General features: G+C 40.8%; 3 long non-coding RNA genes across 5 annotated transcripts; 1 reads left to right on the top strand and 2 right to left on the bottom strand.

The window, feature by feature from the left end:
- Positions 1-1,709: 1,709 nt before the first annotated feature.
- On the bottom strand, positions 1,710-10,518 carry LOC147374067 (uncharacterized). Of its 3 annotated transcripts, none has more exons than XR_015162395.1 (2): positions 10,428-10,518; positions 1,710-2,124 (listed from the first exon to the last, which is right to left on the bottom strand). It is a non-coding gene; the product is annotated as an uncharacterized LOC147374067 (long non-coding RNA). The 3 variants fall into 3 exon arrangements; XR_015162393.1 differs by lacking the exon at positions 10,428-10,518 and adding an exon at positions 4,193-4,327; XR_015162394.1 differs by lacking the exon at positions 10,428-10,518 and adding an exon at positions 2,736-2,813.
- A 69-nt stretch (positions 10,519-10,587) lies between these two features.
- Positions 10,588-11,595, top strand: LOC147374068 (uncharacterized). Its single transcript, XR_015162396.1, has 2 exons — positions 10,588-10,735; positions 10,893-11,595. It is a non-coding gene; the product is annotated as an uncharacterized LOC147374068 (long non-coding RNA).
- Positions 11,596-13,670: 2,075 nt separating this feature from the next.
- On the bottom strand, positions 13,671-17,382 carry LOC147374069 (uncharacterized). Its single transcript, XR_015162392.1, has 2 exons — positions 16,117-17,382; positions 13,671-15,643 (listed from the first exon to the last, which is right to left on the bottom strand). It is a non-coding gene; the product is annotated as an uncharacterized LOC147374069 (long non-coding RNA).
- Positions 17,383-72,089: the final 54,707 nt, after the last annotated feature.

Consider the following 72,089-nt stretch of genomic DNA (forward strand, 5'->3'; position numbering starts at 1 on the left):
TGCAGAGGTTAAACCAATATATATAGAAATTCAGTGAATGGAAAATAACTTAATTCAGTCTTCTCACTTTACAGAAGAAACCAAGTCACAACAATAATTTGCTTAGTTATATACCTAGTTGAACTTGACATCCCTGGTAGCTCAGATGGTAAAGCATCTGCCTATAGTACGAGAGACCCAGGTTCTATCCCTGGGTTGGGAAGATCCTCTGGAGAAGGAAATGGCAACCCAATCCAGTACTCTTGCCTGGAAAATCCCATGGACGGAGGAGACTGGGGGGCTACAGTCCATGGGGTCGCAAAGAGTTGGACACAACTGAGTGACTTCACTTTCACTTTCATAGCTAGTTCATAATAGAAATGGAAATAGAAAAGTACATTCAGATTCTATACTTGGTGCAACCACTAGCAGTTATTATATATAAAATCATTTTTTAACAATAAAAGGCCTCTAAATGACTTTAATTGTTCTGCAAACTAAATCCATATGTATCCCATTTCAAGGAAATATGACATGTAAAATTACAGATTTACACAATGTATAAATTAAAAGAGACCTGGCTTTGTAAGGTGATTACTCTCCAGTTATAAAATATATCTATTGCATTCTTTTAAATGGTAAACCCACTCTCTCTCTCTTTCTCATATCCTTTCGTATAAATGCCACCTAACTGACAAAAATGCAGTCAGCACACATATTTTTTGAAAAGGAATCTATTGTGCAAAGCAAGGTTTATCTGCAAGTTATAATCTAGTTTATAAGTTTTAAAAATCACACTTTCATATACTGGAAAAAGCAGCATAACACTAACAGTTTTTCTGAATATTTGCACCGTCTTAAAGATTAGTACTTAGGTGCTGGCAAGTACAAGTTTCCTAATTATGGCTTTAGCTGTAGTGAGCTCTGAATACATTTTTCCACCTCTACTTACTGAATCTCTTGCATCTGAGTTTTTCATGAGTGATAAATGAATGTGTAGAATATAGATGTTTTTTACTGCTGGTCTTTATCTAGGTATTATATACACAATGGTGCTAGAATAAGTTCCATTGTCCAAAGTTTCATGTCAGGATTCAGCCCCTGTTGAAGGGAATTCTGTTTGGCTGTCTAGAGAGAAGCTTGAGAGGATTGATGGAAATAGCTTCGAAAGGATTTGAATCCCATTAGTATTCACCGTGTTCTGATAATGAAATTTTGCTGAGGTTTCCTTGATATTGAAGGATTGATGAACAGAGAGGGATTTTATCAGAAAATTAATTCCTGCTGACCTCACAGGATTGTTGGGAGAATCCAGTGAGGTGCTGGGAGCGAAAGTGCTTTGTAAATGGTAAAATACCACATTAAAATGCCATGTAACCAGATTAAGCTTTAGCTATGTGGTGAGTAAGCAGAAGCTTTAGTAAGGAAATCTCGGAGGGCTGGGGAGTCTTTGTAAGTGGTAGTGAAATAACTTTAACCCCTTTGTTTTGACTTTTTGAAAGGGCAGGGAAGTACTGTTTATGGTGTGCAATCCAGGGGCTGTGATAGTGGGATGGGTGAAGCAGGGGAATTTTTGCAATTAGAGGATCAAGCCTGAATGAGGAACAAAAAGGGTGTTACCAAAAATTCTTTGCTTTATTGTTTGAGTTGCCTCTCAGTCTACACTGAGCCAATTGCCTTTCTTGCCTGTTTATTCTCTTTCCTCTTCAATCTTATCATTCTTATATATGTGTGTGTGTGTGTGTGTGTGTGTGTGTGTGTGTGTGTGTATCCAATATTTTATTATGAAAATCTAGTAGCCTTTAGGACTAGAATTCGTAATGGTTATTCCTGAGATTGGACTTCTAGACCTAAATCCCCCACAGCAGTGGAAAAGTTGCTGTGTTCACTGTGCCTCCTCTATCTTTAGTTTTCACATAATTTCCCAGAATGTGGAGAAAAGGGTCATTTTAAATTTTGACTCTCTTTCCTCTTTCAGTACCATTTTAAAAGGAGGTGCCGTCGTTTCTTGACTCCTCTCAGTTCTCTCTCCCAGTCCATCAGTCCTCCTGCGGCATTTGGTTTTCCTCTACAGGGGTTTGGAGGTGGAGAGGCTGTGCATTCTTAACGAGGAGGGATGAGGCATGTGGCCCTTTCTGGTCTGGCCTGGGGAATGGTAACAGAACAAAGTGTTACAAGGGTACCTAGGATTTATTGTAATCAGGTGTGGTAAGACATGCATACACAGAAGTGACTGTCATGAAGGAAAAGGTTTACTCACAGTTTCCTAGAAATAGGAGGTATGGCAGGACACACAGGGGCATGGGGAAGCACCAGGGTTAGTCAGGAGGTAGGAGTGAGGGGGAAACCTTTATTATGGTTTGCATGGGAAGGAATGGGCGAGGCAGATAAGCAGGTTTAGGATTGGCTAGTTTGAATAATTTTGGAGGGTTCTGGAGCATAGAGGGCTTCCCTGGTGGCTCAGCCGTAAAGAAACCACTTGCAATGCAGGAGACATGGCAGGAGCCACAGGTTTGATTCCTGAGTTGGGAAGATCCCCTGGAGAAGGAAATGCCTGCAAAATCCCGTGGACAGTCCAAGGGGTCACAAAAGAGTAGGACTCAATCTAGCAACTAAACAACCACAGCAACTGGGGCATAAGGCCTGTCCCTAGTTTTCTGGTACTTGGCCTGGAATGATAAGGGTTTGAAAACCAATAGAGGAGGTAGTTTGAGGTGTGTACTCTGAATTGGTTGGTTTGCATATGAAAGACATACCCAGAGATGAGCTGTTTACTCTCTGTAGGAACTGGCTAGCTCTGGGAAAGGCAGTCTGTCCAGGGTCAGCAAGGCCCTAGATGTCAAAGCAGCAGGATACAGAAAATAGAAGGAACTGCTTAATACAAGAGAACACTTTAAATGAGTTTCTACTGCTTAGATTGGTGACTTCTCAATATAGTCTCCAGGTATATACTAAAGAGCCTATGTCCTTTTGAGAACTTTCTTCTTAATGATCCTATCTTGGGAGGGGTTGGAGGCCTGAAAGGGTAGTGGGTAAGTACAGGGGAGGCAAGGGGAGATGAAAACCAAATAGTGACCTAAGAAGCTGTGGAAGGTGTGGAAAGGACTTCTTTAGGATACTTGATTTGGTTATTAAGTAATGTAACATCCCTTTTCCTACCAAATTCACAAATAACCAAGAAGCTACTTTCTCTACCTGGCCAGATTTTAGAAAGCATTTTGATATGTGTACTTGGGTGCAGTATTCAGCAGACACAGCAATTATTGTCTGTATTTTTTTACTAGAAAGATCTTTCTCCTGCTTCCCTTTATGTCCCATTGAGGAAATGTGGGACTTTGTTCTTTGCCCAGTATGTAGGGTCAACAATTCACAGAGAAAGACTACTTAATCATGCCCCAGAGAAAAGCAGTATCCTTTATTTCTTCTAAGTGTTCTGGGAACAAACCTGCCTTCTCTTCGCTGAGGGTGGTCGGATGGCCAAAGACACTTAACGTTGCCATTTGAAGATACTTAGTCTTTTTTAAAAAATCAAAATGCCTCCTTTAATTAAATGATCTATATCGGTTTTTAAAATTTCCCTCCCCTGCCTTTTTCCAGTGAAAATGGTGTCTGAAGACAGAGAGAGGCTGGAGATCCAGGTGCTGGAATCTGTGTGGTCCTCTGGGTTTCTCTACCTCTGTGGGGATGTCCTTTATCTCCATAGTTATGGGGCATCCTGTTATCTGCTGTCAAACTCCACCCAGTGGTAAGCTCCTGGTCTTTTCTGTTGACATGATCAGGGACAAATGGTTTCTTAACTCATTTCCTTCTCATTCTCCTCTGAAATGCTTTCTTTTTCAACTGCTGGGCTTCTCCTACCCTTCTTGTCTTTCCCCACCCTCCCTCCACTGCACCCTGGGATAGCCTTCTTTTCTGTCCTTAGTCCATGGACTTCTCTGATTTGGGCAGTTCCTGTCCCATCTTCCTGGTGCACTAAACCTTATCACTCAGTTTTGCCGGTTGCTGGGACCACAGAGAAAAACCAGCTTCCTGATGAGAAAACATATTTTAAGATGTTGTTACTAATACACAAGCATTTAAACTGAATACAGTTACAGAAAAGAAAGGGTACCTTAACTTGAACAGAAAAATATAGGCACCAATGAAGCTTCTCATTTTCTGTGCAGCCATCTCATCCTTTCTTATCTAAGTGGAATGTGCCAGAGTTAATTACCTTAAAGCTCTTCAGCAGCGGTTCTCATGCCTGTCTGCTGAAAGGATTCTAGAATGTTGGTGCCTACACCCAACGCCCACTCAGTTCAGTTGCTCAGTCGTGTCCAGCTCTTCACGATCCCATGGACCACAGCAAGCCAGGCCTCCTTGTCCGTCACCAATTTCCAGAGTCTACTCAAATTCATCTCCATTGAGTCAGTGATGCCATCCAACAATCTCATCCTCTGTCTCCCCCTTCTCCTCCTGCCTTCAATCTTTCCCAGCATCAGGGTCTTTTCAGATGAGTCAGCTCTTCGCATCAGCTGGCCAAAGTATTGGAGTTTCAGTTTCAACATCAGTCCTTCCAATGAACACCCAGGACTGATCTCCTTTAGGATGGACAGGTTGGATCTCCTTGCAGTTCAAGGGACTCTTAAGAGTCTTCTCCAACACCACAGTTCAAAAGCAGCAATTCTTTGGTGCTCAGCTTTCTTTATAGTCCAACTGTCACATCCATACATGACTACTGGAAAAACTATAGCCTTGATGAGACGGACCTTTGTTGGTAAAGTAATGTCTCTGCTTTTTAATATGCTGTCTAGATTGGTCATAACTTTCCTTCCAAGAAGTAAGTGTCTTTTAATTTCATGGCTGCAGTCACCATCTGCAGTGATTTTGGAGCCTCAAAAAATAAAGTCAGCTACTGTTTCCACTGTTTCCCCACCTATCTGCCACGAAGTGATGGGACCAGATGCCATGATCTTAGGTTTCTGAATGTTGAGCTTTAAGCCAAACTTTTCACTCTCCTCTTTTACTTTCATCAAGAGGCTCCTTAGTTCTTCTTCACTTTCTGCCATAAGAGTGGTGTCATCTGCATATCAGAGGTTATTGATATTTCTCCCAGCAATCTTGATTCCAGCTTGTGCTTCATCCAGTCCAGGATTTCTCATGATGTACTCTGCATATAAGTTAAATAAGCAGGGTGACAATATACAGCCTTGACATACTCCTTTCTCTATTTGGAACCAGTCTGTTGTTCCATGTCCAGTTTCTAACTGTTGCTTCCTGACCTGCATACAGATTTCTCAAGAGGCAGGCCAGGTGGTCTGGTATTTCCATCTCTTTCAGAATTTTCCACAATTTGTTATGATCCACACAGGTAATCAAATCAGAAATGGGGGCCCTGGGCCTGGGCTTTAGTAGTGTTTAAGAGGCTGCCAGGTGATTCTGATATGTGGCCAGGGTTGTGAATGATGACCTGATGCCTTCGACCTGCAGCATTGGTTTCACCTGGGCACTTTATCAGACATGCAGGATCTCAGTCTCAGCCCAGACCTACAGACTCAGAATAAGGGATTTAAAAATATTTCCAGGTGAGTCCGATGAGGAATTCTGATTGTCTTGGGGAACATCCCTGGAGGAGTCCAGATTCAGCCATAGCTATAGGGTTCTGAGTTGAACAAATCAAACATTGTCCCCTATCCCTCTGTCTTTTATCTCAGTATTGTGTCATAAGTGAAATCAACTTCATATGCACATCATGTGTAGCCTTGATGATGCAGACAGTCCAAGGCATTGAGAGTCCAGGCCTACGAATATTGTATTGGTAAGAGAAAATGCATGACTTGGGGGCAGACAGAGCTGGGTCCAAATTCCAGCTTCCCTGTGTGGCTCTGGACAATCACTAGTCCCACTGAACTTCCTATTACTCTTCAATACTTTGAGAGTAACACTGCCCCCGCTGACAGGTGTAAAAGAAAAACTAAGCCTGAGACAAAAACAAAAACAAAATATCAAAGGCTGTATTTTCATAAATTTTTGGCAAGAACATCCATCTGCTGTCCTTTCATTTCCACAGGGGTTCAAGGATGTTAGAAAGAAAAGTAAGTTTTAATGAATAAAAAGAGGAAACACTGAGACAACATCTGACTGGAAATGAAAGTTGGGGAAACTTTCTGTTTGATCTTTAAGTATATCTGATAGTCTTGGTTAGCGCAAGAGGGCAAGCAAAAGTTAGGGGAATTTCAAAAGGGGAAGGTTGTTCAGCATTGGGGCAGAGGGTTTTTCTGTGGCCAGGTATTTCCTGGGGCCAATCGGGTGCTAAGGGTAAGGATCCTCAAGAGAAACTGATAGCCATGGCAGTTTTCTTTCTTATAGAATTGCAAGGAGGAAATTGTTTGCATCTCATGTCCAGAACTTGTAGGTAAGCAATAAAAAATTCATCTTTCCATGGCTTCATCTCCTAGGGACAGTTTGGATCCAATTCTTTGTTTCACAGTCACAAGTCTCCTTTGCTCTTCTTACTGGAAGCATAGAGGCTTAACTCTGGCCAGATGTTTGAACTTAGGATTCTGCCCACCATTGAAAAAAAAGTTTTAAAATTATTTTTTAAACAGATTTTTCTTCAAATGAAAATAAAATGGCGTGAAGTGAAATTCACCTAATGGTAGCAAAGCCTTACTTTTTTTTTTTTTTTTTAAATCTGGAGTATTAAATCACCATCCTTTTGGATAGATCTGTGTTAAATTTCATGTCATCCAAGTCATATAAATTATCCCTGAAGATAGATGAGCCACTTCTGATTTCTAAGTACTAGTAGCTATCCCTGCTGTTATGAAAGCACTGAATTGCCTTTTGATGGAAATTTTGTGGTACTGCCTGTCTTCATTATCCACTTAATTGACATTGCTGGTTAAGAATTGGGAGAGAGTTTAAGGACTTCACAGATAGAAAATGCTCTAAAATAGGTCTTTGGAGCATGTGGAACACCACATGCTTGTATGTTTCCCAAACCTCTTTTTTTCCTGTGGCTTCCAGGAAAACTAGACTTTTACAGAGTAAGGTTTCCCCTTGCTAATCATAACTTTAAGAAGAAATAATTTTCTGAGTCTATTCATTTACAGATACTGATGTTAACCCTGAGGATATCTCCCCAAAGAACCTAATAACTTCCCTTCCCACTTGGTCTCCAGCATCTCCTGCCCCACCATCCTTGCCTTATTTTCCTGGCGGCTATTCCATGATGGCTCAGATGGTAAAGCATCTGCCAGCAATGCAGGAGACCTGGGTTCAATCCCTGGGTTGGAAAGATCCCCTGGAGAAGGAAATGACTACCCACTCCAGTACTCTTGCCTGGAAAATGCCATGGATGGGGGAGCCTTGTAAGCTACAGTCCATGGAGTTGCAGAGTCGGACACGACTGAGTGACTTCACTTCATCACCATGCTGATTGCGAGAGGGGGGAATTTTGGGTCAGAAGGGAGAGAAGGAGTTTCTAAAGTGAGAGAAGCAACACCCATCCTCCCAAGTAATAAGGACTTAAAAAAAACTAGTATGTCTGAGGCAAGAATAAGCGACTTAGGTTCGTCCATGAGATTTCCCGGGCAAGAATACTAAACTGGATTGCCATTTCCTTCTTCGGGGGATCTTCCTGATCCAGGGATCAAACACGTATCCGCTACATTGGCAGGTGGATTCTTTACCACTAGTGCCACCTGGGATTTCGCTATTTATATCTTGGGGGAGGATAAAATGGATCAATACATAAATGCTTGTATAGGTCAAGGGCAAAGAAGGAACATGTAGGAACACAGTCTAGGGAAAAGGCCACCTTCATGTAAGTCACTGTCCCCAGTATATTGATATAAACAGATGTGTCTGTGAGCAACTTGGTGCTGAAACATATTGAAAGAGGTGATTGAAAGATGTGTAGCCATCATAAAGTCATGAACAGTACTTTAAACCGTTACTCAAGTCTCTAGAAGAAGTATTTTCTTTCTTTTTTTTTAAGTTTTTTTTGATGCAGACCATTTTAAAGTCTTTGTTGAATTTGTTACACTATTGCTTCTGTTTTTTATTTTCATTTTTTGGCCACAAGGCATGTGGGATCTTAGCTCCTGACCAGGGATCGAACTCACAACCCCTGCATTGGAAGGTGAAATCTTAACCGCTGGACTGCCAGGGAAGTATTTTCTTAATGCAGCAAACCCTTTATAAAATTTCTCTTTCTTATTCTCTCTCTCTCTTCCTCTCCATTCCCCTCTCCTCTCTCTCTCTCTCAGCCATTCTCAATGAATTCTATACAGGCTACTGCTAACCCCCAAAACTCTCTTTCCACTCCCTCAACTCTTAAACAAAATCTTCATAAAACCTACATGATTCTTCTTTCCTTTGTCAACACTACCCATCATTTTAAAACCTGTTTTTATTTTTTCTTCTATTTTCCTTTTCAGTGTGAATTTTCCATACAGCTTCCTTTGCTCATGACCCCAGGATGCACAATAAAATGGGGATGGGAGGTGGAGAGAGATTGGAGAATGTCATACTGGCAACAAGACTTTCATGCATTTGACAGGGAGGAAAAGGCTATGGATTTTCAGACATTCATAATTTTGTCCCTGTCGTGTTTGGTTGAGAGGAGGAAGATGGATTACTCAATCTCAGAGGAACTGTGGGGTCCAAAAGGATGCAGGGGGAGGAGCAAGGGCAGGGGGATAAGAGCTGAGACACACTGCCTCTTTCTGCTGGCTTTATTCGCAAAGGAAGAATGACCTACCTAGACAAGGCATTTCTGAAGGCAGGAGAGAATGTCTGGCAGCTGGGTGATTGTGAAGAGGGCAATTCCTCCTAAACAAGGATGCACTGGAGCATTAGGAAGCAAGATCATTGCTTTCCTGGTAACCAAGAGCTCTTAGAGAAGGGAGCTCTGGCTATGACACAGAAGTAAGAGGGGGGTCAGGAAGGGCAGAGCAGCCTGAGTTTGGGGGCTATGGGAAAAACTGCATGACCTGGATAGAGCAGAAAAGACTTGGATGAGGCATTAAACCTCATCACACTAATTGGGAAAGGAGGGGCTGTGTGCCCATCATAAACCCTGTAACTGATCCAAGATGCCTCTTCCTTCCCAACTCACAACTCATTGAGGAGTTACTGTTCCCAGAGCCCCCCACTTCTCATGGGGGTTAAATTAGTATTTGGGGGCTTTAGAAAGTGAGTAGGGTGAGGGGCCATGTATTATTGTAACTTGAGTCTGCAGCAGTGCTTGAGAAGCCTGCCTTCCTTTCTTCCCTCAACACTTACTACTTAGGTGACAGGCACTGTGCTGTTCTAGTGCTTCATACTGGATGGGAAAACAGCCTCAGAGATGCCCAGTGACTGACCAGTTAGATAGGAGCAGAGCGAGAACTTGATCCCAGTCCCCAAATTCCTGGGTCAGGACCCTGGCTGTCACACAGGACCCTGACTGCCTTAATAAAGCCAAGTTGTAAGCTTTGCATCATTTGCATATTTTTTCTCCTCAGTGAGCACAAAGGATCCTGGCCTAGAGTTGGAATGTCTTATCCTTTACAGCCCAGTAACTTTCTATTCCTAAACCCAGTGGTCCGTCCCAACATGGCAATTGTCGAAAATCTCTTTTTAAATTAAAATGTTTTCCCTAGAATGAGCATAGCTCTCTGACCATTCCTCATAAGGAACGGTCACTGGTCAAGTTCAAGGAACGCATCTGTGGTATCTCGTAAGTTGTTGTACACAACTTCTGCATGGGTATTCCCCACTTCCTCAGTCATGGCTGTGTTCTGGATCCTCCGTGCATGTTAGTAGCTTCAAATTCTGATCTGGGCAATATTCCACTTGTTGAAAACAAAGGTGGAGTACAGCTGGAATGTGTACTCCTTGATAGAGATTCCTTGATAGGCAGGAAATAGTTCAGCCAAATGGTAGGAAAAGTACAGTAATAATTTCACATTTGAACATCTCAAGACCCTTTCTGTTGCAGTGTGTCAGGGAAGCTTCTGGGTATGCAGTAATGCCTCTTAGTTCTTCAGAAAATATGTCCATGAAATCACTGAGCCTTTTGATAATACTTTGTTATAAAGAATTTAAGGTGCCCTGATGAAAAGAATCTGCCTGCAGTTCAGGAGACAAAGGAGACTTGGGTTCAATCCCTGGGTTGGGGAGAGAAAATGGCAACCCACTCCGGTATTCCTGTCTGAAAAATCCCATGGAGAGAGAAGCCGCATGGGCTACAGTCTAAAAGGGTCACAAAGAATCAGGCATGACTGAGTGACTCAGCACAACATAACGGATTTATATTTTACTTCTTCTTTTGGAAGAAAAAATAAACAAGACCAAGACATTTTAAAAAAAGAAAGCATTTTCTTTTTTATAGAAAAAAGGGAAAATATATTGTTTGGGGTTTAAATGTGACTCACGTGTAAAAAACAAATCCTCAGATAAGAGTCTGAGTTACATCATACCTTACTGGATGAGGCACAGGCAGGATGAGCAGCCAGGCGTGCGTGCAATTACAGGGCTATGGATGAAGAACCTCATGCCTTGCTTCCTCCTGCAAAACATGTAAGATACCCTGAGATCAACCACACACTAATCCTTTGATTTTTTGCCCCACACATGCAGGACGTAAGACACAGTGGGGACAAAATCAGGAGATAAAGTCTTGAGGAGCTGATGTCTCAAGCACAGCAGCCTGAGCAGACCTAGGGACCTGTAGGAAGTGGGTCTGTGGCCCAGGAGGAGACCCTCTCTCCGGTGTGAAACACTGGCAGTGAGTATCAAGTAGCAGAGTGAAATCACAGTTGTTCATTTGTTCATCCCTTCCTTCACCAGGAAATACTAATTATGACTTCAGTGTTTCCAGTGGGGTAAAATTTAGATTAAGTCATCAATTTCATTGGCCAAGTTCATATTTTTATTTTCCCCAGCAGAGGGATGGCCATGCAAGTAGCAGCAGAAGCAGCCTTCTCAGGAGAGCATCTCTCCCCAGAGTCCATCACGGGACACTCTGCTTGCAAAGACATGGGCCGCCAGAGTCTGGACTGACCTGGAAACCTCTGTTTTAGCCTCAACATGAAGAATTCACACTAGTGATCTGATTGCTTTCATTTAAGGGACTATTACAAATATTCCTCTTCCTGGTTCTTGTGTAGACTTGGTGTTAGTAAGGCTCCTTTCTCTTCTGGGAGGAGAAAGCAAAAGCAGTGTCCAGAAGCCCAAACCAAGCAGTATCTCAGACTTGCAAGACCCCACCACAAGTCAAGAATGGGCTTCTCAGGATCTTAATAAGCCACACTCAGGGTTTCCACCCTAGCATAGCTCACAGTCAAAAAAAATGTACACAGAACCAGGACACCCACTGGCCAAGGCTCAGTGATCAAAAGCAGAGATCTTATGTACAGTGGAGCCCGCACTCTGAGCTAGGCTTCATTCTCTCTCTGCCACTGATTAGCATGTATACTTGGGAAAGTTACTCAAGCAGTCTGTGCCTCAGTTTCCTTATTTGTAAAATGTGCTCTATCATAGCACTCACCTAATACATAGAACAGTTCTGAGGATTAAATGTCACTATGTGGAAAGTAGAACAGTGCCTGTTGCATAGTAAATACTGCCTTTTGGTATTATTATTTATATCTGCAAGAGTGTTGTGATTTTTTTCTTTTTCCTGGCTAATTTTATGAAGACACTATGATGTGAATAGCAATGTGGTGAATGTTTAGAAATAGCATTCCCCAAGTGTAAAGTCAGTGTGTGCACACAAAGGTCAAACTTCCCCGTGCGGCTCAAATCCTCCTCACAAACGGCCCTGCAGCCCTACAGCTAAACAGGTGGGTCCCCCAGGGTCATGCTACGTTGTCCAGAGACTCAAAAAGCACCATCCCCAGGCCTTTTGGACCTGAAAGTAACTCAGTCTTCAGTTTTGTGATTCCTTTCCTGGATTATTTCAAAATACATTCTTCACACCACCTGGGTTTCTAATGTGAAGGAAAGGGCTAATTAACCCAGAGACCTTATTGAAGCCTGGTGCCTTGCTTGGTGGATGGATGGTGTCTTGACTTCCATCTCCACACCCCACTCTGAGTCTCTCCTCTGCATGTCCATGTCTGTGGCTGGCTAGCACACTGCTCCCAGTCTTCCCAGGGTCTCCTCTCAGAGAATCTGAGCATCTTTTATCCCAAGTTGTGGTCAACTACTCCACTACATTTTCACAGGGTGCATTTCCAGTATATAAATCATATACTGGATTTATAAGAGATAAATTGATTAATCTTAGGGAGCTTCCAATCGTGTATATGTTTGAGAAGCTGGGAAAGGAGATAAGACAGTCAGTTGTTAAAATGTCAGTAGCTTGAAATCAGCCTGGTGAGAGTATGAACACCATTGAACTTGGCAAACACAGGGCTCTCCCCACCCCCTTAGCCAGGAGCAAACCAGAGGTGTGCTCTCTCAGTTGTCTTCTTGAAAGGTTGTCTACTTTCCATAGAATCCAAGCTTGTCCACTTCCTAAAACAATGCAACAATACCTTTAGATGGTGGTTTAGTCACTAAGTTGTGTCTCACTCTTGCGACCCCATGGACTGTAGCCTGCCAGGCTCCTCTGTCCATAGGATTTCCCAGGAAAGAATACTGGAGTGGGTTGCCATTTCCTTCTCCAGGGGATCTTCCCAACCCAGGGATTGAACCCAGGTCTCCTGCACTGTAGGTGGATTCTTCACCAGTTGAGCCACCAGGGAGGCCTGTACCTTTAGATAGGTAGCTCAGATGGTAAAGAATCCTCCTGCAATGTGGGAAACCTGGGTTCGATCCCTGGGTTTGGAAGATCCCCTGGAGGAGGGCCAGTATCCTTGCCTGGAGAATCCGCATGGACAGAAGAGCCTGGTAGGCTACAGTACAGTCCATGGGGTTGCAAAGAGTTGGACATGACTAAGCGACTTTCACTTATCTTTCTTTCAAATATAACAAACAATTTTTCTGAGACCAATAATTATCTTTGTTGCCACATTAACCAAGGTTCTTAGGAAACTCGAGCCAGATAAGTGAGAACAAGAGAGGGGTGGGGGTCTCCCAGGACACACAAAGAAGGAGATGTTCATTAAAGAATGCAGTGGTGGATAGCTAAAGACCATGATAATTAAACAGTTCTGCTTGGAGACATTTACTGGCACATTGTTGGTGATGAGCCACCACCCCCCACGCCCCACCCCAGAAGGCCTTGGGCAACTAGAAGGATTCTGCTCCTAAGACTGAGATTCCTGTTTTTCTCTGAGTTGAGAAATGTACACACAATTCGTTTCCCCTTTTAGGCTGTTGCCTAGAGGCGATGAGCTGGTGAGGGGCTGCTTCATCTAGTAGTTAGCTTCTCACTGACCCATACGTTCCTGCACAGGCAGGGGTCAGGGTACAGAATAGCCAAGAGGCTATCAGATCCAGCATTAGCAGCCTGGTGAATGGAGTGGAACGTTAGTCCTGGCTCAAAGCAGTTGCTTCAGCTCACATTGTGTTAACCTGTGATAGATGCTGTCCAAATCTGTAACTGTAGAGAGTCCCAGACTTGTGGACTCAGCTGGAAAGGCTGACCTCAGCTACCCATTAGAATCAGCTGGGCTCTTTTTAAACTCCTGATGCCTAAGATGCAGTTTGGACCAATTGATCAGAATCTCTAGAGGTGGTACTCAGCCATCAGGGGTTTCGAAATCTCCGCACGGTTGAGAACAACTGCACCGAAGAGTGAGGGCAAATACCCAACACAGCCAGCTATGGTTCTCATTCTGGGATGAGACAAACACTTTGGGGGATACTGCAAAACCTAAGGGAGTGTTTTGGTTATTACAGCAACTGGGGCTACCACTGGCATTTGGGGTGGGGGTGTGGGTCAGGGACATTAAATACCTCCTGCACTTTGTAGAACAGTTCTTCACAATGATCAATGACAAATCTCCAAGGTACATGCAAGTGTGTGTGTGTGTGTGTGTTGAATTTGAGAGACACTGAGTACACATATCCTTTGTGTGGAGGGAGATAGCCGGGTCAGTTTTGGCTTGAGATACTGTTAATGCAGAAGCAAGATGTGGAGGTTCTCCCAGGAAAATCAATAACCTGCTTGCTGACACCTCTCTATAGTGATTTGTCTCAAGTGAGAACACTGGCTGTGCATGTGTGTTCATAGCAAATGGCAAAAATTTCTACTATTTTCTCCCAGAATCTTCTTGAATATTAAAGCAAATCATGGCTGGGGGCTGGTGCTGAGGAGCTAAGTGGGTGTGTAGAGGAAGAAGTATTTGTGGAAATAGTATTGGCCAGGATTGACTGAGAGGACAGGGATTTCTTAATTTGGCAGATTCCACACGGTCCACTTGGTATCTAAAACAAAAACAGATGACACAAACTAGAAGTCACCATGATTATGGGACACATATGTGATCTGATATTATAGGTAGGGAATCAGCTGTGAACTATAAAGGTCCAAATTTCATCGACCACCTGCCCTGCCTGCATGGATCTGCTGCTGTTTCTGTGATATTTCCAGCATCTCCCTCTCCTCTTCTCTCTCTCAATTTAATTTTAGTTTCTCTCAAGCTTCCAAGTAGTGCTCACTGCTCTAAGGAAACACTGAAGGAAGGAAAGGGTAGGGAGAGAGGAAGAGGAGGGGAGGCAGAGGAGAAACATTGGAGAACAAAGCAGCCTGACAGCCCAGCTGTTTGCAAACTCATTGCACATCCTCCAGTTACATGGCAGAAGAGGGAGGGAGGGAGGACAGAAAAGGGGAGGAGGAAAAAAATAAATTATACACACACGAAAATAAAAGAGAAGGAAACAACTGTGAGTTGGTGATCCAGGAGGCAGGGAGGAAGGGGTAACCCTTTTACCTGTGCTAAACTTGGGAGTGGGAGCAGGAGGGAAGGAAAGGAGGGAAGAAACGAAACACTAAAGGTGGAGGGAGAGCGGACACAGACCCAATACAACAGCAGACAAGGCAGCCCCTGATGGCCTCCAGAGTCCTCAGTGCAGGATGGTGATGTGGTGGTGGCGAGGCCTTGGCATTTCTGGGATGGGGGCCGAGGGCAGGGCACAGCCTCTTCGTTGTTCCCCTTGCCCAGAGCACTGAGACCCCAGAGGGATGGGCAACAGGAGTCTGTGGTGAGGCAGGGGCTGACTGCGGACGGAGGGCTGGTATACTGGTGCCCCCTCAGTGGCAGGCGGGAGCGGGGCGCCTGTCATCTTCCAGTACGCTTCACACTCACACCCACATCCCAGGCCCCTTGGAGGTGCAAGATGGGCACAGAGGAGCCTACAGACCATGCCCCCCACCCCTCCTCCCCCAATCCCATCCCTTTGAAAGAAAAAATAAAAGTGTAAATAGAAAAGGTGCTTGTCCAGAGCCCCTGGTGGGAAAACAGAAGGCAGGAAAGGTGGTTCTTCCTGCAGTCCACGCCCCACAAGTTAATTTACAACCTAAGTCCATGGTTTAAAAACAAAATCTGCCAAGGCGGTGCTGGAGGCTGCAGACCTTCCCACCGCCCCCTCCTGTGGCCCCGCCCAGGTCCATCCGCTGATGCTCAGAAGGCGCACAGGTGCGTGGGGCTGAGGCGCTGAGGCGGCGGTGGACTCTGGCGTCGTCTGGCCCAAGTAGACCTGGCCCAGGGATTCTAGGAAGGCCCGGCAGGTAGGAGACTGGCAGCTACGGAGACAAAAGGAGAATGCGATGAGGCGCAGTGAACAGGGAGGGCCTCACAGGCAGAGAGTTGGTGCCGCCCATTCGGGCAGCCAAAAGGTTACCTCAGCACGTTACCTGCTGCCCCGTCCGCACCTCACACACACCTCGGCCTTTTCACCTCAGGGCCTGGAGGGATTGTGATGGCCTCAACCCCAGCCGTGCCCCTCTCACCCTTTCTTACCTGTGTGGGAGTTGGGGGAGGGGGTGGGGGGGACATGGACAAGAGGAGATAAGAGAGAAGGAAACCCAGACTGGTACCTCTGCTAGCTGGGGTCTGAGCAGACCCTCAGAAGAGGGCCCACTGTGAGGGGGTAGGGCTGAAGCCAGACGGAGGGAACATGTCAATAGGTGGGGACAGGCATGGCATGACAGGGCTACCAGATACTCTGGGGGACCCGTCTCTGTCTCCAGCCTCTCTTCTTATTGTACAACCTCACCTTGACCATCACAGCAGAGGCACGTCATCATTGCTTGCTTCAGGTTTTCACCACATCCAGCACCCTGGAGGAGAGTGCAGCAAAAAGGATGCAGTATTGAGCTAGAAGGTCCTCTCTGTGCATGGTTCCAAGCTCTGCCTTGTAGGCTGGGATCACTGAGGCCTAGAGTTTCAGGGTTCCCTCAGGAGAAGAACCTGCTCTTGCTGAAATCCCCGTCAACTGTTTTTTCAGGAGTGATTATGAATCATTCTGCCTAAGGTCACAGAATGCAAACGTCACCAGGTGTGGGAGTTTGTTGACTTGGGAGTGAAGGGCCAGACTAAGGATTTCATCCTGGCTATGTTAGAATCAGCTGAGGGAGCTTAAAAAAATGTTATCAGTGCTGATTACCCACCCTAGACCATTTGAATCACAATCAGCAGTCACAATTGCTGCCAGGGTTTAAGTATTTATAAACTCTCCAGGTATGGTGTATATACTCTAGGGTGTTCCTTAAAAACCGGTGAGATACTGGTCAACTCCATGAGCCCTATGTCTTCCACAGTAGACAGTTTAGATGTCTGCAAGGTTATTACAATCAGGTAGCATCATTATGTGGAGACTATCCAGAGACGAGCTGTCCACTCTGATCCTCTGAGTGAAAGAAAAAATATTCTTTCTACTAAGAGAAAGACATTGAACTAGTTTATAGGGGATGGTCTGAACTCACCCAAAGAAAGAGAACTATAATTAAATCCCAAGGTTTTTTGTTTGTTTTGTTTTTCTTTTTAAGGACAACATGGAGTGTTTAAATAATTGGAGAGTGAAAAATATCTAAGACAAACATAACATCTATATCTCAAACGCCCCTAGTTTTTCTGTGTCATCCATACATTGATCTCATCTAGAACAAAGTGCTCTTTTCTGCCAGAGTCAGATTTATATATTCCTCTCCTGTAGGTAGTATCATGCTTCCTTTGGCTATCTGAAAAGATCTCTCTGGGGCATTAAAGAACATCACTTGGTTCCAGATGATTGAACCAAGGTTCCAGAAGGTTCCAGAAACAGTTTGGGGCTATTTGGCACCCGTTCATATAATTCATGATTTTATGGACTTTCAGCTTTCTGTCTCTAAACTGAAGATTTCTCACTCTTTATAGGCAAAAGAGCTGAAGCATACACCTGTGCTGTGCACAAGGGCCCCCAGCTGAGGGCGCAAATGGGATCTAAAATCCAGACCCCTCTGAATTGGCTGGTGGACCCCGGCTGGGGTTTTGTTTGTTTGTATTCTTATTCACCCACAGGAGCTACATGCGCAAAAAGAGTTTCTTCTATAGCCTGTCCTCACATATAGCCAAAATGGAAAATTGCTCTTTATTTTTTTAATTAAAAAAAGAATTTTATTTATTTTTGGCAGTGCTGGGTCTTTGTTGCTGCATGAACTTTTCTCTAGTTGTGGCCAGCAGGGGCTACTCTCTGGTTGCGATACATGGATTTCAGGTGGCTTCTCTTGTTGCAGAGCACAGGTTCTGGGGCGCGTGGGCCTCAGTAGTTGTGGTACATGGGCTCAGTAATTGTGGCTCTGGACGCTACAGCACAGGCTCAGTAGTTGTGTGCACATGCTTAGTTGCTCTGTGGCATGTGGTATCTTCCTGGACCAGGGATTGAACCCATGTCTCCTGTGTTGGCATGCAGATTCTTTACCATTGAGCCACCAGGGAAGCCTGGAATATCTCTCTTTTAAAATGATCAAGTCACAAATCAAAGAATGTTTAAATACTTACCTTTCTGAAATAACTTTCTAGGTCCAAGATGGAGCCACTCCTGCCCCAGGGGTGCCACATCAGCAAACTGAAACTTAGATAACTTTCATGTCCCTGTAAACAATACTACTTGACCAGAAATAGAATATAGTATATTATACTATGGGCCTCCCTGGTGGCTTAGCGATAAAGAATCCACTTGCAATGCAAGAGACCTAGGTTCAGTTCCTTTTTTGGGAAGATCCCCTGGAGAAGGAAATGGCAACCCACTCCAGTATTCTTGCCTGGGAAATCCCATGGACAGAGGAGCCTGGCAGGCTACAGTCCCTGGAATCACAAAGAGTCAGACACCTCTTAGCAACTAAACAACAACAATATTATACTATGAAATAGTATATCCAGTCTCCAAATGCCAAGCCAACTTTGGGCTCTATGTTATTTCCTTATTCCTTCTCACTCTAAATAAGGTTGACTGTGTGCCAGTTAGACATTTTCACTTTTCCTCATCCTTATTCTTTACCCTATAAAAGCTTTCTGCTCCATTTTGCAATTCTCTGAATACAGACTACTTTTGTTTCATGAAGCTTTAAGTAAGATTTGTATTGCCTAAATTCTTCTTTAATAAATTATTGACAACCTATTTAAAGAATTGTCTTTAAGGAAGTCCCTCCAAATCTCTCTTTGCCTATGTTAGGAATGCAGCACAGGAAGTCATGTCAATATGCTTAATTTTCCGTGGAAATGAAATTTCCTAGTTGATGTTTTCAGGTTAAAAACCATCATTTTTAAAAATTTATTTTTGTTTTAATTGAAGGATAATTGCTTTACAGAATTTTGTTTTCTGCCAAATATCAATATGAATCAACCACAGTAAAAAGAAAAAACTATTATATTATTTTTGCTAACTCCTTTGTATACCTGAATGAATTTTACTTTTATCTCAGCCATATGATCTGGCTGAGAAAAACTGTGATATGGAGCAGTTAGTGACGAATTCTATCTAAGAAGCTCTATAGTCTCCAAAACAACAAATCAGTACTTAGAAAATGATTCAGTACTATAATGATTGAAAAATTGGCTTGCTTATTTCTAAAAGAATTACCCACCTGCCAAAAAAAGTAATGTTAGGAAAGATAATGTTTAATAATTGTTGTGAAGATGTTGTTTTAAAAAACATGGCTCCTTGAATTGATTCCCTTTTTAAGAAAGTAAATAAATACATGAATTGACCCCAGTACTAAAAATTTCTGTCTTTTTATCTTGTTTCTTAACAGATGTAAAGCCACAGGTGCTATTTTTCCATGTCTCAATCCATGGCTTTTTTTTTTTTTTTTTTTAAAGGACAGGTTTGTTGAGGTATTTAATACAGTAAAATTAAATCTTTTAAGAGTATAGTTCAGTTTTGGCAAACTCAGATCTCCTCTTCCTAGATATTTACCCAAGAGAAATGAAACTTATGTTCACATAAAAACTTGCACATGAATGCTTATAGAAGTTTTATTCATAATTACCAGAAACTGGAAATGTTCCAAATGTCTAACTGGTGAGTGGATAAACAAACTGTTCCTTTCAGGGTGGCTGTATAATCTTCCATTCCCATCAGCAATGAAAAAGAGTTCCAGTGGCCCTGTATCTTCATTAACACTTGACATTGTCATTAAAAATATTTTTCGTTCTTCTAATAGGTGTGTAGTAGTAGTTTATTGTGGTTTTAATTTGCTTTTCTTTAATGACTAATGATGTGAGCATCTTTTCATATGTGTTTTTAGCATCTGTGTTTCTTCTTTGCTTTATAACTGTTGATTCTTTAGAAAATTGATTTATTTTCTTATTATGTTTTGAGAGTTCTTTACATATCTGGATACAAGTATTTTATCATATATGTGATTTTCAAATATTTTCTCCAGGCATATGGTTTGTGTTTTCATTCTCTTAGTAGTGTCTTCCACAGAGTTTGAGGTTTTAATTTTGGTAAATTTCAGGTCTTTCTATTTTATATAATCTTTTTGTCAATACTACACTATCTTGTTACTGTAGCTTTATAATAAGTCTTTATTATAAGTCTATAATTAATTGAACTATGTGAATACTTTTAACTTTTTTCTTCATTTTAAGAATGGTTTTTAGCTAGTTAATTTTTTTCAACTTTTAAAAATATTTAATTTTAATTGATTTGATTGCACGGGTCCTTAGTTGTGACATGCAGGGTCTTTAGCTGTGGCATGTGGGATTTGCTTCCATGATTAGAGATCAATGGCTAGTCCAGTTTTGTTTTGTTGTTTTTTTATTTTTTGCCTTTCCATAAATTTTAGAATTAATTTGTTAATTTGTGTAAGAAATCTTGATTGATATTTCCTTGAATCAACTAGACAGAATTAACATCTTAACAGAATTGACTCTGTTAGTACATGAACATGGTAGATCTTTCCACATTTTAGGTCTCTGTTTTCTTTCATCGTTGTCTTTCCGCAGTGTTCTCAGGATATAGATCTTGTATTCATTTTGTTAGATTTGTTTCGAAGTGCTTCATTTTTCTATGTGCTATTATAAATAGTGTTTGAAAAAATATATCAAATTCCAAATGTTCACTGCTGATACATGAAATCTGATTGACTGTTATATGTTGATTTGTATCCCTACTGATCTTATTCATAAGTTCTAGAGCTTTAGGGTAGATTAGTTCCAGGAACTTTTTCTGTAGATTACTTGGAATTTTCTACAAAGACATACATGTTGTCTGAGAACTTCTTTCTTGTTCTGTATGCTTTTTATTTCCTTTTCATTTCTACTGCATGGACTCGGTCTATGTGCAATATTGAATAGGATTTGTGAGAATGAACGTCTGTTTTGTCCCACCTAGAAGGAAAGCATACAGTCTTTCACCATTAAGTATGATGTTACCTATAGATTTTGCTGAGAATCTCTGTCATGAATGGATATTGAATTTTGTCAAATGATTTAATAGCTATTGATTTGATCATTTGACTTTTTTCTTTAGTCTGTTATTACTGTGAATTGTATTTGATTTTTGAATGTTGAACTAGTTTTACATTCCTGGGTTGATGCCACTTGTTCCTGATGTATAACCCTTTTTATATATTGCTGAATTTAATTTGCTATCTTTTTTTGAGAATTTCTGCATCTATTAATTAATGAAGATGAATAAAAGATTTTAGTCTAGTTTTGGTATTAAGGTAATGCTGACCTTATAAAATGAGTTGGGAAGTATTTCCTTCTTTTCTGTTTTCTAGAAGTGTTTATATAAAATTGGTGTTATTTCTTCCATAAAAGTTTGGGATAATTCACCAAAGAAACCATCTGAACTTGGATTGTTTTCAATTTTCAGAAAGGTTTAAAATACAAATTTCATTTCTTTAAAGGTTACAGGATTGTGTCCTTGGGTGTCACAGATAGGGCTCCTCAGTAATCCTTCTCTCAGTGGTGAAAAGTGAAGTTGCTCAGTCGTGTCCGACTCTTTGCAACCCCTTGGACTGTAGCCTACCAGGCTTCTCCGTCCATGGGATTTTCCAGGCAAGAGTACTGGAGTGGGTTGCTATTTCCTTCTTCAGGGGATCTTCCTGACCCAGGGATCGAACCTGGGTTTCCTGCACTGTAGGCAGATGCTTTACCATCTGAGCCACCAGGGAAGTCTCTCGGTGGTAGGAGCTCTCTAATATTCTGGCCTATTATTATTATGATAATGCTGTTACCTATCAAGCTTGGAAGGTCACAGGTTGTTTTGTCTGAAGTACTAGCTCCAGAAATGGTATGGACCTAACAGAAGCAGAAACTATTAAGAAGAGGTGGCGAGAATACATGAAGAACTATACAAAAAAGATGTTCACGACCCAGGTAATCATGATGGTGTGATCACTCACCGAGATCCAGACATCCTGGAATGCGAAGACAAGTGGTCCTTAGGAAGCATCACTATGAACAAAGCTAGTGGAGGTGATGGAATTCCAGTTGAGCTATTTCAAATAATAAAAGATGATGCTGTAAAAGTGCTGCACTCAATATATCAGCAAATTTGGAAACTCAGCAATGGCCACAGGACTGGCAGAGGTCAGTTTTCATTCCAGTCCCAAAGAAAGGCAATGCCAAAGAATGCTCAAACTACCACACAATTGCACTCATCACACACACTAGCAAAGTAATGCTCAAAATTTTCCAACCCAAGCTTCAACAGTATGCTAACCATGAAATTCCAGATGTTCAAGCTGGATTTAGAAAAGGCAGAGGAACCAGAGATCAAATTGCTGACATCTGCTGAATCACTGAAAAAGCAAGAGAGTTCCAGAAAAACATCTACTTCTGCTTTATTGACTATGCCAAAGCCTTTGACTGTGTGGATCACAACAAACTGTGGAAAATTCTGAAAGAGATGGGAGTACCAGACCACCTAACCTGCCTCTTGAGAAATCTGTATGCAGGTCAGGAAGCAACAGTTAGAAACTGGACATGGAACAACAGACTGGTTCCAAATAAGGAAAGGAGTATGTCAAGGCTGTATATTGTTACCCTTCTTACTTAACTTATATACAGAGTACATCATAAGAAATGCTGGGCTGGATAAAGCGCAAGCTGGAATCAAGATTGTCAGGAGAAATGTCAATAACCTCAGATATGCAGATGACCCTTATGGCAGAAAGTGAAGAAGAACTGAAGAGCCTCTTGATGAAAGTGAAAGAGGAGAGTGAAAAAGTTGGCTTAAAACTCAGCATTCAGAAACTAAGATCATGCATGGCACCTAGTCCCAGCACTTCATGGCACATAGATGGGGAAACAGTAGAAACAGTGACATACTTTATTTTGGGGGGCTCCAGAATCACTGCAGATGATGACTGCAGCTGTGAAATTAAAAGACGCTTGCTCCTTGGAAGAAAAGTTATGACCAAGCTAGACAGTATATTAAAAAGCAGAGACATTACTTTGCCAACAAAGGTCCATCTAGTCAAAGCTATGGTTTTTCCAGTAGTCATGTATGGATGTGAGAGTTGGACTCTAAAGAAAGCTGAGCGCCAAAGAATTGCTGCTTTTGAACTGTGGTGTCGGAGAAGACTCTTGAGAGTCCCTTGGACTGCAAGGAGATCCAACCTGTCCATCCTAAAGGAAATCAGTCCTGAATATTCATTGGAAGGACTAATGCTGAAGCAGAAATTCCAACACTTTGGCCACCTGATGTGAAGAACTGACTCATTTGAAAAGACCCTGATGCTGGGAAAGATTGAAGGCAGGAGGAGAAGGGGATGACAGAGGATGAGATGGTTGGATGGAATTACTGACTCAATGGACATGAGTTTGAGTAAACTCTGGGAGTTGGTGATGGACAGGGAGGCCTGGCATGCTGCAGTCCATGGGGTCCAGAGTTGGATACAACTGATTGAGTGAACTGAACTGAACTAGCTCTGTAAGTTATGCTGAAATATGGGGGTGTGATACTCAACCCAAGTCAGAAGAAGAAAGAAGGAAGGAAAGGAAAGCAAGATTAGGTTTAGTTTGGAGAGGGGCAAACAAGCACAGAGAGTTTGTGCTCTAGAGATGGTAGGACTGCACACAGGGTGGAATAATTTTCTGATACTGTCTTTAGGGTTTCTTTCATTTCTTTTTCATCTTTATGACTTTTTTCCTTCTACTAATTTTGGGGTTTTTTTGTTCTTCTTTTTCCAGTTGTTTCAGGTGTAAAGTTAGGTTGTCTATTCAATGTTTTTCATATTTCTTGAGGTAGGATTGTATTGCTATAGACTTCCCTTTTAGAATGCTTTTGCTGCATCCTATAGGTTTTGAGTTATGTTTTCATTGTCATTTGTTTCTATAATTTTTTTGATTTCCCTTTTGATTTCTTCAGTAGCCTGTTGGTTATTTAGTAATGTGTTTGTTTGTGTTTCTTACAGTTTCTTTCTTGTAATTGATATCTAGTCTCATAGTGTTGTGGTCAGAGAAGATGCTTGATACGATTTCAATTTTCTTAAATTAACTGAGGTTTGATTTGTGACAAGATGTTGTCGATCCTGGAGAATGTTCCATGTCCACTTGGAAGGTGTATTCATCTGCATTTGGATAGAATGTCCTCTATCAATGAGATCCATCTCATCCAATGTATCATTTATGACTTGTGTCCTTATTAACTTTCTGTTTTGATGATCTGTCCATTGGTGTCAGTGGGGTGTTAAAGTCTCCTACTATTACTGTGCTACTATCAATTTCTCCTTTTATGTCTGTTAGTGTTTGTCTTATGTATCGAGGTGCTCCTATGTTGGGTGCATAGATATTTACAGTTACTATGTCTTCTTTTGGATTGATCCCATGGTCATTATGTGGTGTCCTTCCTTACCTCTTGTAATCTTCTTTATTTTAATGTCTATTTTGTCTGATATGAGGATTGCTACCCCAGCTTTCTTTTGCTTCCCATTTTCATGGAGTATATTTTTCCATCCTCTCACTTTCAGTCTATATGTGTCTTTAGGTATGAAGTGGGTTTCTTGTAGACATCATATATATGAGTCTTGTTTTTGTATCCATTCAGCCAGTCTGTGTCTTTTGGTTAGTGCCGGGGTCCAGCCCCGGTGGATCCAGGGAATTCGAAGCGGGGATGGCGTCGGCGAGGATCAGGAAACAACTGCTTAATTAAACTTTAATTAAGGATATAAAGAGTAATGGAATAAGGATAGCTCAGTGAGGAAATTCAGTGGAGAAAAGAGGCTGAATAATTCAGCCAGAAGGTGAGAGAAAGAACGACATGGGGAGACCAAGTTTCGGTGAACAAGGCCCGCACTTTATTTTCCAAAGTAGTTTTTATACCTTAAGTTATGCATAGAGGATAATGGGGGAAGGGGTAGAGTCATGCAGTAAGCCAAGCTTTCTTCCTGCAAACTTATCATATGCAAAAGTTTAGGTGATTTGCATCATCTTCTGGCCCGGAGGCCTTTTTCTCTAAAGGTGATTATTCTAAAGTCAGGCGCCAGCCTCCAAAAAGCATTAGATAAAGTTGCATTCCTACAGAGCAAAGGTGTGGTGGGCTATAACAAGAAAAAGAATTAACTCAAGGGTCCCAGGTTACAAATATTAAAGCTACTACTTACACCAATTATATTAATCAATACACTGCCAGGGACACAGCAGATAAGGGATATGGAGACTTAGCAGCAAACATTGGCCCAACAAGTGAAAAACCCTTCACCAATACAATTTCTAATCAATCTTTTAACTGCTCAAAGGAATCTGTATTTAGACAGTTTAGAACATCTCATGCCAGTCACAGTTGGGAGGCTCTGAACAATCACGTGTGGCCGGAAAAACCTATTCAGGCAGGCTAGAGGATTTCCAAAGGAGTTTGTAGGTTAAACACTGTCACACCCAGGAATTATTAACTGGAGCTGTAAGCTAACTCTTGTTTCAGAGAGAGGTAGTGGGGGACAGCCCCCCATAAAGTCAGAGGTGTAGGTGAAAGCACAAAGCAGAAAGTAGGCAGACTCTGGTTTTGGGGGTAGATGCTCGAGAATTTCCAGGGAGACTCCTGAGGCTTGATCCCGCCTTTGCGTATGCCAAGCCTCCTTCCTCAAGACCTTTGCCAGGGGTGGAGCTCGCTCCCCGCAGGTTAGAGCATTTAATCCATTTACATTTAAAGTAATTATTGAGGCAATGGCACCCCACTCCAGTACACTTGCCTGGAAAACCCCATGGACAGAGGAGCCTGGTAGGCTGCAGTCCACGAGGTTGCTAAGAGTTGGACACGACTGAACGACTGTACTGACAGTACAGTACAGGTTTCTCAGGAGGCAGGTAAGGTGGTCTGGTATTCCCATCTTTAAGAATTTTCCACAGTTTGTTGTTATCCACACAGTCAAAGGCTTTGGCATAGTCAATAAAGCAGAAATAGATGTTTTTCTAGAATTCTCTTGCTTTTTCTATGATCCAATGGATGTTAGAAATTTGATCTCTGACCTCTGGCTATTTTAATTTGACCTCCAACCTCTGGGAACCACAAATCTGTCCTCTGTTTTCTACGAGCTTGACTTTTTTTTTTCAGATACCACATGTGATGATATATGGTATTTGTCATTCTCTGTCTAACTTATTTCATTTAACATAATGCCCTCAAAGTCTATCCATGTTATCACAAATAGCAATATTTCCTTCTTTTTATGATTGAATAATATTTCATACTATACATGGGCCTCCTGTTGGCTCAGATTGCAAGGAATCTGCCTGCCACTGCAAGAGACCTGGATTTGATGCCTGGTTTGGGAAGATCCCCTGGAGAAGGGAATGGCTACTGACTCTAGTATTCTTGCCTGGAGAATCCCATGGACAGAGGAGCCTGGCAAGCTACAGTCCATGGGCTCGAAAACAGTCAGATATGACTGAGCAACTAACGCACGCACGAACACACAATATACAACTTCTTTAACCATTTGTCTACCAGTAGACAATTAAGTTGTTTCCAGGTCTTGGTTATTTATTGTAAATAGTACTGCAGTGAATATGCACTTACATACATTTTTCAAGTTACTGTTTTTGTTTTCTTCAGATAAAATACTCAGAAGTGGAATTGCTGGGTTATATAGTAGTTCTATTTTTAATTTTTTGAGGAGCCTCCATATACTGTTTTGCATAGTAACTGCACCAATATATATTGCCACTAACAGTGTACAAGGATTCCCTTCACATCACCATCAGTACTTGTTCTTGTGTTTTGATGATAGCCATTCTAACAGCTATGAGGTCATATCTTGTTGTGGTTTTAATTTGCATTTTCCTTATGATTAGTGTTTTTAGTATCTTGTCATGTACCTGTTGTTCATATGTCTTTGCAAAAAATACCTATTTAGATCTCCAGCCCATTTTTAAAATCAGATTTTTTTTTTTTGCTATTGAGTTGTATGAGTTCTTTATATATTTTGGATATTAACCCCTTATCATCAGTCCATGGCCTACGAGGAACTGGATCACAGAGCAGAATGAGAACTGCAGGCAAGCCAGTGAAGCCTCATCTGCCACGCCCCATTACCACCTGAACCATCATCCCCCCACCTCAGTCCATGGAATAATTGTCTTCCATGAGTGTAATCCTTAGGAGGACCACTGCCTTATCAGATATACCACTTGCAAACACTTTCTCCCACTCAATACCTTACCTTTTCATTTTATTGATAGTTTCCTTGTGAAGAAGTTTTTTACTTTGATGTAGTCCTGTTTAGTTTTGCTTTTTGTTGCCTTTGTTAAGGTAGCATACCCATTTCTCTTTCCTTCTCTTCTCCTTCTACATGTATGTGGGTGGGCTGTGTGCACATGTGCAGGCTCAATTGTGTCCAATTCTTTGTGACCCCATGGACTGTAGCTCACCAGGCTCCTGTGTCCATGAAACTTTCCAGACAAGAATACTGGAATGGGTTGCCATGCCCTCCTCCAGGGGAATCTTCCTGACTCAGGGATCAAACCCATGTCTTTTGTGTGCATCAGTGCATTTTAAGAATATTTAAGTTTTACCAATGAAAGCCCATTTCTAACATGTATCATGCTAATTAGTATGTCACTCTGTTCATGGTAAAAAGATCAGTTCTGATGTTCATATTTCTTTTAACAGAGCCTCAAGTATTGATTATTATCTGGGTTGCTGAAGCATGTACAATAATCTCATGAGAATGTGGCATTTCTGATATCTTGGTAGCTGGCCACTCTGAGAACCTGGGTCTTCAGTGAAGACAGTTGACTGTTCTCAGAATTGGAACATAAGCTAATCAGCAATTGCATAATATCACACTGTTTATACTGAGAAGTATTTTAGAGTGACACCAGTATTTTAGAGAGGTACCTGTACCCTTTGTTGAGTATTTTACAGAGTTGTTTGTTTAGTACTAGTCCACCCTACCCCCACTTTCCTGGAACTTACTCCTCCCTGTTTTGCCTCCAACCCCACGATAATTAATAATGAACATGGCGTTGCCTTCTCAGGACACAGCTGATTATTTCAGGGATGGGAATGATTGAAGTGTGGGCAATTAGCTTCACTTTACATGAAACTAGGAAGTGAGACACAGAGGAAAGATGGCTTTTTTCCTATCTGGGCCCATTCATGGAAGCCTGGGATCTGAGCGGTGTTTCCTGGTTTGTGCATGGCATGGAAGAGCAGAAGGGGCCAGCTTGGAGAAATAAGGAAGAACAAAATACAGATCAGGCAGAAAGAGCCTTACAGAGAGAAGGAAGACTCTCGGGATTTCCACAGACCTTTGAATCCTGATCATGGTGGCTGTAAAAACATGCTCCCAAATCTCCTGATATGGTGAGAAAAATTGCCTAATTTTGCTCCAACTGTTGCCCTCTGGATCCACCAACATGTTAGCTCCAAAGCCTCCTTCCCATGGGCTTTTCCCTGACTATGACTGTGCATAGCAGTACTGAAATGCAGGCGTATTCCTGTAAGACACAAGACTCCTCAACCAGGAGACTTTAATTGAAGACTCACCTGCCCCAGATGTTCTCGAAGCTTCACTACAGTCCAAGCTTCTTCCTGCACAATTCTACTTCCTCCCCCTAACCTTCGAAAGTGTCAGAGGTAGATCAAGACTCTTCCTGTCTTGTCTTGTTCCCTCCCCTACTCCTCTTATGGGCATTTCCTCCTTTAAACTGTCATACAACTAATCCCATGTTGGCATCTGTTTCTTGGAACCTGAAGTAACACACTGATTCTACTGATTATATTTTTCCTCTTGGGTGTTATGAGCCACTTCTGTAGTCTAATATTAATTTCTACTTTTAATCTTTAACCTATGTGATGGTTAATTTTATGTGTTCACCTGACTGGCCATGGGGTACCAAGATTAAACATCATTTCTAGATGTGTCTGTTGAGGGTGTTTCTAGATGGGGTTAGCATTTGAATTAGTGGACTCAATGAAATAGATTGCCCTCCCCAATGAGGGTTGCATTATCCAGTTCATTAATAGCCTGAATAGAACAAAAGGTGGGCAAAAGAGGAATTTGCCCCCTTTTTTTATTGCCTCATTGCTTAAGCTGAAATATTTCATCTTCTCCTGCCCTTGGGCTGGAACTTACACCATTGGCTTCTCTCGTTCTCAGGCCTTCAGACTTGAGCTGAATTACACCACCAGCTTTCCTGTCTTTGCAACCTGTAGACAACAGATTGTGGAATTTCTTGGCCTCCATAACTGCATGAGCCAACTCCTCATAATAGATTATATATCTCTGTCTGTCTATGTATCTATCCATCTATGCATAAATTTCCCACCACTTCTATTTTTTTGGAGAATCTTGGCTAATAAAACTCACCTAAAGGATTTACTGTTGTTTTTTGCAACAAAAGGAGCAAATAGACTTAGCATTTTCCTGAGCTCCATAGATATATTCTCTCATTTAATTCTTGAATTAACCTCGAGAGGTATGTATTATTATCACCATTTTCCAGATGAGGAATCTGTTTTAGAGATTAAGTAGTTTGCCTCGGATCACACAATGAAAAGGCTAGGAATGGAACCTATGACTTCCAGACTCCAAAGCCAATATTCTGAGCCACACTATTTTGTTGGGTGCTATATGCTAAATTAGTTCAAAAGTCAAAACTATCCAACTTGATTGGGTCATTTATTTTTCTGGAGTTGAGCTGTAGCAGTTGCTTGTATATTGTTGAGATTAGTTGTTTGTCAGTTGCTTCATTTGCTATTATTTTCTCCCATTCTGAAGGCTGCCTTTTCACCTTGCTAATAGTTTCCTTTGTTGTGAAGAAGCTTTTAAGTTTAATTAGGTCCCATTTGTTTATTTTTGCTTTTATTTCCAATATTCTGGGAGGTGGGTCATAGAGGATCCTGCTGTGATGTATGTCAGAGAGTGTTTTGCCTATGTTCTCCTCTAGGAGTTTTATAGTTTCTGGTCTTACATTGAGATCTTTAATCCATTTTGAGTTTATTTTTGTGTATGGTGTTAGAAAGTGTTCTAGTTTCATTCTTTTACAAGTGGTTGACCAGTTTTCCCAGCACCACTTGTTAAAGAGATTGTCTTTAATCCATTGTATATTCTTGCCTCCTTTGTCAAAGATAAGGTGTCCATATGTGCGTGGATTTATCTCTGGGCTTTCTATTTTGTTCCATTGATCAATATTTCTGTCTTTGTGCCAGTACCATACTGTCTTGATAACTGTGGCTTTGTAATAGAGCCTGAAGTCAGGTAGGTTGATTCCTCCAGTTCCATTCTTCTTTCTCAAGATAGCTTTGGCTATTCGAGGGTTTTTGTATTTCCATACAAATTGTGAAATTATTTGTTCTAGCTCTGTGAAGAATACTGTTGGTAGCTTGATAGGGATTGCATTGAATCTATAAATTGCTTTGGGTTGTATACTCATCTTCACTATATATAGTGAACTATATATATACCAATCCATGAATATGGTATATTTCTCCATCTATTAGTGTCCTCTTTGATTTCTTTCACCAGTGTTTTATAGTTTTCTATATATAGGTCTTTAGTTTCTTTAGGTAGATATATTCCTAAGTATTTTATTCTTTCCGTTGCAATGGTGAATGGAATTGTTTCCTTAATTTCTCTTTCTGTTTTCTCATTATTAGTGTATAGGAATGCAAGGGATTTCTGTGTGTTGATTTTATATCCTGCAACTTTACTATAATCATTGATTAGTTCTAGTAATTTTCTGGTGGAGTCTATGTAGAGGATCATGCCATCTGCAAATAGTGAGAGTTTTACTTCTTCTTTTCCAATTTGGATTCCTTTTATTTCTTTTTCTGCTCTGATTGCTGTGGCCAAAACTTCCAAAACTATGTTGAATAGTAATGGTGAAAGTGGGCACCCTTGTCTTGTTCCTGACTTTAGAGGAAATGCTTTCAATTTTTCACCATTGAGGATAATGTTTGCTGTGGGTTTGTCATATATAGCTTTTATTATGTTGAGGTATGTTCCTTCTATTCCTGCTTTCTGGAGAGTTCTTATCATAAATGGATGTTGAATTTTGTCAAAGGCTTTCTCTGCATCTATTGAGATAATCATATGGTTTTTATTTTTCAATTTGTTAATGTGGTGTATTACATTGATTGATTTGCAGATATTGAAGAATCCTTGCATCCCTGGGATAAAGCCCACTTGGTCATGGTGTATGATCTTTTTAATGTGTTGTTGGATTCTGATTGCTAGAAATGGGCCAAAGAACTAAATAGACATTTCTCCAATGAAGACATACAGATGGCTAACAAACACATGAAAAGATGCTCAACATCACTCATTATCAGAGAAATGAAAATCAAAACCACTATGAGGTACCATTTCACGCCAGTCAGAATGGCTGCGATCCAAAAGTCTACAAGCAATAAATGCTGGAGGGGGTGTGGAGAAAAGGGAACCCTCTTACACTGTTGGTAGGAATGCAAACTAGTACAGCCACTATGGAGAACAGTGTGGAGATTCCTTAAAAAACTGGAAATAGAACTGCCTTATGATCCAGCAATCCCACTGCTGGGCATACACACTGAGGAAACCAGAAGGGAAAGATACACGTGTACCCCAATGTTCATTGCAGCGCTGTTTATAATAGCCAGGACATGGAAGCAACCTAGATGCCCATCAGCAGATGAATGGATAAGAAAGCAGTGGTACATATACACAATGGAGTATTACTCAGCCATTAAAAAGAATACATTTGAATCAGTTCTAATGAGATGGATGAAACTGGAACCTATTATACAGAGTGAAGTCAGCCAGAAAGAAAAACACCAATACAGTATACTAACGCATATATATGGAATTTAGAAAGATGATAACAATAACCCTGTGTATGAGACAGCAAAAGAGACACTGATGTGTAGATCAGTCTTATGACTCTGTGGGAGAGGGAGAGGGTGGGGTGATTTGGGAGAATGGCATTGAAATATGTATAATATCATGTATGAAACGAGTCGCCAGTCCAGGTTCAATGCACGATGCTGGATGCTTGGGGCTGGTGCACTGGGACGACCCAGAGGGAGGGTATGGGGAGGGAGGAGGGAGGAGGGTTCAGGATGGGGAACACAGGTATACCTGTGGCGGATTCATTTCGATATTTGGCAAAACTAATACAATATTGTAAAGTTTAAAAATAAAATAAACTATCCAACTTGATATTTATACTTACTTCCAAAACCAAGCATCCAAATAAGTCCCCTGACACATAAATCTATATTTCTTGAGCTATTTTGTTGGACTTAGATAGCTCATTGTCCTATCCTTCTTGATTTTTAATCAATATTGAAATATTCCCTACTCCCTTCATCTTCCATACATGAAGCCTGTGCCATATGGAAGCTAGAAGATAATTGGCTTCATTCCTGTTGCAAATCAGGAAAGGTAAAGCTTCAGATTTAATGACTACCATCTCTCTGCCATCTCCACAAACAGACCTCATTTATGTTGGTGTCAAATTTAGAGGAGGCCAAACAAATTATGTCTTGGGAGGGGATGGACATAATACAAAATGCAAAAGGAATTACAAAGATATTTTTATGTGTTCTGCAATTCTTCAAGTCAGGACAGATTTGTTGGCTATGTGCAGTTTTTTTTTTTAAAATAGAGATTAAAAAAGTAACCCAAGTAAATAGTTTGACAGATTACTGAGAAATGCTATGTGTTTGAGCCATTGAAGGAAAATTTTTCACTCCATTTTAATAGTCCAAATTGGGTGATAGAAAATATGAAAGTATATCTGAATATAAAGAACAGAATTGTTACAACCATGGAAACTACAAGCAGTCAGGCAAGAATGGTCCCTTTCTTGGAGAACTGCCCTAAGCCAAATATAGCCTGCTTACCTACGCCCTGCCTCTTAGCACACACTCAAGAACTGATTGCCATGGGGGACAGAAGGTTCATCCCCTTACCCTGAATGGGGACTGACTCTGTGGTGAGTTCTGTGTTCCAGAGCTTTGCATGGGATCAGACTAAAGCCAGATTCCTGCTGAGATCACACATGTGCTTAGCTCCTTTCTCTGCCTCATGTTGCTCCTCTCATTGCCCATTGGAAAGCCCTCCCCCAGTAAATCACATCTATAGGAATCATCTCAAGCTCTGCTTCTAGGAAATCTATCATCAGACCGAGGCTTAGAGGAGTTTTATTTTGAAAGAGCTGGAATGCAGCCTAGCATTCTGGACTTTCTTGGACTCTTGGGAATGTTGGAGAACAAGTTTGTGGCTGGTGAGAGATCTTAATGGAAAGGGGAAGAGAGAACGAGGGTGAATACTGAAACGTGAAAGAAGGTAATGAAGAAAATTAATTCCTGACTGATTAAATTAAATTTTCATTATAGGGGACTGGAATGCAAAAGTAGGGAATCAAGAAATACCTGGAGTAACAGGAAAATTTGGCTTGGAGTACAGAATGAAGCAGAGCAAAGGCTAATAGAGTTTTGCCAAGAGAACGCACTGGTCATAGCAAACACCCTCTTCGAACAACACAAGAGATGACTGTACACATGGACATCACCAGGTGATCAATACCAAAATCAGATTGATTATATTCTTTGCAGCCAAAGATGGAGAAGCTCTATACAGTCAGCAAAAACAAGACCAGGAGCTGACAGTGGCTCAGATCATGAACTCTTTATTGCCAAATTCAGACTTAAACTGAAGAAAATAGGGAAAACAACTAGACCATTCAAGTATGACCTAAATCAAATCCTTACAGTTATATAGTAGAAGTGAGAAATAGATTTAAGGGACTAGATCTGATAGAGTGCCTGATGAACTATGGACAGAGTTTCGTGACATTGTACATGAGGCAGGGATCAAGACCATCCCCAAGAAAAAGAAATGCAAAGGCCAAAATGGTTGTCTGAGGAGGCCTTAAAAATAACTGAATAGAAGAGAAGTGAAAAGAAAAGGAGAAAAGGAAAGATATACCCATTTGAATGTAGAGTTCCAAAGAATAGCAAGGAGAGATAAGAAAGCCTTTCTCCATGATCAGTGCAAAGAAATAGAGGAAAACAACAGAATGAGAAAGACTAGAGATCTCTTCAAGAAAATTAGAGATACCAAGGGAACATTTCATGCAAAGATGAGCACAATAAAGGACAGAAATGGTAGGGACCTAACAGAAGCAGAAGATATTAAGAAGACGTGGCAAGAATACATAGAAGAACTGTACAAAAAAGATCTTTATAACCCAGATAATCATGATGGTGTGATCAATGACCTAGAGCCAGACATTCTGAAATGCAAACTCAAGTGGGCCTTAGGAAGCATCACTATGAACAAAGCTACTGGAGGTGATGGAATTCCAGTTGAGCTATTTCAGATCCTGAAAGATGATGCTGTGAAAGTGCTGCACTCAATATGCCAGCAAATTTGGAAAACTCAGCAGTGGCTACAGGACTGGAAAAGGTCAGTTTTCGTTCCAATCCCAAAGAAAGGCAATGCCAAAGAATGTTCAAACTTCCGCACAATTGTACTCATCTCACACGCTAGTAAAGTAATGCTCAAAATTCTCCAAGCCAGGCTTCAATAGTATGTGAACCATGAACTTCCAGATGTTCAAGCTGGATTTGCAAAAGGCAGAGGAACCAGAGATCAAATTGCCAACATCTGTTGGATCATTGAAAAAGCAAAAGAGTTCCAGAAAAATATCTACTTCTACTTCATTGACTATGCCAAAGCCTTTTATTGTCTGGAAAATTCTTAAAGAGATGGGAATACCAGAACACCTGACCTGGCTCTTGAGAAACCTATATGCAGGTCAGGAAACAACAGTTAGAACTGGACATGGAACAACAGACTCCTTCCAAATAGGGAAAGGAGTATGTCAAGGCTGTATTTTGTCACCCTCCTTATTTAACTTATATACAGAGTACATCATGAGAAACACTGGGCTGGATGAAGCACAAGCTGGAATCAAGATTGCGAGGAGAAATAATCAATAACCTCAGATATGAAGATTACACTACCCATATGGCAGAAAGCAAAGAAGAACTAAAGAGCCTCTTGATGAAAGTGAAAGAGGAGAGTGAAGAAGTTGGCTTAAAACTCAACATTCAGAAAACTAAGATCATGGCATCTGGTCCCATCACTTCATGGGAAATAGATGGAGAAACAGTGACAACAGTGTCAGACTTTATTTTTTTGGGCTCCAGAATCACTGCAGATGGTGACTGCAGCCATGAAATTAAAAGACGCTTGCTCCTTGGAAGATAAGTTATGACCAACCTAGACAGCATATTCAAAAGCAGAAACATTACTTTGCCAACAAAGATCCATCTAGTCAAAGCTTTGTTTTTTCCGATAGTCATGTATGGATGTGAGAGTTGGACTCTAAAGAAAACTGAGTGCCAAAGAATTGATGCTTTTGAACTGTGGTGTTGGAGAAGACTCTTGAGAGTCCCTTGGACAGCAAGGAGATCCAACCAGTCTATCCTAAAGAAAATCAGTCCTGAATATTCATTGAAAGGACTGATGTTGAAGCTAAAACTCTAATACTTTTGTCACCTGATGTGAAGAACTGACTCATTTGAAAAGACACTGATGCTGGGAAAGATTGAAGGTTGGAGGAGAAGGGAACGACAGAGGATGAGATGGTTAGATGGTATCACTGACTCAATGGACATGCTGCTGCTGGTGCTAAATTGCTTCAGTTGTGTCTGATTCTGTGCGACCCCAGAGATGGCAGCCCACCAGGCTCCCCCGTCCCTGGGATTTTCCAGGCAAGAACACTGGAGTGGGTTGCCATTTCCTTCTCCAATGCATGAAAATGAAAAGTGAAAGTGAAGTGGCTCAGTCGTGTCTGACTCTTAGCGACCCCATGGACTGCAGCCTACCAGGCTCCTCCGTCCATGGGATTTTCCAGGCAAGAGTACTGGAGTGCGGTGCCATTGCCTTCTCCGCAATAGACATGAGTTTGAGTAAATTCTGGGAGGTGATGGACAGGGAGGCCTGGCGTGCTGCAGTCCATGGGGTTGCGAGGAGTTTGGCACAACTGAGTGACTGAACTGAACTGAACTGACTAATTAAAACTTGTAGTATAACTGATAAGTTTCCTAAGAACATATGTACATGAATGTTACTTTTCCAATGTGTACTCAAACTGGAAGGTGAGATTATTTTTAGGATGTTGCAACAAATACCCATCTTGGATCTTGAGTCCACATTTCCCATGCTTCCTGATAAGGCTTTGTTTTTAAACACGAAAAAGATTTCCTTGAACTTATTTCTAGTCAGATTCAGAAGGGGCTTTCTTACTCTTCAGAGATTTTGCATTTCTGTAGCTAGCAGCTGGCATTGATTATTTTTCCACAGGACGATTAGAATGCTGGCATCTGTAAAATTATTTGCCATAACAGCTAAAGGAGAATCTAGGATTAGTCATTTCCTTTGTTCAGAACAGTCTGAGAACTACCATTTAGGAAGGACACATCCCAAACTCAGGGAGGCATAAAGTTCTTTAGGTAACAGTATAATGGTTCACAGTATAGGTTCTGTTGTCAGCTCCCCTCCATGGGGTTTGTCATGATTAAATGAGATGATACTTTTAGAGTGCTTAACCCAAGACTGGCATGAAGTAAATGCGCAGTAAGGGTCACCCATCATGATGACAGTTCCTGAACCTGTCTAGGTCTGACTCCATGAGCCCTCTCTTCTTGCCTCTTCGGTTTGCTCTGTTTAGTTGCTCGTGCTTTAGGGGTCTCAGAGTACCCCTGCTTCTGACAGTGATCCAGATTCTCTGTTGGCTCCCAAACTCTTCACTGTTGGTTCTTAGATAATTGACTCCATAGGACTCCATCTCACCTTCTGGCCCTAATTATTTGGTAACACCCCCAGTTCCCTCCAGTTTCTGCTTTGAGCAGCAAGCCCCTGGCCCCCTTATTCAGCAACTCTTGCCTCTTAGTTTGTGATCATTACCATGACCCTGGCTGAGAAATGTTTCCTCCCCTTTAATGTACTAGGGACTTACATGGAACCCTGTTAGCTGTACTTGTCTTCCCACCCCTTGAGTTGAAGGGAATACAGCTGTCTCCTTCTGCTCAGGCATGGAAAAGCATGGACTAGGGAAGAAAGTGATATTTCAGTCCTCCTTACCCACCTTCAGCCTTGGATACCAAGACAGGATCTTTATTATCAAGTGATCTATGCATTAGAAACTTGTGTTTGGTGTTAACTTATTGCTATTTTTAGTCCCACGTGATTGGAGAGTCATATGCTATACCAGAAATCCCTCAGTGTCTGGTCATGGCTCAGTGCTGTCTGTTCCTTTGGAGGCCAAGTGCATCTCTGATGAAGAGGTGAAGAGAATTTTATTGTACTTCACACTTTTCAGAAGTATGGCCTGTTATGACAACATGTCAGTGCTTTGTAATTTCAAGGGATCTGTGTTTGGGGAATGGTAAGCAGTGGTGTTGGTCTCTATTTGACCTTTATGCCTGGAATCCTGCATTTCACATTTCCAATTTTGAATTTCTCCAAATTTGCTACCTTCAGTTCAGTCACTCAGTCATGTCCGACTCCTTGCGACCCCATGAATCTCAGCACACCAGGCCTCCCTGTCCATCACCAACCCCCGGAGTTCACTCAAACTTACGTCCATTGAGTTGGTGATGCCATCCAGCCATCTCATCCTCTGTCGTCCCCTTTTCCTCCTGCCCCCAATCCCTCCCAGCATCACAGTCTTTTCCAATGAGTCAGCTCTTCACATGAGGTGGCCAAAGTACTGGAGTTTCAGCTTTAGCATCATTCCTTCCAAAGAACACCCAGGGCTGACCCCCTTTAGAATGGACTGGTTGGATCTCCTTGCAGTCCAAAGGACTCTTAAGAGTCTTCTCCAACACCACAGTTCAAAAGCATCAATTCTTCAGCACTCAGCTTTCTTCACAGTCCAACTCTCACATCCATACATGACCACTGGAAAAACCATAGCCTTGACTAGACGGACCTTTGTTGGCAAAGTAACGTCTCTGCTTTTCAATATGCCTTCTAGGTTGGTCATGACTTTCCTTCCAAGGAGTAAGCGTCTTTTAATTTCATGGCTGCAGTCATCATCTGCAGTGATTTTGGAGCCCCCCCAAAATAAAGTCTGACACTGTTTCCACTGTTTCTCCATCTGTTTCCCATGAAGTGATGGGACCAGATGCCATGATCTTCGTTGGGTTCCATCTAATCCAGTTCCCAATCACAGTGCTTTGTGTGGGATATAGAAAGTCTCAGCCCAAAGCAACTTTATCTTGGGTACTCAACACTATCTGAAGGGAGTTAGCCTTGGAGCATAAGACAAATAAAAATAGAAAGAAGTCTAGTAGCACTCTTGTGTTCTTGAAAAATAACGAAGTAACATTAGGGATGATTTTTGTGGTTTTGCTCTCTCATTGTTCTATTGGGGGAAAAAAAAAAAAGGCTGGGTTCTAACCATGCATTGCTGGACCATGCACATGGTAAAGCACGTAGTTAAGACTTTGGTTTTGCTCCCTTAGCATAGGGACTATAACTATTTGATGGAGTTGCTATGAGGATGAGCATGCCTGGCACAGAGAAATTGTCTGATAAATGGTAAACATTATCATTACCAACTGCAAAGATTAGTTATAGTATCACAGCTGGAATGGGACCTTTATTATCTAAAAGGTTGAGATATCATGAAAGAAAACAAATGTACCAGATGCTGCTTTACTTTTCCCGTAACTCCCCATAAGGAAAAGGTATTGAGTATGATATAAAATCAATATAGAGGCAGAGGAATAAAGATTTCATGTCTAGGCAGGCTTTATTCACGTTTATAGGTTAAAACAAACATAACTATATTGCTCACCCTTGTTTCTTATGAATCCAGAATTTATCTCTAAATATCCTTTTGAGACAGAGAATGAGAAAGGGGAAGAGACATTGGGATTGAAGCTTAATTTTATGTATGTTTAATTCATGTTTGTGAATTATTAGTACAATAAATGCTGATTTCATTCATAACCAAGTGGGGCTATTTATGTTTGAATGGAAAGCAACATATATTTGCTCACACAAAGCTTTATTGTGAACTAAAAAAATTTTTTTAAATCAGTTTTTATTGTTCAGACAATTGTGCAGTAACCGAAGGCTCAAAAATGAGGGTTCTGGGAATTGTCAGCATAAACTAGGAATGTTAATGTGCTGGATTTTTTATGTGGTGTAATAGGATGGGTTAAGACCTAATAGAGGTGTACAGGCTGAAGAATGTTTTCCAATGGCCTGGATGCTGTTTACTTTACACTTTATTATTTTCCACTGGGGACTCTGTAGCTCTCAGAAGGATATGTCCTTGATTTCATCCCGGCTTCACAGAGGATGAGAGCTGAGCAGTGCCCAAAACAGCAGCAGCTGTTTGTGGGCACACGTTCACTTACAGGTTAGAGAAGCAAACATGTGCCACATGTACAGAGTCAACAGGTGCTTTGGGAACTAACCACAGGTTGAAGCTCTAGGGGAATTCAAGAGGGACCACTGGCTTAGTGCCTTCTCCCCAAGGCCAATTTTCAGAGAATGGCCATGATCTGTATGCTTTTTATACTTGTATATAAGACCTCCAGAGGCAAAGTACAGGTTTAAATAACTATCTTCCCTGATTTCTAGGAAGAATATTTATGTATTGGGAATTTTTTTTTAAGTTGAAAGAATAAAAATTTCTCCTCAAATTTCCTCCAGAGATAACCACTGAAGGTAACATCATGATATGAATAAATAGCATACATAATGTACTTAGTACAGTGCCTAGAAAATAGTAAGTTCTGAATATATAGCTGAATTTTTTATGTATGAGTGTATATATATATATACTGGAGAAGGCAATGGCACCCCACTCCAGTACTCTTGCCTGGAAAATCCCATGGACGGAGGAGCCTAGTAGGCGGCAGTCCATGGGGTCACACAGAGTTGGACACGACTGAGCAACTTCACTTTCACTTTTCACTTTTGTGCATTGGAGAAGGAAAAGGCAACCCACTCCAGTGTTCTTGCCTGGAGAATCCCAGGGACGGGGAAGCCTGGTGGGCTGCTGTCTATGGGGTCGCACAGAGTTGGACACGACTGAAGTGACTTAACAGCAACAGTATATATATATGTATATATGTGTGTGTGTGTGTATATATATATATATATATATATGTATGATGCTGTATGTAATTTTTCTTTCCCTCATTTTCTTTTTTAAAATTTATATGCATGCATTTGTCGAATAGGTAAATATTCAACCATGTTTACTGAGCACTAGGAACTTCAAATGTGTTAGAGAGGGAACTCTACATTAGGGTTGACAAGACATCATCTTTGCTCTTAAGTTGGTCACAATTCTAGATGAAGAAATAGATAGGCAATGGGTGTTTTGTGTGCTGGGGAGGTGACCTGGGTGCTACATGGAGATAAACTGGGGCTCCTTAACCTCACTGAGACTTTCTGGAGAAAATGATGTCCATCCTCAGATGTGAAGGATGGACAGGAGCTGTTTAGTCAGTTGAGTGAAAACACGAAAATATTTCCTAAAGAGAAAACAATACACGTTAAGTTCCTAAAGCAGATGGAGCATGGCATCTTCATGAAACTAAATGGAATTCTGTGTGGCTGAAGAGTATGCAGTTGGGATTAGAAGAGATGGTAGGAGTATGGGAGGGTGGGGCAGGATGGAAGGTGAGGCTGAGAAAGAGGCAGAAAGAATAGTGAGGGGTAAACAGGTGGATGTCATGAGAGCTTCAGGAGCCCTGTGAGAGAGCTTAGATTTCATCTTGAGAACGAGGAGCCACTGAAGCAAGAGACACAGACAGATTTGTGCTTTAAGAAGAATACATTAAGTCAGTAAAAAATAGATTGCCATTAATAAATAAGATAATTAAAAATACAAGAAAATAATTGGGAAAGGATGAACAGAAAAGAGCCTACCTTGAAAATTTTAAAACATCTTTTATTTTTCAGATAAAGATTAAATTGTAAACTTACAAAATTTAAAATATGAATAACACTGAGATCACTGCATATTAAGAGCTGGGATATGTGGCACTTTAAAGTGATATTCCATGCAAAATTTGTAGCTACAAAAGTGTTTACTAGAAACAAATGAAAATGGAGGATGAGTTCTATAGGGAAGAAAATTTACAACCTTCTTAGTATTGAAATGAGTTGTTTAATGGAAGTAAACATTTGAATACAAATTTACCATTGGTAAATAATGCTTCTCATTTAGAGTTTAGCTGTAATAAATTTCTAGAAGTGTTCTTTTTTATTTTCTACAAGTGTTCTTTATCAATCTTCACTTTCATCTCTGATGTTTATGGGTATGAGTAAAGAGGGAAGGAAGGGTGTGAGGTTTTGAAGGTGATCATTTTGAAGGAGGGAAAATAGCATTTATGAGATACCTACCTACCATGTCCCAAGAGATACTGTTTATGGTATCTTGCATGCATGGATGCCAAGTTGCTTCAGTTGTGTCTGAATCTTTGCGACCCCATGGACTGTTGCCCACCCAGCTTCTCTATCCATGGAATTCTCCAGGCAAGAATACTGGAGTGGGTTGCCATGCCCTCCTCCAAGGGATCTTCCCGACCCAGGGGTCAAACCCGTGTCTCCTGTGGCTCCTACAGCTCCTGCACTGCAGGCAGATTCTTTACCGCTGAGCCACCAGGGAAGCCCCTTATCGTATTTTACCTGTGAGGATATTACTCTCCTATTTCATAGGCGTTAAAGCTCGAAGAGTGTCAATTACCATCGGGATCACAGAGTTAGGATGTATTGGGTTGGCATGTGAATCCAGTACTGTCTACCTTTCCATTGCTCCTCCTCTTGGCCTGTTATCCAGAACCAAAGTAACTTTTTTCCCATATGCCCCATTCTGAACCTAGAAAATCGGGGATGAAGCAACTTGTCTGCAATCAATACTCCCTCTGATGGCTCAGCTGGTAAAGAATCCACCTGCAATGTGGGAGACCTGGGTTCGATCCCTGGGTTGGGAAGATCCCCTGGAGAAGGGAACAGCTATCCACTCCAGTATTCTGGTCTGGAGAATTCCATGGATTGTATAGCCCATGGGGTAGCAAAGAGTCAGACACGACTGAGCGACTTTCACCTTCTGCTATGGCTGATAATCTTGGTGCATCCAAAGGCCACTTTAGACCTAGAGTCCTTCTTCCCCACTGGACAGCACAAAGGAGCACCTTTCAAGGAAAAGTTGAGTCTAGTGTGAAGATAATTGTAGAAATTTTAGAAAAATGCAGCCTTTTCCTTGGAGCTGCTTTTACTTTTGGATTGCTAATTTATTCAGATAAGTGGCCCTGGGCCTGTAACCCTCTAACTCAGCCTGGCGTTAACATGCAGGCAGCCTGGTGGAGCCTGCTACTGATAGCCATGGGAACCAGTCACCGTGTGGCAGGGCTTGGGGTGCAGCGGAAGCGTCTGTGTGGACCACATGGGGCTTCTCAGCTTGTGGGATTGTGGCAACTTGGAACCATTTGCTTTAAAGGTCTATCTGCATTATCAGCAAAGAATATGGAAAACGGCTCAATTTCAGCTGATTACCCACTAAAGTGCCTGGGAGCCGCTCTGTAATTTTCATTGCTGCTTGCAGGGCTCTTCAGCAAAGTTTGCAGGCGAATTTAATGGAAGGCATTCAGCCCTGCTGAATGGCAGACAGAGAAGGCACTAGCTTCCTGTTCTCTTTGTTTGAAAGCATCTGTTACCATAACATAGTAAACAGATTTTAAGCCATTTTGGGAACAGCCATCTGTGAGACACCTCTCCAGTGTAGGCTTTGGTCCAGACTTTAGTTTTCCCACAGTTTAACCCAGAAAGAATTATCTCTGCTGTCCAAGGCCAATGAGATTGGCTTTAACAAGGATTTCTAGGAAATGGCTCCTGGCAATCTAGATGAATAAACTCTCCTAACACTAGTTAAGAGTCAAATAAACGCTAACCCTGTGGCACAATCATACAATGGCATACTTGCTAACAACTAAAAAGATGTTGTAGATCCCACTTCTTATACTTTAAGGTGTTTGTGAATCGCTCGGGATCTTGTTAAAATGAAGATCTGATTCAATAGGTCTGGAGTGAACCTCATGTTCTGCATTTCCAACAAGTTCCCAGGTGATGACAGTGATATTGATCCTTGGACCACACTGTGGGTAGCAAGGCTGTAGAAAATTTATAATTGCATGGAAGGTGTTCCTGGCTCCAGTAACTTAATCTTCGTCTCCATCTTCATTGTCTCGGAATAAAAATGCTGTCAGGTCCCTCGTTTTTCTGCTCACTTTAAATGATAGGTAGTCCCACAATTAAGTTAAGTTGCAAAACTAGTTTCAACTCAGTGAAAAAAACAAAGCAACAATCCTTTGTGCCCACTAAAGGATTCTCACTGGCTTTAAATGTTATTACCTCCCTGAACGGGGATCTGGTGTTGGGAAAGGCGGGTTGCCAAAATAGTTAGCAGTCCTCCCCTCTGGATTTCCTGTGGGAAGACAGACTCACTTTGGGTCTGCTCTCTGTTTCACTGGTACCTTGGATGAAATTGAGGCAGAAGAGCCCATCCTAATATTCTGACCATAAAAATAGTGATTTTCAGTGATTGCTTCTGGATAGTAGACCTGATCATGGAAGGTTGGGGGAATGGACTTTCATTTTTTCATTTTATAACCTTTTATAAAGCAAATGTGTGTGTATATGTAGATATACACATATGTTAACATATATGTAAATAGGTACATGTGTGTATATATGAACTTATGTGAAGTGAAAGTCTCTCAGTCATGTCTGACTCTTTGCAACCCTATGAATTGTAGCCCACCAGGCTCCTCTGTCCATGGAAGTCTTCAGGCAAGAATATTGGTGGGGTTTGCCATTTTCTCCTCTAGGGGATCTTCCCAGCCCGGGGACTGAACCCACATCTCTCATGTCTCCTGCATTGACAGGCAGGTTCTTTACCACTAGCACCACCTGGGAAGACATGGACTTATACATATAAATGCATATACAGTAGGCATATGAAATTTGCCACAAACACATACCACTTTTATAGCTTAAAAAAAGTAACTATAAGGAAAATAGGGGAGGAATAATCTAAATTCACTAAGTAGCTCTCTAACTGTATTTAAGCTACATAAGAAATGGGAATTCCCAGGTGATGCTAGTGGTAAAGAACCCACCTGCCATGATATGTAAGAGACACAGGTTCAATCACTGGGTCGGGAAGATCCCCTGGAGGAGGGCATGGAAATCCACTCCAGTATTCTTGCCTGGAGACTCCCGTGGACAGAGGAGCCTAGTGGGCTACAGTTCATAGGGTCACAAAGAGTCAGACATCACAGAAGCGACTTAGCATGCATGCACTACATAACAAATAGCCATAAGTAAAGTGAAAACTGTTTTTCGTTGTTGCAAAATGAGTAGTTAATACCTTCTTTCGTTTTCCCTACAAAAATCGTATCCAAATTTAAACAAAACTGAAGGAAAAAATTTCATTCTGTAAACATATACTCCAGGTTCCATCTCTCTGAACTATTTAGTGGCGGCAAGAAGATTCTTTGAAGCCTGTGAACTCTTTCAGTTTCCAATTTGTGCTGGTGCTAGAATAGTTGGAGTACTGCAGCCATCACCCTGATATACAGGATTGCACAGATGTCTGGTCTGTCCATTTCCACAGATGTGTTTGATGAGCTGACCCTCAATTAATGGTCTTTGGGACTGAGCTGTCATTGTCAGAGATGTGCTTCTTTCGAGCTATCTCATCATTGCCTCATAAACCATGAGTGAACAGTTCATTGTGAAGACCCGCACTTGAAACACTCACCTGTCAACAGCAAAATTCTTTATACCTTTTACTTCAACTTTCTGTTGTGTGAGAAATGTTGAAACCCAGCCTTCTGGTTGGCCCTGAGTAATTTCCAGGTAGACGGAGATCTGCTGTGAATTTGAATTCACAGGTGAGGTCAGTCGCTCAGTTGTGTCCGACTCTTTGCAACCCCATGAATCACAGCACACCAGGCCTCCCTGTCCATCACCAACTCCCAGAGTTCACTCAGACTCACGTCCATCAAGTCAGTGATGCCATCCAGCCATCTCATCCTCTGTCGTCCCCTTCTCCTCCTGCCCCCAATCCCTCCCAGCATCAGAGTCTTTTCCAAAGAGTCAACTCTTCGCATGAGGTGGCCAAAGTACTGGAGTTTCAGCTTTAGCATCATTCCTTCCAAAGAAATCCCAAGGCTGATCTCCTTCAGAATGGACTGGTTGGATCTCCTTGCAGTCCAAGGGACTCTCAAGAGTCTTCTCCAACACCACAGTTCAAAAGCATCAATTCTTCGGCGCTCAGCCTTCTTCACAGTCCAAATCTCACATCCATACATGACCACAGGAAAAACCATAGCCTTGACTAGATGAACCTTTGTTCACAAAGTCATGTCTCTGCTTTTGAATATGCTATCTAGGTTGGTCATAACTTTCCTTCCAAGGAGTAAGCGTCTTTTCATTTCATGGCTGCAGTCACCATCTGTAGTGATTTTGGAGCCCAGAAAAATAAAGTCTGACACTGTTGCCACTGTTTCCCCATCTATTTCCCATGAAGTGATGGGACCGGATGCCATGATCTTCGTTTTCTGAGTATTGAGCTTTAAGCCAACTTTTTAACTCTCCACTTTCACTTTCCTCAAGAGGCTTTTTCGTTCCTCTTCACTTTCTGCCATAAGGGTGGTGTCATCTGCATATCTGAGGTTATTGATATTTCTCCCGGCAATCTTGATTCCAGCTTGTGTTTCTTCCAGCCCAGCATTTCTCATGATGTACTCTGCGTATAAGTTAAATAAACAGGATGACAATATACAGCCTTGACGAACTCCTTTTCCTATTTGGAACCAGTCTGTTGTTCCATGTCCAGTTCTAACTGTTGCTTCCTGACCTGAATACAAATGTCTCAAGAGGCAGATCAGGTGGTCTCGTATTCCCACCACTTTCAGAATTTTCCACAGTTGATTGTGATCCACACAGTCAAAGGCTTTGGCATAGTCAATAAAGCAGAAATAGATGTTTTTCTGGAACTCTCTTGCTTTATTCCATGATCCAGCGGATGTTGGCAATTTGATCTCTGGTTCCTCTGCCTTTTCTAAAACCAGTTTGAACATCAGGAAGTTCATGGTTCACGTATTGCTGAAGCCTGGCTTGGAGAATTTTGAGCATTACTTTACTAGCGTGTGAGATGAGTGCAATTGTGTGGTGGTTTGAGCATTCTTTAGCATTGCCTTTCTTTGGGATTGGAATGAAAACTGACCTTTTCCAGTCCTGTGGCCACTGCTGAGTTTTCCAAATTTGCTGGCATATTGAGTGCAGCACTTTCTCAGCATCATATTTCAGTATTTGGAATAGCTCCCCTGGAATTCCATCACCTCCACTAGCTTTGTTCATAGTGATGCTTTCTAAGGCCCACTTGACTTCACATTCCAGGATGTCTGGCTCTAGGTCAGTGATCACACCATCGTGATTATCTGGGTCGTGAAGATCTTTTTTGTACAGTGCTTCTGTGTATTCTTGCCATCTCTTCTTAATATCTTCTGCTTCTGTTAGGTCCATACCATTTCTGTCCTTTATCGAGCTCATCTTTGCATGAAATGTTCCTTTGGTATCTCTGATTTTCTTCAAGAGATCCCTAGTCTTTCCCAGTCTGTTTTTTCCTCTATTTCTTTGCATTGATCGCTGAGGAAGGCTTTCTTATCTCTTCTTGCTATTCTTTGGAACTCTGCATTCAGATGTTTATATCTTTCCTTTTCTCCTTTGCTTTTCACTTCTCTTCTTTTCACAGCTATTTGTAAGGCCTCCCCAGACAGCCTTTTTGCTTTTTTGCATTTCTTTTCAATGGGGATGGTCTTGATCTCTGTCTCCTGTACAATGTCACGAACCTCATTCCATAGTTCATCAGGCACTCTATCTATCAGATCTAGGCCCTTAAATCTATTTCTCACTTCCACTGTATAACATAAGTGATTTGATTTAGGTCATACCTGAATGGTCTAGTGGTTTTCCCTACTGTCTTCAATTTAAGTCTGAGTTTGGCAATAAGGAGTTCATGATCTGAGCCACAGTCAGCTCCTGGTCTTGTTTTTGCTGACTGTATAGAGCTTCTCCATCTTTGGCTGCAAAGAATATAATCAATCTGATTTCAGTGTTGACCATCTGGTGATGTCCATGTGTAGAGTCTTCTCTTGTGTTGTTGGAAGAGGGTGTTTGTTATGACCAATGCATTTTCTTGGCAAAACTCTATTAGTCTTTGCCCTGCTTCATTCCGTATTCCAAGGCCAAATTTACCTGTTACTCCAGGTGTTTCTTGACTTCCTACTTTTGCATTCACAGTGAATTCACAGTGAATTTGAATTAATGGCTAAAAATACTCCAAGTTCTGTGTTTAGTGTGTAGGGATGTCATGCCTGCAGCCTCTGAGAATAACCCCAAGGAATGCCAGCCTTCATGGAGGTGAGGAAAGGACAGAATGCTGTGGATGGGACCTGTGGGCCTAGCACCTGCCAAGAGACCAACCAGTAAAATCTTACATCATCCAAATTCTTGCTTTGTGTCCCAGAATGGCACAAACTCCAAGAATCTAAACATGGAGAATTGAAAATACTTTAGAAGGCTAGAAAGTGCTAAACTCAAACATGTATCCTATTCTGTAGAAATGAAGAAAATCAAGAATTTCATAGAAATTAAGAAATTCAACTATGTAAGCATTATGAATGGGTGTGTGTATCTCCATGTGCTTTTACCTTAAAAATCCACACTTCTCACCAAGGTGTAAGAGGCTAGACCCTGCTTCCCTTTCTGCATCACTGCTCACCTGCAGCTCCAGTTTATACTCCACGTTCCAGCCCCCTCAAACTTCAGTCTGTTCTTGAACTTCTGCCAAGTTTCTGGGCTCATCTTATGTGCTATGCCACTTGCCTTCCCCTGGGGGACCTTCCACACATTCCTTTTGTCTCAGCATACTTATCACTTAGTCTTGGAAGTTGTAGGGATCCCCAGCTGCCCTCCCTGGGCTCCATGCAGCTGCTCTTGCCCAGCCAGCCCTCAACACCCTGCATCCCTACAGGTACACTCAGGGGAGGGCAGTAAGCCTGCCAACCCTGCTCTGAGCTGTGTCCACAACATCTGGCACAGCCTCACCCCTGGCAGATAAGTGCTCAAAACTGTTTATCAAATCATCAAAGAGAAATGACCATGGAAAATGGACAGATTTTTCTGAACTAGTAAAGCAGAATGCTGGGTGATTTATTTTCCTGCTTTTTCCTATCGTAAAAGAAATATAAAACACTATTTTTAAAACTATAATCATACCATATTAACCGAATAATCATTTTTATTATTATCTTTAAAATTTTATTGATAGTCTTGTTTACATAATTGTTTTTGTTGTTTTTTAATTATTGTCATTATTATCTTCTATGAAAGTGAAAGTCACTCAGTTGTGTCTGACTCTTTGTGACCCCATGGAGTACACAGTCCATGGAATTCTCCAGGCCAGAATACTGGAGTGAGGAGCCTTTCCCTTCTTCAGGGAATCTTATCTTCCCAACCCAGGGATTGAACCCAGGTCTCCCACTTGTATATAGTTCTTCATACTCTTGTTGGTTGGATAATGTATTGAGTTGATATATTATACTTTTTTAGTCCATTTGGTTTTGTGATTGTATCAGGTATACTGAATTTTCTACATTCAGTGAGGTACAGGCATTAAAGTTTTCTTGTTCTCTTTCAATCATCATTTTCCTTTCCTGTTCTTTAGTAACATGTTGGGATGGTCCCACCACTTTGAAGTCATTTCTCATTATTAAAAAATTCTATCTGGTTCAGTTTGAAACCCAGTCTCATTTCTTTTTCCTTCCTTCTCTGGCTAGATTATGACCTTCAGGATCTGTGGTCTGGAGGAGATCCATTTTGTTTTTTCATGCCTTCCTGGGGTGTTGGATGAGGAAGAGAGTCTTAAAAAGGTGGGGTAAGCTGTACTACATACTCTTACCTGCCAGTAGTGGACAGCAGTCCTGATCTTTTCACTGGTTACTTTGATTGGCTGCTGGGGCTCTGCTGGCATGGTTTCTTTGTGTTGTCTGATTTTTCTGAGTGTGTGTTCAGCAGCACTCTGGTCCCTCTGTCACTCTTTAGAAAGGAACAGTGGCATCCTTTTCAAGTCATGCCATTGGCTCACAACCTCCTGTCTCAGTATCACTTCCCCTCATTTGGCTATTGGGCACCATAGCTCCTGCCTCTCCCTCAGGTCCTTCACATGGAGTCATGTTATCTTCCATGTGCTCCAAGGGCCACAGGAAATTGCAGGGTAGAAGGCATCCTTTATGAGCACATTATAGCCTGATTCCTTCTCATTGTTGTATGAGCTGCTCCAGCACATTCCCACTCTCAGAAATCTCCAGCCAAGTTGCCAACATCATAGTGGGTCTGAGGATAGCACGACTTGGCAACTATCCAGTTGATGGGTAGATGGCAGTCTCCTCTTGCACACAGACACCTTCAGCCTCTGTGAGTTATTCTTTAGAGTCCAGATTCTTGGCAAATAGGGGGAGCACTATTATGGAGAGCTGCTAAGTCACGTCAGTCGTGTCCGACTCTGTGCAACCCCATAGACGGCAGCCCATCAGGCTCCGCTGTCCCTGGGATTCTCCAGGCAAGAATGCTGGAATGGGTTGCCATTTCCTTCTCCAATGCATGAAAGTGAAAAGTGAAAGTGAAGTCGCTCAGTCGTGTCCAACTCTTCGCGACCCCACGGACTGTAGCCTACCAGGCTTCTCCATCCGTGGAATTTTCCAGGCAAGAGTACTGGAGTGGGGTGCCATTATTATGGAGAGAGGGGATGGTAAACCATGAAGAGTGACTCCCAGTGGTCCCTTCCCCTTCCTTGCCCTGGGTGGTCAGGTGAGGCCTGGGGTCATGGGGGTGATGGCTGGGGTAGCATGTTTTAGCACCTAGCCCTAATTGTCTTCTGCTCATTTAAAAATGTTGGAAGGTGGACATATTCATTATCTTGATGATGACAGTTGTTTCATGGATATACACATATGTCAAAGCTTATTAAATTGTGTATTTATGTGCATTTTATTATATGTCAATTATACCTCAATAAAGCTGTCCAAAAATATTGGGGGCAATTCAGTGCTTTTTGTCCTCTTGAACATTTAGTTATAGTACTATAAATAATACATCATGACCACCATCATGCATATAGGTGTTTTTCTTTTAATGCTTCCATAAGATAAGTTCATAGCCAGTTGAATTACTGGGTAAAAGAAAATAACCATTTTTATAGCTCTCAGTGTATTCAGTATATTACTATAATGCTTTTCCAAAGAATTGTGCCTATTTCCAATGCAGCAGAAAGTGTGAAAATACTAGTTTAATAGTAACATTAGACTTGAGAGTTGTTCAGTTGCTAAGTCATGTCCGACTCTTTCAACCCTGTAGACTGCAGCATACCTGGCTCCTCTGTCCTTCTCTATCTCACAGAGTTTGCTTAATGTCCATTGAATCAGTGATGCTATCTAACCATTTCATCCTCTGCCAATCCCCTTTTCCACTTGCCTTCAATCTTTCCCAGCATCAGGATCTTTTCCAGTGAGTCAGCTCTTCACATCAGGTGGCCAAAGTATTAGAACTTCAGCTTCAGCACCAGTCCTTCCAATTTAGGAACATTTTTATAAAAATTAACCTGAGAGTTATTTCTTATGGAAATGTTCCTAGATATAAAATAGTACATTATTTTTATTTCTTAGGTTAATATAAAGGAAAATACATGTGTATATATTTCAGTTCAGTCACTCAGTCATGTCTAACTCTTTGTGACCCCATGGACTGCAGCACGCCAGGCCTCCCTGTCCATCACCAACTCCCGGAGCTTACTCAAACTCATGTCCATCAAGTTGGTGATACCATCCAACCATCTCATCCTCTGTTGTCCCCTTCTCCTTTCTTCAATCTTTCCCAGCATTAGAGTCTTTTCCAATGAGTCATTTCTTCGCACTGAGTGGCCAAAGTATTGAATATTGAACACTTGGATATTGAATATTAGATATTGAATACAATGAATATTCAGGACTAATTCCTTTAGGGTTGACTGGCTGGATCTGCTTGCTGTCCAAGGGACTCTCAAAAGTCTTCTCCAACACCACAGTTCAAAAGCATCAATTTTTCGACACTCAGCTTTCTTTGTATTCCAAGTCTCACATCCATACACGACTACTGGAAAAACCAAAGTTTTGACTAGATGGACCTTGGTTGGCCAAAAAAAAAAGTCTCTGCTTTTTACTATGCCATCTAGGTTGGTCATAACTTTTCTTCCAAGGAGCAAGCATCTTTTAATTTCATGGCTGCAATCACCATCTGCAGTGATTTTGGAGCCCAAATAAATAAAGTCTGTCACTGTTTCCATTTTTTCCCCCATTTATTTGCCATGAAGTGATGAGACCAGTTGCCATGATCTTAGTTTTTTGAATGTTGAGTTTTAAGCCAACTTTTCCACTCTCCTCTTTCACTTTCATCAAGAGGCTCTTTAGTTCTTCTTTGCTTTCTGCAATAAGCGTGGTGTATATTTTTGCAAATTAGTATTTCCTCTATGAGAACAGCCTGTTCTTATTCTTTATCTATTTACCTACTGGGGTTTTGATGTTCTTTTATTTTGATTTCTATGAATGTTGTCATGAAGCTGTTTGTGAAATAAAACATGTTTTTTTCCAAAAGCGATGTTTATTTCCACAGTTAGAGAATTTGAGAACAAAACTGACCAGGGTGAGTGAGACTTGGTTCAGATTGTGGAGGTCTGTCCACTGTCTCCTCTGGTTTCTGGAATAAGGGTACTCCCTCTGTATATGCAAGTTAAGTTGCCTTTTCCAGGCAACCCTGTCTGCCACAAGTCACACAGTCTCCCTGCTTGTTAACATCTTGATCTCTAGTTTTCTGAAGGTGATCTTATTAGAGTTTCATATTTCCTTTCAGGGCATCAATTTTAAACTGGAAGAATATTAGAAATAGGAAGTGGGATGAAGTAGTGGTGACCGCACATGTGATTAAAAAAAGAATCTATGGGCAGAGTTCAGCCTCCCTGTCAAGGCAGTCATAAAGTTTTATTTATAGTATTTTGAAATTTCAAATAGTGTAAAAAAATTTATGTAGACAGTATACAAATTTTTTTTGTATGAATATCAACACAGAGACTATAAAAGGCTGAAAAACACTGTTTATGCTTCTTTTTAAGTGGTGGCATGGGTTCATGTTTTCAACTGATTCACAGCAATGATAAATTTAAACATACACACCTCAGACACACTTCATGCTTAAAAACAAGCAAAATATCTCTGTAGACAAAAATCAAAATGGAAGCATCCAGCCATAAGTGAGGCTGAAGGAACGATCTGCTGGATTCTGACTCCAGAAATTCCCGGAGTGGGCCTGAACTTGGGTAGACAAGACTAATAGCATCCCATGTGCAAAGGGACAGCATTCACTCTCATATAGTAACACCAGGGGCAAGAGTAGGGCTTCTCACCCGTGAAGGGACAGTGACTAGTTTCTATGTATTTAATTTAACATTGACAATTTATAGGAGACACTCTGTTCATAGGTCAGAGATTCAACATTGCTAATTGTTAAGGTGTCAATTATCCCTAAACTGATCCCTTGATTCAGTGCAAATCCAGTAAAAATCCAGCATCCTTTTTAGATCTTACAGTCTTTTTGTGTTTTGACCTCTCTCTGCGGCATCTTAGTTCCCCAAGCAAGAATCTTAAGAGGGGATCTTATTTCCCAGCCAACGATCAAACCCATGTCCCCTGCATTGGGAGCATGTAGGAGCCTGGTAGGCTGCAGTCCATGCGGTCGCTAAGAGTTGGACACGACTGAGCGACTTCACTTTTCACTTTCATGCATTGGAGAAGGAAATGGCAACCCACTCCAGTGTTCTTGCCTGGAGAATCCCAGGGACGGGGGAGCCTGGCGGGCTGCCATCTATGGGGTCGCACAGAGTCGGACACGACTGAAGCGACTTAGCAGCAGCAGCAGTCTTACTACTGGACCACCAGGAAAATCCCTCCAGCATACTTTTAAAAACAATACATTTTTTATATAAATGAAGAAAATACAACAGCATAGCAAAGTCAACAATTGATCAAATTTAGGAAAGTTATGACCAACCTAGATAGCATATTCAAAAGCAGAGACATGACTTTGCCAACAAAGGTTCATCTAGTCAAGGCTATGGTTTTTCCTGTGGTCATGTATGGATGTGAGAGTTGAACTGTGAAGAAGGCTGAGCACCAAAGAATTGATGCTTTTGAACTGTGGTGTTGGAGAAGACTCTTGAGAGTCCCTTGGACTGCAAGGAGATCCAACCAGTCCATCCTAAAGGAGATCAGCCCTGGGATTTCTTTGGAAGGAATGATGCTAAAGCTGAAACTCCAGTACTTTGGCCACCTCATGCGAAGAGTTGACTCTTTGGAAAAGACTCTGATGCTGGGAGGGATTGGGGGCAGGAGGAGAAGGGGACGACAGAGGATGAGATGGCTGGATGGCATCACTGACTCGATGGACGTGAGTCTCAGTGAACTGTGGGAGTTGGTGATGGACAGGGAGGCCTGGCGTGCTGCGATTCATGGGGTCGCAAAGAGTCGGACACGACTGAGTGACTGATTTGATCTGATATGATAGTTATTTTATATCATTTATATCATTATTCATGGTTTTATATTTGTAGATTTGCTTACTTGCTAAAATTTCTTTGTAAGCCCCCAAATCAATACTCACAGTACATTCATGGTCATGCAAGAACAGACACAGACCAGCAAAAAATTCAAGTCATCTGAGGCACACGTTCCCAACTGAAGTGCAACAAGATAATTCTTTGCCTTCTTGTTTCAATTATACTGTCAGTAAGTATGCATTTATATATGTTTAATGCCATGTTTTTTGTCTTTTTGTCCATGATTTCATTTTTAAAATGATTCCAAGCATAGTCTGAAGTGTTGTCTAGTGTTCCTAAGTGCAAGAATGTTGTGATGGTCCTTATGATATCTCAGACATGAGATACAGTGTTGTTGGCTACCAGTTCAATTTTAATGAATTGGTGATAATATTAAATAAGGTGTCTTTAAACAGAAACACACAATGTGTTTTATATTGATTGGTGATGAAAATATTGTGACCAGAGGCGCACAGGAACCTAACCCTGTATTTCCCTTGGTAAGAATGAATTGTTCGGGATTTGATGATTCACTACTGGCAGTGTCTCTGTTGTAACTATCAAAAATCTTGAGAATCAACTGTGTGCTCAAGCTGTGTATGTGTTTGTGCATGTGCCCATATGTACACACAGTGTATAGACAGTAAGCATATAAAAATGTACTTACTGAAAGTCTGGAAAGGCGAACAAAATAAACAGAAATACTTCATGCTTGTCAGAGTGGCAAGCAGTTTATACTCTGACAAACTGTTTTCAAGACCAGAGGAAATAGCAACTTTCATGCACTTCAGTGATAGTTTAAATTGGTAAAAACACTTCAGAGTGCAGTTTGACAAAATCTAATCAAGTTGAAAACTTACATTTCCTTTGGCTCAGCAATTCTACTTCTGAATGCATAGCTCAGAAAAACTCATGTGAGTTACTGGTTTTAGTCATTTTAGTAGGCTAACATCTATTTTTTAAATTGAGGTATGATAAGGATGTCACTAAATAACCTTGACTATTATGCCCAGGTGGCACTAGTGGTAAAGAACCTTCCTGCCGATGCAGGCCATGTGAGTTCTATCCCTGGGTGGTGAAGATGCCCTGGATGAGGGCATGGCAACCTACTCCGATATTCTTGTCAGAAAAATCCCATGGGTAGAGGAGCCTGATGGGCTGCAGTTCATAGAGTTGCAAAGAGTCGGATACAACTGAAGCGACTTAGCATGCACACACACAAAAACATCACTAAATAATCTTATCCATTACACTCATTGGCGTTTTTTAACACTACTTGAAGTGAAAATAAGCAGTGTTCCTGGGGAATCACCCATGGAAGCAGGTATGTATGTATGTGTAAGATGATGTTATTAACATGATATGACGGTTCTGATTGTGTCACATTTTCAATTTCAAGGCCGTTTGTATAGTAAATTCTTCACATGAATCCTTTATAATCCTTCTAATACTGGGATCTGTCTTGGGGAGTATTGGAACTAATATATGTATTAGATTATCTTAGTTTAGAGAAAGATAGATCTAAAATACAACTTTTGAATTAGCATATACAGTCTTTAAAGATGTAATACAAACTAAATAATATATCTATCATATATGCAAAATATAAAGATATTAAAAAACACGTGTATCTTTAAAATTTTTTATGAACTATTCTTGATTTACAATGTTGTGCTAATTTCTGCTGAACAACAAAGTGATTCAGTTACACATGTATATACATTTTTATATATTCTTTTCCATAGTGGTTTATCAGAGGATGTTGAATATAGTTCCCTGTGCTATTCAGTAGGACTTGTTATTTATCCATCCTGTATGTAATAGTTTGCATCTGCTAATCCCAAACTCCCTGTCCCTCTCTTCCCCATCTCCCCTCCTTGGAAACCACAGGTCTGTTTTCTATGTCTGTCAGTCTGCTTTGTAAATAAGTTATTTATATCATCTTTTTGGATTCCACATATAAGTGGTATCATATGATATTTATCTTTCTCTTTTCGACTTACTTCACTTAGTATTATAATTTCTAGGTCCATCCATGTTGCTGCAAATGGTATTATTTCATTCTTTCTATAGCTAAGCAGTATTCCATTATACATATGTACCACATCTTCTTCATCAATTCATCTATCAGTGGACAGTTAGTTTGTTTCCATGTCCTGGTTATTGTGACTAGTGCTGCATTGAAAACGGAGATGCATGTATATTTGTAGTTTTGTCTGGTATATGCCTGAGAGTGAGATTGCTGGATCATACCACATGCGTATTTTAACCCTAACTTAAGAAATAGGATATTAGCAATATCTGCCAAGCCCTCTGTGTACTAACACTCATCCATCCCCTGTTTCCTTGAACCCTGGGATAATCACTATCCTGATATTTGTAGGAAGATTTTTAACTATTGATTTAATTACTTTAATCAGATCATATCAGTCGCTCAGTTGTGTCCGACTCTTTGCGACCCCATGAATCGCAGCACACCAGGCCTCCCTGTCCATCACCAACTCCTGGAGTTCACTGAGACTCATGTCCATCGAGTCAGTGATGCCATCCAGCCATCTCATCCTCTGTCGTCCCCTTCTCCTCCTGTCCCCAATCCCTCCCAGCATCAGAGTCTTTTCCAATGAGTCAACTCTTCGCATGAGGTGGCCAAAGTACTGGAGTTTCAGCTTTAGCATCATTCCTTCCAAAGAAATCCCAGGGCTGATCTCCTTCAGAATGGACTGGTTGGATCTTCTTGCAGTCCAAGGGACTCTCAAGAGTCTTCTCCAACACCACAGTTCAAAAGCATCAATTCTTCAGCGCTCAGCCTTCTTCACAGTCCAACTCTCACATCCATACATGACCACAGGAAAGCCCATAGCCTTGACTAGACGGATCTTTGTTGGCAAAGTAATGTCTCTGCACTCACCTAGAGCCAGACATCCTGGAATGTGAAGTCAAGTGGGCCTTAGAAAGCATCACTACGAACAAAGGTAGTGGAGGTGATGGAATTTCAGTTGAGCTATTCCAAATCCTGAAAGATGATGCTGTGAAAGTGCTGCACTCAATATGCCAGCAAATTTGGAAAACTCAGCAGTGGCCACAGGACTGGAAAAGGTCAGTTTTCATTCCAATCCCAAAGAAAGGCAATGCCAAAGAATGTTCAAACTACCGCACAATTGCACTCATCTCACATGCTAGTAAAGTAATGCTCAAAATTCTCCAAGCCAGGCTTCAGCAATATGTGAACCATGAACTTCCTGATGTTCATGCTGGTTTTAGAAAAGGCAGAGGAACCAGAGATCAAATTGCCAACATCCACTGGATCATGGAAAAAGCAAGAAAGTTCCAGAGAAACATCTATTTCTGCTTTATTGACTATGCCAAAGCCTTTGACTGTGTGGATCACAATCAACTGTGGAAAATTCTTAAAGAGATGGGAATACCAGACCACCTGATCTGCCTCTTGAGAAATTTGTATTCAGGTCAGGAAGCAACAGTTAGAACTGGACATGGAACAACAGACTGGTTCCAAATAGGAAAAGGAGTTCATCAAGGCTGTATATTGTCACCCTGTTTATTTAACTTCTATGCAGAGTACATCATGAGAAATGCTGGACTGGAAGAAACACAAACTGGAATCAAGATTGCTGGGAGAAATATCAATAATCTCAGATATTCAGATGACACCACCCTTATGGCAGAAAGGGAAGAGGAACTAAAAAGTCTCTTGATGAAAGTGGAAGTGGAGAGTGAAAAAGTTGGCTTAAAGCTCAACATTCAGAAAACGAAGATCATGGCATCCGGTCCCATCACTTCATGGGAAATAGATGGGAAAACAGTGGCAACAGTGTCAGACTTTATTTTTCTGGGCTCCAAAATCACTGCAGATGGTGACTGCAGCCATGAAATGAAAAGACGCTTACTCCTTGGAAGGAAAGTTATGACCAACCTAGATAGCATATTCAAAAGCAGAGACATGACTTTGCCAACAAAGGTTCGTCTAGTCAATTACTTTAATAGGCATATTTAATAGGCATAGTTTTGATAAAAGTCCTGTATCAAATATGTATTTTGCATATAGTTTCTCCCAGTCTGTGGCTTATATTTTTATTCATTTAACAGTGTTTTTTGTAGCACAAATATTTAAAATTTTAATGTAGTCCACCTTAACTTTCTCCATAAACCCTGCTTTTGGTGGTATATCTAAAAAGTCACCACCAGACCCAAGGTCACCTATATTTTCTTCCGTTATCTTCTGCAAGTTTGATAACTTTGCATTTGCGTTTAGGTCTGTGATCCACTATGAGTTAATTTTTATGAAAGGTATAAAGTCAGTGTCTATATTCTATTTTCTTTCTTTTTTTGCTTATTTTTGGCATGTGGCTGTCTGGTTGTTTCAGCATCATTTGTTGAAAAGACTATTCTTTCTCTATTAGATTGCCTTTCCTACTTTGTCAAAGATTAAGTTTAATGTATTTATGTGGGTCTATTTCTAAGCTCTTTGTTGTATTCCATTGATCTATTTGTCTGGTTTTTTTGCCAATTTCATATGATCTTGATTACTATAACTTTATGGTTAGTCTTGAAGTTAAGTAATGTCAGTCCACCAGTTCTGTTTTCTCCTTCAATATTCTGGGCCTTTACTTGCAAACTTTAGAATCAATGTGTAAACATCTACAAAATAACTTTCTGAGATTCTGACTGGGATTGCATTGAATCTGTAAATCAATTTGGGAAGAACTGACCTCTTAATAATACCAAGTCTTCCTATTCATGAACATGGGACATCTTTCCATTTATTGAGATTCCATCAGAGTTTTGTAATTTGCCTCATATAGATCTTGTGAATATTTTGTTATATTCATTCCTATTATATTTTTTAATCCAAAAATAAATTATTTATTTTTTGATACTAATGTAAATGATAGTGTGTTTTTAATGTCAAATTCCAATTATTCATTTATTCATTGCTGATATATAGGAAAGCAATTAACTCTCAGTCTTCTCTGGTGGCTCAGATGGTAAAGCGTCTGCCTACAGTGCAGGAGACCTGGGTTTGATCCCTGGGTCAGGAAGATCCCCTGGAGAAGGAAATGGCAATCCACTCCAGTACCCTTGCCTGGAAAATCCCATGGACAGAAGAGCCTGGTAGGCTACAGTCCATGGGTTCACAAAGAGTGGGACATGACTGGGTGACTTCACTATGCTGCTGCTGCTGCTGCTAAGTCGCTTCAGTCGTGTCCTACTCTGCGACCCCATAGACGACAGCCCACCAGGCTCCCCCGTCCCTGGGATTCTCCAGGCAAGAACACTGGAGTGGGTTGCCATTTCCTTCTCCAATGCATGAAAGTGAAAAGTGAAAGTGAAGTCGCTCAGTCGGGTCCGACTCTTAGCGACCCCATGGACTGCAGCCCACCAGGCTCCTCTGTCCATGGGATTTTCCACGCAAGAATACTGGAGTGGGGTGCCATTGCCTTTTCCGTCACTATGCTATGCTATGCTAATTAACTTTCATATACTAACCTTGTATCCTAAAACTTTGCTATAATTTCTTATTAACTCCAGAAGGGTTTTTTGTTTGTTTTGTAGGGTTTTTTTGTGATCAACTTTTTGAGACTTCTGTATTTTCTGTTTGTTTGCATAAAGTTTCACAACTGTTCTGTCTTTTTGGTGAATTGAAAGTTTTTTCCAAAGTAGCTGTTTGATCTTTAGCCTGAAATATGCTTTTCAGTATTTTGATTTTCAACTTTTCTGAGCCTTTATGTTTTAGATTTGTCATTTGAAAACAGACATAGCATTTTTGTGTGTTTGTGTATATGAGCACACTTACCAAATATTACAATGTTTGTACTTTAACTGATTTATGTTTATTGCAGTTAAATTCTAATTTAATTCCATTGGGTAATCAGGCATACCTTAAATGGCATTAATTCTTCCAAATTTATTGATAGTAGTTTTATAGTCTATCTTTATAATGTTCTTATATACTGGAAAAGAATGTGTATTATGTTGTTTTGGGGTGGAGTGTTCTATAAATGTCAATTAACTATTGAAATCTCTAAGTAAAATTGTGACTCTTTCTGTTTCTCATTGTAGTTTTATCAGCTTCACTGCATGCATTTTGAAGTTCAATTATTAGGTGCATAAATGTTAAGAATTATGTCCTCCAGTGAACTGACATCTTTATGATGATGAGATGACCAACCTTGTAATATTCTTTGCTCTGAAATCTACTTCATCTGATATTAATAGTCACTCGAGATTTCTTTTGGTTAGTACCAGTGTGTCACATTTTTCCATCCTTTTACTTTTAACCTATGTATCTTTTTTTAATTGAAATATGGTTGATATACAATATTGTATGTTATAGGGAAACAATGTAGTGATCCACAATTTTTAAAGGTTACACTCTTTTTATAGTTATTATAAAATACTAGCTTGTATTTATTGGAGAAGGAAATGGCAACCCATTCCAATGTTCTTGCCTGGAGAATCCCAGGGACGGGGGAGCCTGGTGGGCTGCCGTCTATGGGGTCGCACAGAGTCGGACACGACTAAAGCGACTTAGCAGCAGCAGCTTGTATTTCCTGTTATACAATACATGCTTAGAGGTTATTTTACACCTAATAGTTTGAACCTCTTAATCTCCTATCCCTGTATTGCCCCTTTGCCCTGTGCTATCCCCACTGGTAACCACCAGTTTGTTCTCTATGTCTGTGAGTCTACTTCATTTTTGTCTTAGTCACTAGTTTGTTGTATTTTTTAGATTCCACATAAAAGCAATATCATACAACATTCATCTTTCTCTGTGTCTTTATGTTTAGACACACTTCTTGTGACAGCTTATAGTACAGTCTTGCTTTGTTATTCAATCTGACAAACTATGTCTTTTAATTGGGGTGTTCCAATCATTTACATTTAATGTGGTTATTAATATAATTTTAGATTTAAATCTATCACCTTGCTATTTGTTTCTCTTCGTCGCATTTGTCCTTTTTCCCTTCTTCTCTATCTGAGTCTTTTTGGGTTGAGTATTACTTATTAAGGATTCCCTTTTATCTCCTTTGTTGTCTTATTAGTTATAACTATTTGGTTGCTTTAAGGTTCATGGTATGCATCATTAACTTATCTCAGTCAACATTCGAATGATATAATACTTCATGTAAAGTATAAGAACTTTGCAGTAGTGTACTTATCTCTTCCTCTTTGGTTTTTGTGCTGTTGTTATATACTTTATTTTTACACACAACATAAACTCCACAATACATTGTAATCAGTTTTCTTTTAATAATAAATTGCCTTTAAAGAATTTTAAATAGGATAAAGTACATATTAACCCACAAATTAAAAATTTTGTGTGTGTGGATACATGTTTCCATGTAGTATTTTCCTTCTGTCTAACAGACTTTCTTTAACATTTCTTATAGTGCAAGTCTGCTGATGATGAATTCTTTAAGACTTTATATGTCAGAAAAAAATTTTATGTTGCCTTCAGTTTTAAAAGATATTCTTACTGAGTACAAGCTTACATGTTGGCTCTTTAGGGTAGTTTGCTGGTTTGCATACACAGATCCATGTTCTCCTGAATACTCAAGAGGACCACTGTGAAGCTGTCTCTTCCATGGTACTCTGTCCTGCAAACTCTAGCTGCCTTTATTTACCCTGTCTCCCAGCTCTTCATATATTCAGGGAGTCTGTTGGGCTCTGCCTGTATTTCTTTCTGTGCCACACTGCCTGGGAACTTTGAAGGCAGTAAGCTGGGAAAAATCATATGGCTTATCTCATTCGTTTCTCATCTCTCAAGCATTGTTCTCTTTAATTCCCAGCTAGCCACTGTCTTAAAAACTATTGTCTCTTTTATTTAATACAGTATTTTGGTTGTTTCAGATGAGAGGATAAATTTGGCCCGTATTCTTTCATCTTGACTGGAAGTGAAACTCACTTCCACTTTGGTTGATGAAAGATGTATTTGGAATTTTTGTCCTACTCTTTTACTTTATGCTTTCTATTTATCTTGAATTTTCTATGTTGTTCCCTGTGTATTTCCCCCTCCTTCTTATGACAATAATCAAACATTCCATTTGTCAGGTGCTTATGATTTGCCAGACTCTGGGCTATGTACTTTGCATAAATTTCCTCACTGAATGCTCACAATGACCCAAAGAGGTAGCTATTATTAAAAATATGCTTCTTTTACATATGAGGAACTTGAGTCACAGATCTTATAATGACCTCTCCCAAGGTTATATATTGGAGTTTGAATCTAAGTCTTTCTGTAACATCTGTGATTTTTCTATACGGTACTATCCGTTTACCAGCTGAAAAGCTAGTGTGACTATATCCAAAGTATGCTAATTTATGAGTGTGTTGTGGTCAGCAGTTTGGTTGTCACACTGGCCTTTACGTTTGTTGTCTGTGGAGCTAATTCAGAGTAAGTTCTGGCTTCTGTTGTCAAATAATTTGATGTTGGCAGAGTAAGTTATGATGTTAATAATATGAAAATACTGTGAACAGTTAACTACAAGATGCCTTTAGGAATGAGCCTATTGGTTTGGGGAGAGTGGACTATTATAATAACTTATTTAAAGGTATCATTTTCTCTCTCTTTGTATGGAAAGCTAATACAAGATGTCCTGTAGAAATTATCCCTCTGAATTGTGATTGTTCATTATCTAGTTCTTTGAAGGCTTATTCTCACTTGACAGTCCTTGCTCTGGATCTTAACACAAGCCTAGAAGATACTAGAGAGCAAATGAATGAACATGTTTTCAGGAGGCTCTGCTCTTTCAACGCTAAGCCTTTACAGTCTGCAATAGTGCCCACATCCTCCACAGGTGAAGAGCAGCCAGAGTCCACACTCTAGGAATTCTCTTGGCCACTGCTTGCACTGCTCTTTGTAATTGTTTTAACTGTAGACCAGTTTAGCCTTTTAGGAGTATCCCCTCTCAGCCCTGCCACATCCACCAGTGAAGCTGCACAAGATTTTAATAGGAATGTCTGACTTCATGCCTTGAAGGATCACTTCAGGGTGATCCTTGAGTGAACCCAAGGCTGGTAATATGACAAAACAGTAATCCATTAAAGGTAAAGACAATGAAATTCCTGGAAACCATCATCAGTACAATAGCATGGTATGTCATGTACCTTATTGCTGAGTGTGTTCAGATCTTCTAATTTTATGATATACTTAACCAAAAGCACCTTTCAGAGCAAGGGAAAAGTAGAAAGTTCTGAAACCTCACAAGTTTTTTAAGTCACTGCCATGCATTGTATTGAGCAAGCATAGCCTTGCAAACAAAGATGGAAACACATAGCAAGCCCAAAAGCGTAAGTCTGCTTTCTACTAGATCTGTCATGAGAACAAATGGTAGAAACAGGAAGTCTGTTTCACATGGTGAAACTTATGCCAGAAAATCAGATTTAATCCATTTATTCCAGGTTCACAAATGGCATGTTAAGACATTTGCTATAGGGAATGGATTTGGGATTTGAAATACCTCTCTCTGAAGAAGTCACAGTTTTCTGAGAAGGATTATTGTTAAGAACTCCAACACACCATGCTTCCCACTGTAAAGAAAAGATGAGCACTGAAACTTGCAGACACTGTATTCTTCCAGAAGCCAGGGACATAAGTGAGGAGAAAATGTACTTCTGCATTCAATAAGCATTTATGGAAGTCGTAATGTGTGTCACGAATTGTGATAGGTGTTAGGAATGAGAATGGGATTGAGGAAGATACAAATATTATCTAAGGCTTGAAGTGAGATGTATAAATATGTGTATGGTGACTGAATGGTGCACATGGGTGCAGACATCTGCAGCACTGCTTGGAAAAGTAAGAAGGCTTTGCAGAGGTAAGGGATGATGTGAGCTGCAAGGATGCTGCAAGGACTTTCTGGGGAGAGAGGAAAATCCAGGAAGAGGCAGCAACATGTCTAAAGGCATGGAGACCTGAAAAGAACTCACAGCTCTGCAGGAGTTGGTGAGTAAATTTGGTCACCTGTTCTTAAGACTAACTGGAGGAAACCCAAGAGAAGAATATTGAGGTGAGGTTGGGGAGGAAGTTATCTGGTGTGCAAAGGAAATTGTATATTATGCTGTGAATTTAACATCAGGGAATAGCCAGCTCAGATTTGTGTTTGCGAAGGTAACTGGAGGTAGCTTGGGAGATAAATGGAAGTGAAAGAGGAAGTAGAATACAGACATTAGGAATGCATGAGTGCTGAGGTAGAAGATGGTGTGTGCTGGACTCTGGTCCAGCTTGTGTTTGGGTCTTTGCTGCTGTTTGATAATGCTGTTTGCCCAAGGACATGGCCTTCATCTTCACTCACCTGGTTCCATGACTGGAAGTTGTTCTGGTTCTTCTCCCACCTTTTATGCACGTAAGCATAACCAATACATGAATCAAAACAGAAGTACTCAGGAATGGAGAAACTACATGGAATAAAGGCAAGTGAACAACAAATTCATTTAAACTTAGAACCAAAACTATAAATCGTGAAGTGATGGAGTTATTCCCCAATCTTGAACATTTTGAATATAGAATAGAATGTAAATGTTAAAAATCTTAATGGATTAAAAAAATAAACTGATAATAATAAATGAAAATTAGGAGATAGGGATAAGTTCTACTTACCTTTCAAAGCAAGAATTAGCTAATATTTTCTGAAATTGAAATATAAAGCTAAATATATGTAGATAAGACTCCAATCTTTAAATGTCTTTTCATAATCTTATTTTCTTAACCCTAAGAGTCTCTAAAGACCTGTAGTTTCTTTAGTTTCATTTTTTTCATGATTAGAATCAAGTAAATACATTTACTTGTAGAAATAATCGCACCTTTTTTTCTGTCTTCTGCCTATGTGTCATCCAACTCCAGCTAGATATGTATGTTTGTTGAGAGGCATTTGAAATCCTTTTCATCCAATATTAATATTTTCTTACCTGAGTAGTGAAGATGATTTTATTATTTGTGCTTTTCTTTATTGATTGATTTTTAAATAGCAAGCAAATATTTTCATAAAAATAATAATATTGTTGCAAAAATTGTAAAAGGAATAGAAAAGAAGGAAGAAGGAAAAAAAAAAAAAACAGTACTTTTTGACCAGTTATTCTGAGGCACCTGGCAGACATGTGTTGGGGTATGAGAGTCCAAGATATATTTCTTAAGTGTCAACTTTACTTCTCTAGTCCTCAGTGTCCTCATCTGTAAATGTGGTGAGCAGGAGGACCTACTTCTGAAGCCTCTTGGGAGGAGCAAATGAGAGAATGCCTGTGAGCTGTGTAGCACAGTATCTGGCTCATAATAAATTTAATACACATTAACTTAAAAAAAGGATAAAATCATGCAGTGTTTGGAATTCAAAGGAACTTTAGAGGTTTCCTTTTAGCTTTTTACCCATAAAAAACTGAAGCCCCAAGAGGTTTGCCTGGGATCACATGGCTAATTCATGTCAGAACCTTTGTCTTCTGTAGGCCAGATCCTTGCATAGCCTGTGGTCTTTGTACATCCTTTAGGAATGAGAACAGAGACATATAATATACAACCACCAAATGCTTAGGCTAATACTCAAATTACTCAGAGCCCACACCAATATATTCATCATAGAAGGAAGTGCCAGTATGCCCACTAGGCTAGGGAGAACACAGCTTGCAATTAAAAATTTGCCCCAGAAAATTCCAGAGTGCATCACAGGTGTGTGGTTAACTAAAAGGTAACTGTAGTTGGCCCTTTTATCGCCATCCAGCAAGAGTTATTTTTGTCTTCTTATTTATCTTCTGCCTTGAGATGATAGGCTGAATAGCTGGCTCCCAGTTGTTCTATTAATTAAACTTCTTTCCATTCCCATTTTGTGGCAATAAACATGGGCATCGAGATAGAACCTGCCACTCAGATTCTTTTCTGAGTTATTGGGAAAAGCCTATTCCACCATTTATATTAATGGGAGCATGGGTGTCAAATTAGGAGGCCTCCTTGCTGTTATTTCACGTGTCATTTATACAAATTAATGAATATCAACGATTGATAGAGTGGATGAGGTTTTGCAAGTGATGGCAAAGAAATGTGAAAAGCAGAAGAGCATTTCATGAACAATTTTAACTAAATATATGACATCAAAAAACAGCCTCCCAAGGAAAGATGTGATTGAGTGTTACTGTGAAATTTTATGGAAAAAAAATTGTCTGGAGTTGCCAGCTTCAAAGCCAGAGCAGCAATGTTACAATTTCCTGGTGATTTTCTGTACAATGGAGCAATTAGACAAGTATAAACTGGGCTGGGTTAACACAGTATTCTAAGTAATAGACCCAGACCGTCCAGCTGCCTAAATTGATTAATGATATGCAAATGGAATTTACAGACTAGAGTCATCCATTTTCTTCCTCCAGGCTGTCTGTCTTCCTAACCTCACTTCTTGCTTTAACTAAAATGAAAAGAAACTATTAAAAGCATGAGTTAGGCAGTAAATTACTTTCTCTTATTCAGTCTCAGCTTTCTGAGCTATGATTCAAGCCATCAAAAGTCTATCTCCAGCCTATAGAGAACTGACATATTCATTGTAGCGTGTCACTCCTCAAACTCTGCTGCCGTCATTTCAACTAACCTTAATTTAAAATACCGTCTGCATCAGCTAGAACCCCTAACAAATGGAGCGCCTCATCACCATACTAATTGAACGAAAAATGTGCCATGATTTAAATACCTATTGCTTCATCATTTCCCCAATCTTTGGCTTCCATTTTGTCAGGCATGAAGTTGGTGATTAAATCCAAGGCATAATTATTAGCAACAGAGGAACTGTTGTCTCATCTTGCAGTTTCCTGACCAGGTGCAAGCTCTCCGCTCTTTACTGAGCATGTCTGTCAGTCTTATGAACAATCCCAGCAGAATAAGTGACTGATTTCCTCTTTATAATCACAGAGGCGCTTTACAGTAAATTGTCACACTAGACCTCTACTGCTGAATGGCATAATGAACGTTTCAGTGTGATGAGAAGTTTATGTATTGAAAAGGGGTGTCACAGTTAGAACTAGGACACTGACGTCTTTTATCAATACACCTACCCCGGTTGCCTCCCACCATGTTGGCCTCTGTTGCTTTTGACAGTCGTGTAAAATGAGGAAAGGATTACAAAGCAGGGTGCACGAAACTTGTTTACAAGTTCTGGCTTTGAGTGAAAGTAAAAAAGAGTCTTGCGTGGGCCTGCAGTCCTGTGTATAGGAGGGGAGTTGTAATGGAGACTGATTTACAAGGAAGGAGGAGTACAGGATGTGTTTGGAATTTGGAAAAAGAACCCTTTAAAAGCACATTTCAGAGCCAAACAAAATGAGCTTGGTTTACTTTGGATTTGAGCTGTTTGAATTTTCAGCATCCAAACAGCTGTATTTGTCAGCCAAGTTATCAGAGAAGATAACCTGTTTGAGTTTGATGAAAGATACATTTGAAGTGCTTGTCTTCCTCTACCTCCCATTAGAACCAAAAGTTGTATCTAGTTCCTCTCACTTCTCCAAAAATAGAAGCCCTGGGTTATGAAAGTCTCATGTTTTGGAACTTAGAACCCATATATCTTCAGATGTGATAGATTCTGCTAGTGTATCCCAAGTGCTTTTGCCCATAACGATGATGTACTCCTTGAAGTGTACTTTCCATTACATCTTCCTCTTTCAAAAGGTTTAGCCGTACTGATAATCATTTGTGTTGACATTAAATTAAAAATGTGGAAATCTTCTAAAGCCCAAATTCCGACCAGGCAAAGTTTATGCTCCCTTTCTCAGACCTCTGTGCATATCCAAGGCTTTTGAGGGTAAATTCATTCTCCATTCCCAAGATGTATTATGCTCCTTCTTCTGAACTGTGAGATAACTCTAATTTGAAGATATGAAAATATATATAGAGAGAGAGTTATATAAACACACACACAAAGAACTTTGCCTTTCTAATTTACATTTTAGAAATTTAAGTCCTTGACAACTTAACATGAGTAACCTAAACATCTGTTGACTGATTTTTTTTGGTTATTTTAACTACTAGAAGTAATTTTATCACCCAGAGAAGTATTCAATGTTCATAGAAGAGTAGATCATTGCTGGGTGATTTTTGAGTAAATCTCCTAAATGAGAATTCAGATACATTAAGCTATGGATTCCCACACCCTGCCCCCCAAAAGTTTAATGTACTATTTTTAATGTCACATCTATATCCATTCAAATTTTGAAAAACTACCCTTCTGTGTCAAACTCAAAGGCAATGGTGTATTAAATGCCAGAGGACTGGGTATAAAGATGAGAGAGTCCTGATTTGACCATTCATTCAACACATTCATTAATCATCTGTGGAAGGGAGGTGTCATGACTTTAGGGTTCTTTTCAACTTTAAAAATCCCATGAACTGATTCTCTTAGTGCTTTGCAGATGGATAATACAAGATGCCTGCCCTCAGTATGCTTAGAATCTGCTTGCTAATCACATATTGGAAAATATCACTAGGATAATACATTTCACTGGCACACAAATATTAATTTTGACTTGGAAATGGCAAGACAATGACTGACAAATAGCTGTTGATACAGAAAAACAATTTACTACAAGGCAGGCTTAAACCAAGGAGAATATATTCTTGTGTGACTATGTACAACTTCTGTGGCAAAGAATATAAAATATTCTTTTATTTTAAATAAATGTACTTCTTGTTATGGGAAAAGCAATGTTTTCAAGGATGATCTTAAACTCAGCAGTGTATAGGATGCATTAGACCTCACTGTAGCTTCTCAGAAATTATTGGAAACAGTGATTGGTAAATATTTAATAAAGGAATGGGGAAGGATATGATTAAAACAGTGGCTCACTGAATGTGTGTTTTAAACAGAGTATAGAGTATATTGTGAATATTTGTGCCTTGATATGTGCTAAGGTATTAAAAGATGCTTACTCCTTGGAAGGAAAGTTATGACCAACCTAGATAGCATATTCAAAAGCAGACACATTACTTTGCCAGCAAAGATCTGTCTAGTCAAGGCTATGGTTTTTCCAGTGGTCATGTATGGATGTGAGAGTTGGACTGTGAAGAAAGCTGAGCGCGAAAGAATTGATGCTTTTGAACTGTGGTGTTGGAGAAGACTCTTGAGAGTCCCTTGGACTGCAAGGAGATCCAACCAGTCCATCCTAAAGGAGATCAGTCCTGGATGTTCATTGGCAGGAACATCCAGGATGTTCCTGGATTTTGAACATTGGAAGGATGTTCATTGATATTGAAGCTGAAACTCCAATACTTTGGCCATCTCATGCAAAGAGTTGACTCATTGGAAAACACCCTGATGCTGGGAGGGATTGGGGGCAGGAGGAGAAGGGGACGACAGAGGATGAGATGGCTGGATGGCATCACTGACTCGATGGACATGAGTTTGGGTAAACTCCGGGAGTTGGTGATGGACAGGGAGGCCTGGTGTGCTGCGATTCATGGGGTCGCAAAGAGTCGGACACGAGTGAGCGACTGAACTGAAACTGAGTACAAGTAGATGATTTGGAGGTTTTTAAATCAACTCTAACATGACAAATCTTATGAGCCTTGTTGATATCTGCCTCCATTGTTGTTGCTGTTGTTCAGTCACTAAGTCATGTCTTGTTTCTTTGCGACCCCAGGGACTGCAGCCTGCCAGGCTCCTATGTCCTCCATTTTGGTGGTACAAAAGTCATTTCATGACATATTACATGATAACAAATAATTTGATCTGTGTTTACACTGTGAAAAGAAGGAAATGTTCTGGCCAGTTGCTGAGGGTAATGGCCCTCTGAGGAGACACCACCCCTAATCCATCCATCAACCATCAATAGTATGAGCCAGAAAAGTGGGAAATTTTCCACTTGACCTTTAGATTTGAGTCAGTTCCAACTGGTCACTCAAAGTAGCATGACTTTTCAGAAGGTTGCCACAGGGCAGTGGCCCTGATTTCCCCAAATGAGTGGTTCCCTCTTCCTCTTCCAGTGGTTTGGACCTCAGTGTTCCTATAGGGTTCAGGTTTTGCCCACTCTATGCTATTCTCATGGGGTTAGATCTGCCGTGTCCCATCCCTGGCTCTGCCTGCCCGCCTCAGGGCCAGTGGTGGTCAGATACAGACCCCTGAGATCTCTGCCCTTCTGGTTTCCTCCAGAGGTCTTACAGCATTGACTCACTGCATTCCCTTCCTCAGAATCACAGCATGGTAGTGTAGATGTATGTCAGAGGATCCAGGAGCAGCTAGCACAAAGGACATAAGAATAGGGAGGGGCTGCAGACTAGGCTGAGACACAATGCAGCAACAAAAGCTCAACTTTTGTGAAAGAATGAGTGAATATCCCCAGTGCTTATAGTCTGTCATGGCTCTGTTTGTTTATGTTGAAGGGTGAATGCAAGCTTCTTTAAAAGAGCAAAGATTCATTACTTCCACTGCATGTAATAAATCTTTGTGAAAGAGGCAAGCCTTGAAAGAGTGAAAGAGAGAGAAAAGGGAAACCAATTTCTTAGGCATAGGTGGTATATATAGAACAGTAAGGAATACCTTGCCTCACCTTTGGGTAGATAGGGGTCCTTTTGCTGACTTTCCCCAAGGACACAGAATTGACAAGGACTAGAATTGCCTTAGGGAGCAACCCCCACCCAGACTCTCAGATCATACTGTTTCATTATGAAACCAATAGGAACTAGGTTTTGGAATAGGCAAAACTGATAATGATAGAAACCTACTCATTCATTCAACAATAAATAACCCTATCTGTGCTAAGATCCACTTCTAAGGTCTAGGAATACAGGAATGAAACAAACAGCCTCTGTTTTATATTAAGCCTGTCACTAAGCAATGACATGAATAATAATATTAGGCACTACCAAGTACTAAGAACAAAAATTAAGCAGCTGAGGAGAGGAACATTATGTGGGCATTATTTTAGATAGCAGGGAAGCCCTCTCTGAGGAAGTGACATTTGATCAGAGGCCAGAATAAAATGAGGGAGTAAAGCCATATGGAGACTTGAGAAAAGGAGTGCCAAGCCAAGGCCCCAAGGCAGGACTCTGCTTGGTATTTAACGAGCATCAGGGAGGCCAGTGTGGCTGGGTAAGACTGGATCAGGGAGTGAGAAGAAAGAAGATTGGAGAGTGCCAGGGACCAGTCCCCAAGGCTTTGGCTTTCATTTAAATGTGATAGGAGCCATTGGAAGATTTTGAGCAAAGAAGTGATAAGATGTGATTTACTTTTGAAAAAAGATCAGCCTGGTTTTAGTGTGATTAATAGAGTATAAGGGGTAGGAGTATGAGCACAGAGAACTTGTAGGTAGTTCAGAAGAAAAACAACAGTAGCTTCATATGACACACGCCTCACATTGGCTCAGCCAGAACCAGTTCTCAATCTCTTCTCCCTTTCCTTTTCCTACCAGAAGAGATGAAAAGCCAAATGCTTGATGTCCTAGAAGCCCTTGCAGCTCTCAGTTGTTCTGACCAATGAGATAGAAATGGTAGTCTGCTGAGAAAACTTCAGGGAAATCTCTGTTCTCTCGGCAAGAAGGACAACTGATTTGGTTGACATGGTTTTCCTGTCCTGTTCTCTTTATGCGATCCACTTCTTCCTACCTGGAATGTGGACATGGTGCACAGAAGTGCAGTAGTCAGTTTGTGACCATGAGGCAATAAGCCAAGAATGAAAAAGCAGAAGACTAGAAAGAGCTTGTGTCCTCTGTGACATCATTAGACCACTGAACCAACCCTTGACTACATACCTCTGAATATTCTTGACAGGAACCTAATAATGAGCCTCTAAGGACAGTGTTCAGTAAACTTTCTGAATAGGGTCAAATAGTGAATCTTTTAGGCTTGGTGATCTAGATAGTTTCAGTCTCAACTACTCAGTCCTGCTATTGTAGACGTGGACAGTATGTAAAAGAATGACAATGATTTCACTCCAATGAAACTTTATTTATCAAAAATTAGATGGTAGGCAAGATTTGTCCTGGGGGGTTGGGGGGGGGGGCGAGTAGGGGCATACTTTGCTGATCCCTGACTTAAGCTACTGCAGTTGAATTTTCTATGACTTTCAACTTCAGCCATTCTTAATTGATACACATCAATCAGGGTGGCAGGCACCTATGGAGGTGGCAAGAGGTGATTGATTCAGAATATATTTATTGTTGAGGAAGACACCAAGTTTGGGGGCTTGAAAAACTAAATTGAACAGTTGTGATATTTATTGAGGTGAGGAATGCTAGGGAATACTGGGTTGGGGAAAGCTGGTGGAAAGCAGTAATTTTGGTCTGGATATGTTAAGTTTGAAATACCTACCTGCCATACAGATGGAGATATCAGGGAGGAAATTGAGGGGGAAAATCCGGGCTAGAGATATAAAAGTAGGAGTGATTATTGAGTCATTGGAATTAAAACCACAGGACAAGATGAGATGACCTAGGGAGTGAGTGCAGATAAAGAAGTTCAAGGATTGAGCTCTAATGTAGTCTAACATTTAGAGTTTAGGAAGAAGAGAATGATTTAACAAGGGGCATTCAGAAGAAATAGCCAGATATTTAGGATGAAAACAATGAGAG

Source organism: Bos grunniens, chromosome 4 (assembly GCF_055505025.1).
Source record: "Bos grunniens cultivar Pamir isolate PY7600 chromosome 4, Bosgru_T2T1.0, whole genome shotgun sequence".
Classification (NCBI taxonomy): domain Eukaryota; kingdom Metazoa; phylum Chordata; class Mammalia; order Artiodactyla; family Bovidae; genus Bos; species Bos grunniens.